We start from the raw sequence: 60,948 nt of genomic DNA, 5'->3' as shown, positions 1-60,948 counted from the left end.
TTTAGCTCAGCGGTAGAGCGCTTGCCTAGGAAGCGCAAGGCCCTGGGTTCGGTCCCCAGCTCCGAAAAAAAAAAAAAAGAACCAAAAAAAAAAAATGGGGTTCAGAGCTAAACAAAGAATTCACAGCTGAGGAATGGTGAATGGCTGAGAAACACCTAAAGAAATGTTCAACATCTTTAGTCATAAGGGAAATGCAAATCAAAACAACCCTGTGATTTCACCTCACACCAGTGAGAATGGCTAAGATCAAAAACTCAGGTGACAGCAAATGCTGGCGAGGATGTGGAGAAAGAGGAACACTCCTCCATTGTTGGTGGGATTGCAGACTGGTACAACCATTCTGGAAATCAGTTTGGAGGTTCCTCAGAAAATTGGACATTGAACTACCTGAGGACCCAGCTATACCTCTCTTGGGCATATACCCAAAAGATGCCCCAACATATAAAAAAGACACATGCTCCACTATGTTCATAGCAACCTTATTTATAATAGTGAGAAGCTGGAAAGAACACAGATGCCCTTCAACAGAGGTACGGATAAAGAGAATGTGGTACATCTACACAATGGAATATTCCGCAGCTATCAAAAACAATGACTTAATGAAATTCATAGGCAAACGGAGGGAACTGGAAAATATCATCCTGAGTGAGGTAACCCAATCACAGAAAAACGCACATGGTATGCACTCATTGATAAGTGGCTATTAGCCCAAATGCTTGAATTACCCTAGATGCACAGAACACATGAAACTCAAGAAGGATGACCAAAATGTGAATGCTTCCCTCCTTCTTTAAAAGGGGAACATGAATACCCTTTGGAAGGAATAGGGAGGCAAAGTTTAGAACAGAGTCAGAAGGAACACTCATTCAGAGCCTGCCCCACATGTGGCCCATACATATACAGCCACCAAACTAGATAAGATGGACGAAGCAAAGAAGTGCAAGCTGATAGGGACCGGATGTAAATCTCTCCTGAGAGACACAGCCACAATACAGCAAATACATAGGTGAATGCCAGGAGCAAACCACTGAACTGAGAACCGGACACCTATTGAAGGAATCTTAGAAAGGACTGAAAGAGCTTGAAGGGGCTTGAGACCCCATATGAACAACAATACCAACCAACCAGAGCTTCCAGGGACTAAGCCACTACCCAAAGACTATACATGGACTGACTCTGGGCTCCAACCTCATAGGTAGCAATGAATAGCCTAGTAAGAGCACCAGTGGAAGGGGAAGCCCTTGGTTCTGCCAAGACTGAACCCCCAGTGAACTAGACTGTTGGGGGGAGGGCGGTAATGGGGGAGGATGGGGAGGAGAACACCCATATAGAAGGGGAGGGAGGGGTTGGGGATTTAGCTCAGTGGTAGAGCACTTGCCTAGCTATGAGCGCAAGGCCCTGGGTTTGGTCCCCAGCTCCGGAAAAAAAAAAAAAAAAAAAAAAAAAAAAAAAGAAAGAAGGGGGGGGAAAGGGGATGTTGGCCCGGAAACTGGGAAAGGGAATAACAATCGAAATGTAAATAAGAAATACCCAAGTTAATAAAGATGAAAAAAAAAAAAAAAAAAAAAGAAAGGATTGGTAAAGATCTTTTCCCAATCCGTTGGTTGCCGTTTTGTCCTAACAACAGTGTCCTTTGCCTTACAGAAGCTTTGTAGTTTTATGAAATCCCGTTTTTGGATTCTTGATCTTACAACATAAACCATTGGTGTTTTGTTCAGGAAATTTTCCCCAGTGCCCATGTGTTCGAGGCTCTTCCCCACTTTTTCTTCTATTAGTTTGAGTGTAACTGGTTTTATGTGGAGGTTCTTGATCCACTTGGACTTAAGTTTTGTACAGATGCTGATCTCTAGTTGCACCAGCATCATTTGTTGAAAATGCTCTTTTTTTCATTGGATGGTTTTAGCTCCTTTGTCAAAGATCAAATGACCGTAGGTGTGTGGGTTCATTTCTGGGTCTTCAATTCTGTTCCATTGGTCTATCTGTCTGTCTCTGTACCAATACCATGCAGTTTTTATCACTATTGTTCTGTAATACTGCTTGAGGTCAGGGATAGTGATTCCCCTAGAAGTTCTTTTATTGTTGAGAATAGCTTTCAATATCCTGGGTTTTTTTTATTCTAAATGAATTTGCAAATTGCTCTTTCTAACTCTATGAAGAATTGAGTTGGAATTTTGATGGGGATTGCATTGAATCTGTAGGTTGCTTTTGGCAAGATGACCATTTTTTCCCATATTAATCCTTCCAATTCACCATCATGGGAGATCCTTCCATATTCTGAGATCTTTCTTAGTTTCTTTCTTCAGAGACTTGAAGTTCTTGTCATACAGATCTTTCACTTGCTTAGTTAGAGTCACACAGAGGTATCTTATATTATTTGTGACTATGAAGTGTGTTGTTTTCCTAATTTCTTTTTCAGCCTGTTTATCCTTTGAGTAGAGGAAGGTTACTGATTTTTTTGAGTTAATTTTATACCCAGCCACTTTGCTGACATTGTTTGTTAGCTGTAGGTGTTCTCTGGTGGAACTTTTGGGATCACTTAAGTATATTATCATATCAAGTGCAAATAGTGATATTTTGACTTCTTCCTTTCCAATTTGTACCCTTTGACCTCCTTTTGTTGTCTGATTGCTCTGGCTAGGACTTCCAGTACTACATTGAATAAATAGGGAGAGAGTGGGCAGCCTTGTCTAATCCCTGATTTTAGTGGGATTGCTTCTAGTTTCTCTCTATTTAGTTTGATGTTGGCTACTGGTTTGCTGTGTATTGCTTTTACTATGTTTAGGTATGGGCCTTGAATTCCTGATCTTTCCAGGACTTTTATCATGAAGGGGTGTTGAATTTTGTCAAATGCTTTCTCAACCTCTAATCAAATGATTATGTGGTTTTTGTTTTTTTTTTTTTTTTTGAGTTTTTTACTATAGTGGATTATATTGATGGATTTCCATATATTGAACTATCTCTCCATCCCTGGGATGAAGTCTACTTGATCATTATGAATAGTTGTTTTGATGTGCTCTTAGATTCTGTTTGCAAGAATTTTATTGAGTATTTTGTGTCAATGTTCATAAGGAAAATAGGTGTAAAGTTCTCTTTCTTTGTTGGATCTTTGTGTGGGTTAGGTATCAGAGTAATTGTGGCTTCATAGAAGGAACTTGGTAGTGTTCTATCTGTTTCTATTTTGTGGAACAGTTTGGATAGTATTGGTATGAGGTCTTCTATGAAGGTCTGATAGAATTCTGCACTAAACCCATCTGGTCCTGGGCTCTTTTTGGTTGGGAGATTTTTAATAATTGCTTCTATTTCTTTAGGAGTTATGGGGTTATTTAGATGGTTTATCTGTTCCTGATTTAACTTTGGTTCCTGATATTTGTCTAGAAAATGGTCCATTTCCTCCAAATTTTCCAGTTTTGTTGAATATAGGGTTTTGTAGTAGGATCTGATGATTTTTTGAATTTCCTCAGATTCTGTTGTTATGGCTCCCTTTTCATTTCTGATTTTGTTAATTTAGACACATTCTCTGTGCCCTCTGGTTAGTCTGGCTAAGTCTGGTTAGTCTGTATCTATCTTGTTGATTTTCTCAAAGAACCAGTTCCTGGTTTTTTGATTCTTTGTATAGTCTCTCTTGTTTCTACTTGGTTGATTTCAGATGAAAATTCTTAAAATAAAACTTTATGTTCAGATTTCTACCCCTGAACATCGGCAGCATCTAATTCTTGGAAATGTACCTCATGCTAACCTTGGCGTGTGTGTGTGTGTGTGTGTGTGTGTGTGTGTGTGTGTGTGTGTGTGTGTGTGTGTGTGTGTGTGTGTGTGAGAGAGAGAGAGAGAGAGGAGAGAGAGAGAGAGAGAGAGAGAGAGAGAGAGAAAGAGAGAGAGAGAGAGAGAGAAAGAGAGAGAGAGAGAGAGAGAGAGAGAGAGAGAGAGAGAGAGAGAGAGAGAGATGTCTGATGTGTCCATTTTACCCATGAGAAAATGAAACACAGACCTAGGGGCAGAGCCAAAGCTGCATCCTGTGATTAAACTTGAAGCTTAGAGCAACAAGATTGCCCAGGAAAACACATAACTTCTCCCCACTGTCCAAGTACCTCTTTGTGGACCAGGATGTGTTTCCATTTCCTTCCCTGGGTAGCTGGTCCCAAAGTAGCTACTCTCTGTGTGTATCAGGAAGATACCCACTTCTGTGTTTCTGAGACTCCAGAAACAGCCTGGAGAGGGACTGTCCACCATCAGGATGAAGAGTTTATGGTTTATATAGGCTTCTTGCCTGGACAATGAATTGGCTGCTCTCATTGTGGTTAATCTTTGGCTCTCTTTTCAGAGGCACATCTCAGAGAGGAGACTGTTTCAATTTCTAAATCAGTAAAGAAGCAATGTTGAAGATCCCAAACTAACTGGCTGCTGCTTCCAGAGGTACTGACCTTGTCAGTGTGGGTCTACCCTGCAGGGAACGGTGCTCATATTTTCCTGTGCAGGTCTAGACCTGTTTCCAGCCTTTAGAATTCCTCCCGGCCAGCTAACCAGGACGGTCACTGTGAACTTTGGAGAATGGTTGAGCCAGGTGGGCCTTAGAAGAGAGCAACATGCTTAGCTTGCTTTCTGTGTGTGCAGACGGGCCCTAGCTTAGACTCTTTTCCTCAGGAAGTGGGAAATCGGTGTGTATTCAGTGGAGAGCATGAGTCCCAGGCTAGCGATGTGGGCTTCAGACTTTCCATCTAGGCTGAAGGGTGCTGCAAACTGCAATTCCCAGTCAGTCCTGTTCTCCCGAAGGAAAAAACATTGACATCCAAGAGCTGTGTGGCCAATCCAGCATGTTAGTGGACTAGATGTAACTTGGAGCTACATATCCTCCATTTATGATGACTCACTGGGAGGCAGCTCTGTCATTAAGGTGTCTGCACAGACAAACAGAAGCTCAATGAACCAAAAACACAAGATGATGAGGGTGAATCTCCTGATTCTGCCTGGGCTCCCAGCCAATGACCTTCCTTCTAAGAGGCAGAATCACAACACACCAGCTTGTGAACCACTGCAGGAACTGGTCCGTCTGGCTGTTCTAAGTCACCCTGGGAAAGAAATGTCACCACACCTATATGTGGATCTCTCAGTATCCTCATTGCCATGTATACACAGATCATGCAGGATCCTAACACACGTGTGTGTTGGGCTTTGGGCTGTACTTGCCACTGTGTCTTTTCCCAATTTTATTTCTTCCCAAGTCTTACTGTGACCCCTGCTCTGCTTTCTGTACTCTCTGAACACACCCTCTTCCAAGGCTTTCTGATGCTGACAAAAAATCCTGAGTCTAGCCTGGGCTGCGGTGGTGCACACCTTTAATCCCAACACTTGAGAGGCAGAGGCAGATGAATCTTTGAGTTTGAGGGCAGCCATATCTACATAGTGAGCTCCAGGACACCCAGGGCTGCACAGAAAAACCCTGTCTTGAAAAACAACAGCAACAACAACAACAACAAAATAATGCTGAGTCTCACATTTTAAATCATCTTTCTTTATGGTGCTGTCATGAGCTCATGTGTAATTGTTAAGATTTCTCTTTATCCGTGCCTTCTGTGCCTATTTGGGCCACATGTGTGGGAGTGCCTGCAGCGGCCAGAAGATGGCGCCAGATCCACTGGACTAGAGGTACAGGAGGCTGTGAGCTGTCTGATGGGTGCTCGCAATCAAACCCAAGTCCTCTGGAAGAGCAGAGGGCGTTCTTCACTGCTGAGCCACAGCCCCACCCTGGATGTCTGTGAGAATTACTTTTGGGTGTCTCCATCAATACAAACATCTGTGGTTGCTCAAGTCCTTTAAATAGGACGGCATAGTGCCTGTATTTGATTTGTGCACAGTCTCCTTCAGACTTTAAATTGCCTCAGGACCACTTACAACACTGAATGCAATCTGTCTTCGTTAGGATTTCCATTGCTGTGATAAAATGTCACAGCCAAAAGTAACTTTGGGAGGAAAGTGTTCATTTCATCTCACAACTCTCAAAGAAGTGCAGCCAAACAGTCAAGGTAGAAAGCTGGAAACAGAGGCCATGGCGGGACGATACTTAAGGGACGTGCTCCCCAGGCTGCCGTCTTTCTCTTAATCAAAGAAAGGATGTATTGAGGACTTACAGTTTCAGAGCATTAGTTGAGTCCATAATTACCATGGCAGAAAGCATAGCGGCAGACAGGCAGGCATGGCGCTTGAGCAGCCGCTGAGAGCTTACATATGATCCACAAGCGGGAGGTAGGGGTGGGGATACAGCGCTAACCGGGAACCGTGTGAGCTTCCGAAGCCTCAAAGCCTTCCTGTTGTCCTGAAGGTTCTGCTGTAGGCCACTTTGTCTTTAACCTTTCTCATTGATGTGACAAAAATACCTGTCCAGAAACAACTTAAAGGAGTTGGTTTGAGGAAGGAACTGCATTATGGGAGATGAGGTAGTTTGAATGAATGGCCACTATAGGTTCATGTGTTTAAATGCTTGAACCCCTAGTTGGCGAAACTGTTGGAGGAGGATTAGTAAGTGTGACCTTGTGGGAGAAGGTGTGTCACTAAAGATGGGTTTTGAGGTTTCAAAAGCTCAGGGCCATTCCCAGATCCCTCTCCTTCTCTGCCTCCTACTTGGGGATTGGATGTAATGTCTCAGTTACTGTTCCAGTGCCATGCCTGCTTGCCATGGTCATGGACTCTCACCTTTTAGAACCATGAGACCTCAATTAAAAGTTTTCTTCTGTAAGTTGCCTTTGTTATTGTACCTTATCATCATCATCATCATCATCACTACCACCACCACCACCGTCGTCGTCGTCGTCGTCGTCGTCATCATCATCATCATCATCATCATCATCATCATAATAATAATAATAATAATAATAAAGTAGCCAAGACAGTGAGGAAGACATGGTGGCTGGAGGGAAGAAAGATTTATTTGTTCTTGCTCTTTGGAAGGCATAACCCATCATTGCTTGGCCCCCAGGTAACCCTGTAGAACAAAATGGGAGTAAAAATGGGGAAAAGAAGAGATGTTGACTTCATGACTAAACCAGGAAGCAAGAAATAGCAAGGGATAATGTATTCCCAAGGACCAGGTTCCTCTACCTAGCAGCTACCTCCATCCACAAGTTCTTAAACAGCACCACCATCTGGGAATCAAGCATTCCAAATATGTGCCCATGGGAGACAATCCATGGTGAGTTCACACCAGAGACGATCCATAATCGGTTCACACCAGGATAATCCATAATCAGTTCACAACAGAGGACAATACTTCTTTCTTCAGATTTGGCCATTAACTGAGGGCTTTTGTTTATTTGTTGCAGTTTTTGAAATAGGGTTACCATATGCAGTTGAGGCTAGCCTTGAACTACCCCTCTTCCTGCTTCAGTTTCCACCATACTAAGATTACAAGCATTGTGATCCTGCTTCGTTTGACTTTAAAGCTAAAGAAAACATGATTTACTTCATTCACCAGCATTCATGAACATGGCTTAGAGAGATTGTCTGACCTCTGGCTTGTAGGATCTCAGCTTTAGAGGGAGAAATGTTACTTCCAGGAAATAAGAATTTGGGGGAAATTTAAGAGGAAATAAATTTATCCAAATTTAGAGATACATGGATGAATGTGATTGTAAAGGTTTCTTAGCCACCAGATTACAAATATATATATATCAGATTTCTTATGAAAACTTCTAGAGAGAACTTAATGTTATTCTGTATGAACTTGGCTTTTATGGGACTAGATTAGCTTGCTCTGAGGGTGAGGTTGTAGTTCAGTGGTAGAGCCTTGCATGCATAAGACCCTAGCTTCAACCCCCAACACTGTGATGATGATGATGATGATGATGATGATGATGATGAGAGACCTTTGATGAAGATGATGATATAATAGTAATAAATAACCTCTCTTTGAGATTACTATGATCACAAAAGGAAAGAAAGCATGTATTGGTTTGCTTTATATTGATGTGATTTGGAAAAGACCGACGGAAAGCAATCTGGAGAGGAGAGATGATTTGGGTAGCATAGCCTACTCACAGTCCATCGTAGTAGGAAGCCTAGGAGTCAGGAACTGGAGCTGAAACCATGCAGTCTGCCTTCTGGCTTGTCTTGGGATCAAGGCCAGCTATCTTTTTTATATTTTCCAGGACTCCCTGCCCAGGAGTGGCACCTCCCCATGGTGAACTGGTCCTCCTACATCAGTCAACAATCTAGAAAAAGTCCCACAGACATGCCTACGGGCGAATCTGATGAAGGCATTTCTAAATTGAGGTTTCTCCCCACCCCCACCCCCACCCCCACCCCCCCCCACCCCCACCCCCACCCCCCCCCCCACCCCCAAGGAGAGCAACACACGGCACCAGGGAAAACTCATGAAAACAAATAAGGCAAAGGGTTTCTTGGCTCGGGGATTGGCACTGTTAAAAGGTGTGGCCCTGCTGCAGTGGGTGTGTCACTGTGGGTGTGGGCTTTAAGACCCTCATCCTAGCTGCCTGGAAGTCAGTATTCTGCTGGCAGCCTTCAGATAAAGAGGTAGAGCTCTCAGCTCTGACTGCACCATGCCTGCCTGGATGCTGCCGTGCTCCCACCTTGATGATAATGGACTGAACCTCTGAACCTGTAAGCCAGCCCTAATAAATGTTGTCCTTATAAGACTTGCCTTGGTCACGGTGTCTGTTCACGACAGTAAACCCCTAACTGGGACACTGAGATCGTCTATGGAAAACACCAAATGAGTTCAGAGCCTGCCTTTCTGGGTGTTCTGATTCTAGAGTTTGTTGTTGAGCTGCTTTACAGAAAACCAACTTTAGTGCAACACTGCATCCAGCTAAGTCGTTTCATTCCTCCTGCTGATGGCCTTTTGCCCAGGTTTTGCACTTCCCTTCAGCATTCCTGATTCAGTCACAGAAGTAAGGCATCACTGAAGAGTCAAGCCCAACTCTGGTTCTCTGATTTGCATTTCTGTAAGTATCAGAATTTTACTTTTAAAAGACAGCAGCCTTGGGCTGGGCCTGCAGCACAGCAGGAAATTTCTTGCTGGACATGTGAGAGGACCTGGGTTTCTCCATCCCCAACACACACACACACACACACCAACCCCTCCCAAAAAAAACCCCAAAAACCAAAACCAAAACAAAACAAAAACCCACCAACCAAACAAACCCAAAAAGCTTTGAAGCGGAAATCTCTGGGTGTGTCATGTGATGCAGACGCATGCGGTGTTTTGCTGAGGTAAGACCCGTGGGAAGACATGGTGATGTTTGGAGAGAGTATAAATAGGACTCAACTGATAATAACCTCGTGCTTGCATAGCTAGCCTTGCAATGCTTCGCTGGTCTCAAGTCTTTGCTGATTTTCACTTCCTTGAGAGAGGTACAGTGGAGAACTTTCCTGGGTCCGCGCTGCTCCTAATCACTCCTCCTGTCTCTGAGGCCTGGCTGCTTCTGCTGGATCACACCACAGCTGCTGGTTCCTGCCTGCTGTCCTGACACTACCGAACGGGGCTGCTGGTATCCTGACAACGGAAATTGGAACTGCCCCAAAGAACTACTTCTAAACAGGTCCACACCCCTTTGTCCTGTTTACCATTTTTTCTCCCCTACCTCCACACAGTGGGCTAAAAGGGGGTCGGGGGTTGAAGTGTTGAGAACACGTATTAAAAGTTAAGTTTTAAAACATCTAAGCCTACAAGCTTTACCAGCATTTACCCCATCACGTCTGCTATACCGCCTCTGTTCTAATGTGTGTCTCCAGTGAGGCAGCAGAAATGGGTTTGCCTCAATGCATCTGTCAAGCTGCATGAAGGCTCTCACCGGGAAGCCTGGTGATCAACGACTCACCAGATGTGTTCTGACTGGCCCGCCTCCAGACTCCGTTCCTGTGTAACAAAGACAACCCCTCCCTCTTGTTTCATTATTTCAGTCAAAATGTGGATTGTGAGAGATGAATGCAATTAACGCACCATTAAATTTTAGCATCCATTCTGGATGTTAGACCATCTCAAGCCCATGCATACTTCTACACATCTTACCTAAATGCAATGTCAGATCGGCATGCATCGAAAATTTAACATTCATGCTTGGTTTAACAAAGTGCCAAGTTAATCAATACTGCTCCACACACTGGACACCAAAGAGTACTGCTATTAGCTTAGGCATATGATCAAATTTCCTACATTAAAACAACCCGGGGCTCGAGAGACGGCTCAGTGGTTAAGGCGTTCAGCTGTTCTCCCAAAGGACTTAGATTCGATTCAGAGCACACACATGGTGGCTTACAAAGGTCTGCAACTCGAGTCCCAGGGTATCCAATACCCTCTTCTGGTTTGTATGGGCACCAGGCATTTACAAGGCACACACAGATTTATGCAAAAATACTCATACAGATAAAAAATAATGAATAAAATGTAAAAAGGGACCCCATTGGAATTCTATTCTTTTCATACACACACACACACACACACACACACACACACACACACACACACACACACACACTTTCTCAGATCCTTACCACAAGGTCATAAATATATACCCATTTTCACAGATGCACACTGTCAAGTACTGTACAGTTTACCATCCGAGCTCTTGCTCCCACCTGTCCTAGCCTTGCATCACCAGTCAGAGCTGTACTCTTCCAGCTCGTTTCCCATCACCCCCATTGATACTGAACACATGGGTCCAGAGACCCATGCTGTGCTGGTCTCTGGCGGCAGTGTCACAGTAACCAGACTGCAGCATAAGAAAAACTGCTAACAGAGCCAACAGCTTCCAACCAGCAGATCAGCTGGGTCCCACCTTTTCCCAGAGGAGATCCTTCCTGCTCACAGATGCTCTGGAGCAAGGCTCGTGGGACACCTCTCTAAAAGGTGAGTTTATGTTACTGGGTTCTGTTAGTCTCAGAGGGCAGGAAGTAGAGGAAGAATCAGCCCCACAGTCTAAAGACAAATGCAAAGACAAGAAAATACTGCCACAGAAATGATCAAAGCAGACAACTGTGGAATAATGTTTCTTGCCTGGAATAACAGGTGCATTAGCTGGGCTCCCCTTGGCTAGACTGCCAGCTAACTGAGGTGAAGACCAACCCACTCAAGTTTACACCCCAGCTAGCAAGGCTCCTGGTTAAAAGGCACACTTTAAAAATAACCACGGATGGATGTTTATAGAACGAATGCTATTTAATGTGTCCCTTCCGGAAGTCAAGTGTTCAGAAGAGGACTCTTGTACTCCCTGTAATCCAGTGTGTCTGTTGGGCACGCAGCAGCCAGAACATTCAACAGGTGTAGTCCACAGGCAGGCTCCCTGTTTTCCAAGCAGGGTGGAGGTGTGGCTCTGTGGTAACTTGCCTGAAAAGCACGACCCTGGGTTCAGTTTTCCAGCAACTCAAAATACAAAATAAAACCTCAAACCCAACCAACAAAACAACAGTTGGCCATTTTAGGTCATTTAACATAAATTCAAGCCAAATCATAGTGAAGATATTTGTAAAAAGCACGCAGCTTGATGTGCGCCTAAGAGTACGCTTCCTTCGAAATCAGTCTAGAAAACACATCCAGGATTCCTTGAAGGACCGAATTTTGGTTTCTGAAGAAAGCAAAGCTGTTTCCCCGGGTGGTAGCAGCACCTCTACAGCTAGCCCTGGCAAGGATCATGCAGTCTGTAACTCTGGGCGCGCCCCTCGCATTTATAGCGGATTCCAGAGAAAGCCTTCCAAACTGGCTCCAAGCCAGGGGGCCGGAGCCAGCCCCGCCCCACCCGACCGCCACATGCAGAGATGAGCGCCCCGCCCACACCCTGACGACACCAGGCTCCGGGCCGCGCCGGGTTGGGCTCCGGGGATTGGCCAGAGTTCGTGACGTCACGAGCCGGGGCGGCCCCGGGCTGGCGGGGCCCGGAGGTGCTCGGGTTCCTTTCAAGGCGGGCGGTGCGGTGGGGTGGGGTGGGGGCGGGGCGGAGGCGGAGCGGGCGGTGTAAACAGACCCGGGAGCCGGGAGCCCCGGAGGAGGCGCGGGCGGCGCCGCCATGGACTTCCAGCAGCTGGCAGATGTCGCGGAGAAGTGGTGTTCCAGCACGCCCTTTGAGCTCATCGCCGCCGAGGAGTCGGAGCTCAGGATGGACTTCTACGCCGACCCGGGCGTCTCCTTCTACGTGCTGTGTCCGGACAACGGCTGCGGCGACAGCTTTGTGAGTATATGCGACGGACGCGCTCCGCTTCGCCCGAACTCCTCCAGGGCGTCCGGGTGGGGAGGATAGCGGTGGCAGGGAGCCAGGGGGCCGGGGAGCGGAGGTGTGGCGACCTCTTGGACCATCCCGCACCCGGCGCGTGGCTAAGAGCATCCCAGGGGAGCCTCTGTGTAGCACCCACCGGGCGGGGCTCACAGTCCCTGCGGCAGGATCCGAGGTCCGGGAGCCGTGTCAGTCCCCCTCGGGTCTCAGACACAACTCTGCAGCCGCCGCTCCCAGCAGGGACCCCTCCCCAGCCTGCGAGTCCCTCTAACGGACACAAAGCCTCTGTCCACACCCGCAATGCTAGATCTTTTGGACCCTCTTTGCGGAGTTACGCCCTGGAGCTTAAAAATGCAGGCGCATGCACGCACGCTCGCTCGCGGGGGCACGCCTATCCCAGGTCTCCTGCTTCCCTAGCTCCTCAATGCGCTGCCAGCAAGTGTGTGTAGCCCATGCGGGTTCTGGCCTGCCATGAGGCTACTGTCTCCCTGCCGAGGCCATTCGGCTTTTCCAGAGGTAGAACCCCCACACCCCGGTCCAGAGGGACCAGAACCAGAAACTACAGTGGCCAAACCTTTGGCTTGCATCCCTCCCACTAGGTATTCTGGCGCTGGCAGTTTAGAAAGGAGATGCGAAGAGCACGAGGTTGTGATAGGAGGTGTGGAGGCAGGGCGGGATGGCGCGCCATGGAGTGTTTGTAAGCTCTGTAAATAATAGTCCCCAAATGTAAAATGGTGGCAGCTGGGGAATGAGGGTTATCGCGTGGTCGCGTGGTCGACGGCCTGAGGCTGGAGGCGCTGCTGCTGCAGAGGGAGATGGGATGGTGCATGGTACATCGACCAACTTGGCTCATAAGGTGGAATGACAAAACTGGACATACCCCCCAGGACCCTGGGTCGGCACACCTCATCTATCCGTGGAAGTTCAGCCTAGGATCCGTGAGACCCGGACAGGACAGGTGCAGGCTGGTGCACATCTGCCCAATAAAGTATGCTCCTGGCTTTGGGTGGCAGCTAGATTTAGGTTCTGTTCACTTGTCTTCCCTTGAGTTGCCTATCCACAAAATTAGTTCTCTAATAACAGTTCTCTGGCAATCCTTGAAGTAGACCTGGCAGTCTGATACATAGCAAGAGTCCTGCAGATTTAAAGTTCAGAGAGACCTGCTGTTCCCCACTGTCTTTGTAAAAAACCCTTATCGGAAACTAAGGATGTAGCTCCGTAGAGCGCTTGGGTAGTGTGTGTAAAATCGTGGGTTGGATTCCCCAACACTGCAAAAGTGTGTCTGTCATGTATGTGTGGTGGTGGGGGGAGGGGTGTCACAAGTCTGCAATCCCTACCCTTAAAGGTGGAAGCACATGGATCAGAAGTTCAAGGTCTTCCCGGGAGGCCTCGTGAGTTCCAAGTCAGCCTAGGATTCTGAGACCCCACTTCAAAAATCATACCTCACACAGGGCGGCTTTCACAGTGGAGACAGGCTATTGAGTCATGTAAGCTCAGACTTGCCCTTACTTAGAACCTGAGCAAAGCAATGGCTGGCCATTCAGTGCAGGAGATAAGGAGGATGGAAGGGAATTCCTTGGACACACTAGAACTAGAACTTCCTCCAAGTGTCTGGAGGCAGTGATGGACAGGCTGCCAGCCACGGGCGTTTTGTTTTGTTTTTTAGTTAAACTGCCCTCGAATCTGCATCACACCAGGTGTGTTAAATGCTCGCCTTGGGAATCTTGTCGTTTTTCTAGGAATATCTGTGAAGCGTTTGAGGAAATCCCGAGTGAAGTAGCATCTCTGCTATTTGGAGAGTTTGTTAACAGTAAGGCTACTATCTTTCAGTTTACAAAGTTGAAGATCACTTAAATAGTTGCAAACACCGGTGAAGGCTTGTTCTTTCCTTGGTCAGAGCTGTCCAACTCGCCGATGATGACACTATGCCTATAAGGACAGCTGGTTAGCTCTGAAGGTATGTAGCAATGGTTAGCCCTGATTCCGTTCAGACACCCAAGTGCACAGTTCTGTCTGTGTTCTTGGGAACATCACTCTCTGCTAGGTTTAAACAACTGTGTCCTCCTGTTTCCTGACTTCAAGTGGCAGCCTCTTGTCACTGAATGCCTGGCAGGACTGCTTGGAAGCATGTCTAGCTTATAGTGCTCCTATTTGGAAGTCCCTGCTAGTGTCATCGCTGTAAATGTCATTGCCATCCACTCGATAGCTTCCAGCCTCCAAACCTCCTAACTCCCCACCCTTCTTCCCCACTCTGAGTCCAGCATTGTGAGGAAGGCATATGCAGAGCCCTTTTCCTCCATGCCTGTGAGGGCACTTGGGGGTGAACCCTCACATGTCTCTTCTTGTACCCAAGCATCCCGACCAGCATCTCTAAAGTAGCTAAAATATGATCCGGAGCTGGGCATGATGGGAATCCCAGCATTCGGAAGGCAGAAGCAGGGGATCTCAAGCCTTTGTGTGACCTGTCTCCTACCACTTCCTACGACACAGGCACTTCCTGCTCAGGGCCTTACCACTTGCTATTCTTTTGCTATTCTGTTGCTATTGCCTAGAACACTCTTGCTGGCCATCCAGACCACAGGGTCTTGTCTTTTGTGCTGGAGACCTAGATTCAGGCCCTCATGCTTGTAGAGCAAGCACTTTATCCACTCTGCCATCTGCTCAGCCTTGAAAGTTGTTTCCTTTCTGGGCCACACAAAAATTCTATGAGGTAGATGTTGTACCCATTTTACAGGTGAGGAAACTGGGGCTTAATGTGTAAGAGACTCTGAAAATTGGCCCACGGTAGTTCCAGAGGCTCAAGAACAAAGATGACTTTGAAGGCCACTCCAACAGGGCAGCTCCTAGGTTCTTTGTTGTCACCTCACCTCACAGGCTACCTGCCGATGTAACCCCTTTCCAAACTGCCCACCATGTTGGGAATTACAGCTTTGCAAGTGAAAGGAAGGGCTGTGCCACCCAGGCCGAGGGGCCAGGAACTGACAACTAGCCGGCAGTTCTCTCTTCTACCAATTCAGAAAGATCATCCCCAAGAAGGGGATTGTGGGCAGCCATTCAGGTATGGGGGAACAGAACTGTAGTGTATGTGAGTGTGTGAGTGTGAGTGTGTGTGTGTGTGTGTGTGTGTGTGTGTGTGTGTGTGTCATGTGCCCCTGTATGCTCACAAACGTGCCAGTTTGTGTCCAGTTGGAGCTCTGGCTGCCCTCCTCCGTTGTCCACTAATTGAAGAGTGCCTACAGATCACCTGTATAGAAATTACTGATTGCGGGGACGGCCGGTTTCCCTTACAGTTCCACCGCTCTGACAACCTGTCAGAAACATGTTCGGATGCACATTTTTGTGCAGTTTCATCCCCTCTGATCCAAACAGTAGCAATAGTCATATCATTAAAGGAACAGCATTCACGGCGGGACTCGTGGTCAGCCCTTACATGCGTGTTTACATGGTTCCCATCCGTGAGCAAGTCTGTGGTGCATTTACATGGAGCTGCGCTGCGGTCTTGCAATGGTGAGAAGGAGGAGAGGCCATCTCCTCACCCGCTACTTTTGGTGGCTCCATCCAGAGTGGGATAACCCTACTGTGACCCATCGCTGCTGCGAGCACTGTATGAGGAGCCAAGCGCACAGTGGGAACACTTCATAGAAAAAGCTATTCCAGGGGGGAGCTAATCACGAAGAGGGTACGATGGGGCGCTATGCGCCCAGATGATTGGGAACAAGCAGTTACTTATCTGCTAATTGATAGGCGGCCTGTGACTTTCAGACCTCCTCTAAATATAACCATTGTCTGTGACTTACACATGGCTGTGCCAAGGCTCCCTTAAGCAGCAGGTATCGAGGCCGTTGAGGGCACGCAAGCAAGCACAACCTCTATGGGATGTTTTCTGCCTTCTGCCGCCTGTGTAGCCACAAGCCAGGTACTTAAGCTTTTGAGCACCAGTTTCCTCCCTGACAGAATGCTCAATACAATGAGCTGGCTGCCTTAGTTATGGCTGACTGTGCTCTCCCCACTGGGCGTGCAAGTACATTGGGTGCCACAAGGTGGCTTGTGGTTTCTGTATTGTCTGCTATGTGAACAGATAGCAATTTTAGATTAAGAGACACTAAATAAAAATAGAGCAAGAGTAGTAGACACTCCACCCTTCAGCCGGGATGGTCCCTGGGGATATTGGTTTTAGGAACTTTTTTAGATGCCCAAATCTGAGGCTGCTCAGGGCTAGTATGTGAAATGATGTACACACGCCCTGCACCTAACCCTGGATGCCTTACCTGGGTTACATTACTTAGAGTGTTTAGGACAATAGAAATGTGAAGTAAGTGGGCTTTGCTGTTCAGGGATAATCTGTGTTCTGAGCCCCTCTTGGTCTCACTACTTCATAGCTGCAAGTCTCGAAGCATGCTCCCCTCCCCCCAGGACAAGAAGGACTCAGTGCGATTGAGTTAGCTTAGTGATCTAATGTCACATTTTGGTGACCAGATCTCGTCATCTCTCTATAGAAAGTAGAACACACTCCCTATAGGTGACTTTCTTGTGTCGTCTTAGCTGGGTGAACTCAGGCCTGATGTAACAGAAAGAGGTGCGGGTGGCTGGAAGTCACAGTGCTCCCATCGGGCACTTGCTGTAGGAGTGGCAGGTCACTCAGGGTGGGGGCATCGAAGGCCAAGTCACTGCAGCTCATGGCTGTGGTCAGTAGTGGAACTGCTTGAGTTCTCCATGAAAATTTGAAATGTAGCCCACTTCCGTTCAGAAACTCTGGGCGGGTCTGGAAGTCTGCATCAAGCATCCAGGCGACTGTCAACCATTAATCCCAGATCTGCTGCTCTTTCTGCTCCTCGGCAGCCCCCGCTATCACAGGAGGCCTGCAACTCACGGGGGCTCCAAGCACCCTCCCTACCCAGCATTCTTCAGTCTGACCTTCCAGCTAGGCTGTTTCTGTGGCTGCAGCCGCTTGCTCCAGTGCCTCCTGTAGTTTTTCCCTGGCTAATGCGGGTGTCTGGCTATATGTGCTTGAAGTATTTTCTCAGCTGTGGTTACAGTGGCTGTACCTTATGACCCAGGACTCTGGGACTCCAGCCACCCAATTTGTCTTTGTATGGAGTTAACGACAGACCCTGATGGGAGGCTCTGCCTCTCTCCTGGCTGCTTGCTCTCTTCTCCAGTCGGGTTTTGTGTTTCTTTCCTTTTATCATTTTTTTCTTTTGTCATCACACACACACACACACACACACACACACACACACACACACACACACCCGCATGCACGCATGCACACACATGCATGCACACATGCACAGGCACACACGCACACACACACTTCAGGCTTACGTCTCAGGTCATCCTGTCTTGTATTCTAACACTGCTAGATAGCTTTAGTTTTGAAAAAAGTAGTTTAAATAAAATTAAATACTTTGTGTTTGTAAAGACGGTAGGAAAAGACAATTAGCAGTCTGTAAATGGTGTCTTAGCAAGTTGTGTCCTCTTGCGTCTGTCTGACCCAAGCCCCATGTCTCTTCATGGTACCTTGCAGACAGTGATTTTAGTTTCGTTATTTTTCCTCATTTTTTCTGATTTATTTATGATTTTGTGTGTATGAGCCTTTTGCCTGCATGTCTGTATGTGCACTGCGTGTGGACCCAGTGCCCACAGAGGTGCTGGCTACCCTGGAACCGGAGTCACAGACAGCCGTGCGCTATCATGGAGGTGCCGGGGAACACACCAGCTCCCCTCCAAGAGCAGCAAGTGTTCTTAACTTCTTAGCCACTTTCACAGATCCTTAACTTTTTTTTTTCTCTTAAGTCCACAAAACCCACAAGGCTGGGACTCTGGGTAAAGCTAGACTAATAGCTGAAGGCTCTTTAGGCAAGACCCTGTCCTGGGATCCAAGTCTAAATTCTCCTACATAGAGCAATAAATAGCTCCAGAAGTGGAGACAGGAGATTGTGTGTGTGTGTGTGTGTGTGTGTGTGTGTGTGTGTGTGTGTGTGTGTGTGTGTGTGAGAGAGAGAGAGAGAGAGGGAGGGGGGATGAAGAATGTCTTCCTGAGGCTAAAGAAGCTTAGAAATGTCTGATGCTCTCTACCGCCAGGCGTTGGGCATGCAGACGTTCTTATAATGCCTAAACGAGACACTTCTGCTTACTTTGTAATTTAAAGCCCAAATGCACTTTTAAAAAGAAAAGAAGTCTATAAGGTTTTGTTTATGAATTCATTTTAGATTTGCCTGCTTATGAATTGATTTCAACCCAAGTGGCCTAGGAGAGCAATCACAGCAAAGTCACCCTGGGTATCGGGTTTACTCATCCTGTGACTCCTGCCTGTGGCAAGTGGGAAGCCCAGCTTGGTACCCTCTCTCACTGCAGATGCAGAAGGGAGAAAGCACCCTGTGCCCACTACATACAGACCAAGCCCAGGCTGCCAGACAGCACTGTGCACGCACTGATACGCCTCTAACTTTTGACTTTGCACTGACACAGTGCCTAGGGCAGGCAGACGTAACACTAAGTGCTGCTAGGTATTTACCCCATGTCTACCTTGGATTCAAATTTGAAAGGATCTGGAACGCTACAGATGTGGTGTGGAAGCGAGCACGGTGCAAAGCTTATTAGCTAAGTGCATGGATGGTTTGGCTGCGTCTCTGACGACTGAGAATAGGCAAGACAATGAGCTGAGTGCTCTGTAGTTAGCCTTCTGTACCGTGTAAGAAGTAGGTGTATATGTGACATTCAGCAGCTCCGTGGTGTTAGGGTCTGTGATAGGGAAGGGTCTGAGGAGCTCTCCAGTGACTCGGTGAGGGAGTTGAGGGAACACAGGAGGAGACTGCTGGAATTAGAGCAGCTGGGTGGGTCGGAAGGCCACCATCAAGACAGTGACACGGAAAATCGGAGTATGGAGACATATGCACCTGCTTGTCCCCACTTAGACCCCAGCTGTGTGGAGAATCTACACAGCCCTTGTTAGACATCCAGCAGTGAGAAGGATGAGATGTGGTCATTGGGTGGCAAGCTGAACTTTGTAGGGTGATGACCGCTCACGCACATGAAGAGAAGCAGGCGAAGGATGCTACGGAGACATCTTGGACCATCTTCTAAGTAGGTCTTGTCTCCTGCTGCCTGGCCTCTGTGTCTCCTTCCTTTGCCCAGGCCTCAGCACTGCCTTTTCAGTTGAGAGCCTTGAGACAGACCTGTGGTCCCTGTGGGGTGTCCTGTGTTCCTGGCCCGTTGGTTCTGCAGAACTACTGCCTCCTCACCCGGACTCCCACAGTCTGTTTCTCTAGCTTCTTCTAGAGCTTTGACCATTATGGGGAAACCTTGCTTTAATTTGAAAGGTGTTGTGACGTGGACCTCCTCGCATAGATAAGTGCTCCCCAGCCTCAGTAACAGCAGCAAACCTGGGTGCAGATTGTTGAGCATATGTGCTAGGTTGAACATGATGCCAGGGTAGGATGTCCTCCTAATGTGCCTAATGTGGACCCTGAGAGGAGACCAGGGTGCCTACCTGACTCACAGCCGACTTTGTGTATCCTCCTAAATTCATTTTATCCTGAGGAAATTTACCAACATCCCCACTCAAGGGCTGATCTGCCCAAGAGGGAACACCTTGTTCCAAGTTCATGATTACAAACTAGTTAATTAATTCTTCAGCTGGAGCTGGAGGCAAAGTTAAGGAATTTGAAGGCTCTGATCCCCCCCCCCACCCCCCCCCCACCCCCCACCCCAGCTTTTAAAGTCACCCTCGGGCAGGTGTTACCTGTTGGCCCCACTGGTGAGACCAGAGAGCTTCTGGGAATTCTGGGAATTCTATGGATTTGACATGGATCCCTTGCAATGCAAACAAATGAAGAAAAGGGGGGTGGATTTCACTCCGCAATGGAGGCTGACTTCGAGGGAGGGGCTCTTAAAGCTGTGGGATGATGACTGTGTTCTTTGTTTCCTCCTTGCCGCATGGGCCGCAGCACGTGTGGAGCGAGAGCGAGGACTGCCTGCCCTTCTTGCAGCTGGCGCAGGACTACATCTCTTCCTGCGGCAAGAAAACGCTCCAGGAAGTCTTGGAAAAAGTCTTCAAGTCCTTCAGACCTGTAGGTGCTGCCCGGCTTCAGAAGCCACCCTGTACCCCTCTGCAACTGCACCCTGATAGCAGGGATGGGTGGGAAAGTGGGCAGACCCAGGATTGTTCTCCTGTCTGCTTGTCTGTAGTGTAGAGATAGCAGCCACCGTGGGGAGGCTGAAAGCCAATGCATCGTTACAGATGCACCATGGGTGTTTGGTGCAGGGCCAAAGGCTGTTAATAGAAGTTCTGATGGTGGAGGCACAGAGCCTTTACGGGACAGCGGGGTACTCCAGTTCCCACCCAGTGAACAGGGTATTCCACTTCCCACCCTGTAAACGGGGTACTCCAGTTCCCACCCAGTGAACAGGGTACTCCAGTACCCACCCTGTAAATGGGGTACTCCACTTCCCACCCTGTAAATGGGGTACTCCTGTTCTCAGCCTGTAAACGGGGGTACTCCAGTTCCCACCCAGTAAATGGGGTGCTCCAGTCCACCCTGTAAACAGGGTACTCCAGTTCTCACCCTGTAAACAGGGTACTCCAGTTCTCACCCTGTAAACAGGGTGCTCCAGTTCTCACCCTGTAAACAGGGTACTCCAGTTCCCACCCAGTAAATGGGGTACTCCAGTTCTCACCCTGTAAACAGGGTACTCCAGTTCTCACCCAGTAAACGAGGTACTCCAGTTCCCACCCAGTAAATGGGGTACTCCAGTTCTCACCCTGTAAACAGGGTACTCCAGTTCTCACCCAGTAAATGAGGTACTCCAGTTCCCACCCAGTAAATGGGGTACTCCTGTTCTCACCCAGTAAACCCCAAATCCACCCGGAAGCCATGGTTTTTGTTCGTGTTGCTTTGCTTTTGCTTTTTATCGTAGAGGTGTTTGCACCGGGGTGGGAGGAGGGGTATGGCTGGAGATTTAGATAAAAGGATGCCCACGCTTGTGCCTATGGGGAAGGGTGCCTTTGGGTCACGAGTCCCTTCTTGTCTCATTTGTCAAACACACTTGCGTAAAGCCTGCCTCCCCTCTCAGGATCTCAGACTGTATCTCCGTGGCAAGTGGGTGGTCTGCCTTCATGCTAGCTGACGAATACTCGCTCCTAGTTTGATGGCTTTGTACTTCCCTCCCTTCCATCGTCAACCCCAGCATCACAACATGCCCCGCCCTCGCTTGCTTCTTTGCCCACTGTGGTCGTAGTGCACGTGTTTGGTGGTGTGCTGTGGAATTTCTGTGTATTTCTCAACTGTTTCCAGTCCTCTCTACTAAACGTTTCAAGCTTGCTTTGTAGTCCTCTGAACAGGGAGGTTGGTTGCGTAACAGCCTGTCTGACATTCAAACACTTCAAGGTTAGTAAGTCTGCTTGGCACCCTTCATGTCTCCTGGCTCAAACTTCTGGTGTCCCTCGTTTGTGTGTGGCATTGTCTAAGTGCAGGTTAGCATGTTTGTGAGTTCGTGGACAGGAATAAATGGAGACCCAGGAGGATAGTACCTTTCAGAGAGGACTTTTGTTGGACCTGCTAGGACTTGAGAGCCTTTTAAGCCTCAGGTGGCCTTCGCTGCTTGATTTATAGTTCCTAGGCACTCTGGGTGATTAGAAAAAAACAAACGAAAAAGCCAGGCTTCAGACCTTGTCTCTATGAGCTCATTGTCCCAGGAAGGTGGAGCTTTGGCGGCCTCCTGGGGAAGTGGGGACCCCGCCTGCTGTAGTTGTTCCTTTAGGGACCCTGGGCTTTGGCCTGTATGTATAGTATACTTTCTTACTTTCCCAGCCAGGTTAGGCTGACCTCTCTGGCCTCCAAGTTATCACTGTACTCAAGAGGTCAGTTCCATGTCTAATGCTTAGAAAGACTTCAGCTGTTCTCAGTGGAAGGGTTGGTCCTAATCATTCAGTCCACCATTAGAAGATGGGGAACTTCAGTAGTTTTGGTCTGGGAGTCTTCGATGAGAGAGATTTCAGAGTCAGCAGTGACCGTGGGAAGAGCCAGGGGAAGGGGTGTCAGGCACAAAGACAGCTCTGAAAGCCAAGGGTTAGGAGATTGCCTGTGTTCCTGGCATATGAAATATCCAAGGAGCTACAGGGTTTGGAGTTGGGGACCTGGGCACTGTGAGAGAGGAGTTCAGGAAGACATAGGGTCTCATAGCTGTGGAAGGACTTGGGTTTGCCAGCTATGGAGAGCATGAAGAAATAGAACAGGGTGGAAGGGGGTCGGGGGAAGGTGATGTCCTTTCTTGAGAGGTGCCCTCTTGCAGACTACAGAGCTCAGATTGTCTGTCAGCAGGAAGAGGAGGACCAGAGCAGAAAGCAGTGCCGTCTTCCAGGCAGATGTGAGGCCAGCTTAAAAATAGCAAAAGTGGAACAAGAGACCGGGATGCTGGAGATGTCTAGAAAGCAGGCCGAGCTTGCCTGGCTGTTGAGTTGAAGTGGAGTCTAAGCAAATGAGGAAAGATGAACCTGAGTTTCTTGGTATTGCCATGAAGGAGCTTCACAGTTGTAAACCGAGGCTGGGAGGGCTCGTGGGAGGAAAATCTAGGGCCTGGTGCTGTGAGAGCCCAGTCTGGCAGGACCAAGAAGTCATGGGGAAACCCCTCCTCTCCCTGCTGCTCTCACCTTCTTTGAAATAAGGCACAGGCAGGGTTTGGCGGCTGCTGTCTTAGTTGAGAGGAGACCTTATTATCCAGTCAGGAAGTGTCTGAGCCAGGAAACCAGTGCCGTATTCCCCTGGGTGTTCCTTGGGGTGTCAGTGGTTCCATAGTGGCATCACCGAGACAAATGTATTCATCTGTGACTTAAGACAGCTGCATTCTGGGTGTCAGGTGGGACTTTAATATGCCAGTGTGCCCTCTTCCAGTCATGACTGTTTTCACAAGGTCATCAGCCAGTCACCTGCCTTGTGCAATCTCTCCACAGAGATAAGGACATATTTCTCTGTAGCCTTCCACTGCCCCCAAGGGGCTTCGTCAACCCTGTTTACTTGACCTTGTTAAAGCTGGGCCCTCGGCAGCCGCAGCCTGAAGAGCAGTATCACCTCAAGGCCGTGCCACCTGGATGGAGCTGTGTCTGTGGGCTGCGTTCCCTTCATCTTGCCTGCCCTTCCTCCACCAAAATAATCAATATCAGAGAGCCTCATACCATATACTCTGAGATCTGACTGGATCTCTGAAGAAAATGTCACTCTTCCCCCCACCCCCCTGAGCCATCCTCCCCCCTTCTGTTTTTCTTCTGCTTCATCAGATTTCCCACAAAAATGTTCTAATTGTCTATTGCCAGCGCCCTGTTCTGGAGGGTAAAGGACAGCACAGCACATTTGGCTTTTGCCTGCTGGGAGCTGATTAGGAGGAGCACAGAGCAGGGTGAAGCCAGGGTAAAGGCAGAGCCTGTGTTGGCTCAGGCATCCTGCACGATGCTGTGTGTCAGAAATGCTAGAAGTTAGGGAGGAAGTCACTAAGGATCTGAGTACCAGGCAATGGCTTCCTGCAGATATTCCTAGAGACACACTGAGCAGGAGGAGAGCTGACCCAGGCAGGGTCCATCTCAGCTTCCTGTCTGAGTCCTTAGAAATACCCCAGGTAGGACAGAGTGCCCTGACCCTTGCTACGTGGCTTCTTGCAGTTTTCCTACGTTTCCATGTTTAAAATGAGACCGGCTCTTATTTCACTGTCCTGCAGATCCATGGGGAATATCTAAATCAGACCACCAACACACAACTTTCCAGGTCCAGCTGCCCCAGTGTCAGGACGTGGTCACTGGATGCAACTGTCCATCTTTTCATCTAGACCGAGCCCATTTCTCTCCACTAGAGCAGCCTTCTGCCTCACGAGGGAGAATCTCAGCCTGATTCTTACCTCCTCACCAGAGCATGTCAGATCTTATTGGCTCATGAGTGCAAATGACATTGGCACTCGCTGTTGCGACCCACTGCTCTGGCAATGACCTCAGAGGTGATTAGAAAAACACCCACAGGTGACTGTTGCTGGCCATCGAATGATCGACCTAGCTAATGCACCAGTGATAGCAATTCTTGTCTCTCTAATGGCGACCATGGTGGTCACATGTGCCTCTTTTTCATCTCTTATTTGATGATGAATGACAGACTTGATTGCTGATAAGCAAGCAGATCGAGAGAGAGAAGAGACGGTCTCCTGGTGCCAGATTCCCCCTCAAGTTATGTGAGCATAAGGGATGGCTGCTCTCTCAGGGAGGAGCCTCCCTGCCCTCTCTCCTTCATGGAGGTTGGGCACTGTCCCTGTGCTTGTGGCAGTGTTAAATGATGTTTTGGCTAACATGACTGTGATGGCCCAGGTTGGTTACAGTTCATGTGGCTTCCGTGGCTTCTTCTTCTGGGTGGCCCAGTCTTATCTCAGAGGATGCTGTGACACTGTAGGAAGGGTTCCTAACAGAAAAACACTCTTGATTTTGAACACCGGTGAGAGGGAAAACCGTGTTTTAAGGCTGCATCCAGTGGCTGGGGAGGCAGGGAGGATACCACACAAGAAAATCTTCATGGCCCAGAACAGTGCAATCCTTGCTTCCGTTCCTGCCATCTGGTCAGTAGCCTTGAAGAAGGGAAAGACTCCACCACTGCCAAGCTGCCCAAGTGGGACAGAAAGCCCAAGAGAAAGATATTTTTTCTTGCCCATGTGGATTTGCATGAATGACATTAAAAATTGGACATTTAACCTTTCCATATCTTTTGTTTTCTGCTCATGTTGTGAACACTCAAACCTTGTCATTTTTAGCCAGGTGGTGGTGATGCCTTTAATCCCAGCAATCAGGAGGCAGAGCAAGGCAGATCACTGAGAGAGGTCAACCTTGTGTACAGAACAAATTCAGGACCGCCAGGACTAAACCGAGAAAGAAATCATGTCTCAAGAAAAGCAAAAGAAAAAACAAAACAAAGCAAACAAACAAAGAAACAAAACCTTGTCTTTTTAGGAAGGACAGTGCCAATGCCCCCACCACAGCGTGTCTGCTGCTCCTGCCAACTCAACCCCTACCTCCATCTTGCCTCTCCCTCCTAATGTAGAGAGGACTCATGAGGATTGAAACTCATCGTGAGTTTTAGGACGGGCGGTTTTAAATCCCCCAATACTTTAACTGGTCTTTGTGCCCAGGGTGGGGCTTCTGGGCCCCCTCAGAGCAGAAACGCAGAGACGGGTCCCTCCTCAGGCTCAGCATGCCAGGATCTGCATTGTAGGTAGTGTTCTTGGTGAGTCAGAGACATGGTCAAGCGTGAGAGATGGTGCTTCTCCCTTGGAAGAAGCATGCGGGGAAACCTGAAGCTGAAAGGACATATTGTATTCCCCAACCTTCTAGCAGATCCAAGATGTTCCAGACTCTAGAGGCCACGTACACCTCCACTCCCAGCATAAAGACATCATCAGCCCAAGGTGGCTGATGTGCGCTCCTTCAGGGTGCCACATGCCAGTCACAGCCTCGGTTAACTTGCACTTCTGTTCACAGGACCTAAAATTAGTCCCATAGGTGACCAGGGTCTAGAGAACGTTAGTTCTCAAGTGTGGCAGCTCTTCCTTTCCAATGGAGGCCTACATAGCCAGGGAAGGGTCTACTTTGAGGCTGACATTGCAGAACTAGAACTTTGTGTATGAAGTCATGTGGAAGAGTAAGGTAGGAAGCTCGGCAGGGGAAGAGGTGTGGTTAACTAATTCATTTGTCTGCTGGATCTACTTCCGCAAGGCATGCTGAGTCCATGACAGGGGACTGAGAGCTACATAGGGCATGGGTTGGGGTTGAGTAACCCAAGTATCCCATGAGGAAGAATGTTTACAAACCTGCCTTGGCCGTACCATTCTTACCCACGAATGTCATGGCTAACTAAACTACAGTTTCTCACTGGGTCTCAGAATCCTTCAGAACCCAGCTTTCCAAGTGGCCAGTTGGACGGATGCCTGGCAGTTAGTGGCATTCCACTCTACAGAGTGGCCTTGTGTCTCCTCTTCTGCTGCTCAGATGATGCGGAAGCTCCTGGTGCTGCTCCATCATTCCTGCTTTGTCAGACGCTGCAGCGTTCCTCTCGCGTGACCGTGAGAGCTGTTGTCAGCATCTCTTCAAATGAAAACGGACCGGCAGCACAGCAGCTGTCCGCTTTCACTGTGACCTTCTCTCTCAGGAGGCAAATTTTATCTTGGATTTCTTTAGCATGTGGGAAAGAGACAGCACGTTGTGAGACAAGGGGACTTCTCTTTCCTTCCACAGACAGGTGAGATCGGTGTGCCAAGGATGGACAAGCTCTCGCTGCCCTTTCCCAAGTGAGCAGCAACTTTCTGGGCTGTTGGCTGCCGTGAGCTCTCCAGAGACAGCATGCATCTGCAGTTGTCTGTGGCCATCCTGACTCGAGACCAGACATGCCTCACAGATGGTTTTGCCCTGCCTGCTTTCCGGGGGTCTGAGAGTGAGCGTCCCAGAACTTAAGAGTATAGGCATTGTCTTAGTGGGGACATCTGGCTTACTGTTCCCTCATTTGAGCCACAGGGAGAGTGGAGGAGGAGGAGCAGGGTGATAGAGAAGCCACATGAGGAATGAACGGGCCTACCTTTAATGTCTTAATGCAGTTAACGTTAGGTCACTGGGACCACTTAGTTAAGTGGCCTGAAGGTGACAAATCTGGGGTGAAATGCCTCTTGGTCACTCTTGACTCCATCATCCCATACAGATGCCCAGGAGCACCGAGGGCTGTGGCATTCTGCCAGCACGCAGTGTTGGTTTTTATTGATTGTGAGCGATTAGTGCTAATCAGTATTAATGGGAGACCAATGGCATTAAAAAATGTTGTCATGGGCTTACCACTTAAGGGTGCTCATTCTTCTAGAGGGCCTGAGCTTGACTCCCCGCATCACACTGGCAGCTCACTGCCTGGCCTGTATTCACCACTGCCTGCCCCACGAGATCCTACACCTCTCGCTGCCAAGGGCACCAGTACTCAAATGTGCACACCAAAAACATAGACATGCATGCGTTTGCAAAACTGAAAAGTGTTTATCTTGAATTTGTTATGTCTCCCTGATCATAATCATAGGACATCATAGAATGCTTGTGGAACAGATATGAAAAGGAGAAATGATTTAGAGCGACTGCAGGGCACCCAGGTTTGATCCCCGGAACTCACATGATGGCCCACCAACATCCTTTACTCAAGTGTCAGGAGATCTGTGGCCCTCTTCTGACCTCGGTGGGCACTATGCATGCACATAGTACACATACATACTGGCAAAACATTCATGTACATATACACACACATACTCATACATATACACACACATACACAAATACATACACACACATACACATATATGCACACATACACATACATATACACACACATACACATATACGCACACATGCACATACACATACATATACACACATACACATGCATATACACACATACACATACATGTACATAAGATACATACACACATATATAAATAAATGTAAAATAATTTAAAGATGAAATGGAAAAAAGTTGTTCACAGTCCCAGTTTTATAGAAATACTTTACATCACACACACACACACACACACACACACACACACACACACACACACTACATTTTTACAAAAAATAAAAATGGCCAATGAGGCGGCTTGGTGGGTTATAGCACCTGCTGCCAAGCCTGATGACCTGAGTTCAGTCTCTGGGCATCACATGATGGAATGAGAAAAACCAACTCTTGCACATTATCCTGTGACCATATACATGCTGTGACATGCATGCAAACACACAGACTAAATGTAAAATTTTAAAAGAAAGCTCAACATTTGAATATACTTAATCACAGTCTTTTTTTCTCTGTGCATTCCATATGAATTTTAAGAAAATCTGTATCATCATTAAGTTTTTACACTTTATATTCATCTTATTAAATGATTTAAAAATTCAATTTTAAGTATATGTAAGGTGTTATCTTACTAACATGCCCTAAAATGTAACCCTTTGCTACTGTACATCCTACTTGATTTGCATTTTTGTCCACGTGCCACTTATAATGAATAACCAAGTGTTTGTGGGGAGGAGATAAAAGCAGAGGGTTGATTTGGGGACATCAGCAGTGCTTGTGGTGGGATTCACCAACACCCTGGTGTGGCAAGCAGGTGTACCACACGTGAGGTCTGTGGGGCTGTACCTCCCCCAGGTAGCCATTGAAAGCACCGACCCATTTAGACTCAGTGTGACCTCTGTTACACTCGTGAAGGCCGTGGCGGGGGAGTTGAGTCTGCTAAGCGGGTGAATTTGGACGCGTGATGCCTTTGGACTTCTGCCTGGAATGCTTACAGCTGCTGCTTTTCTTGTCTGATTTCTTCTCTGTAGTTGCTGGGGCTTCCAGACGCAGATGACGACGCGTTTGAAGAGTACAGTGCAGATGTGGAGGAGGAGGAGCCAGAGTCGGACCACCCCCAAATGGGGGTCAGCCAGCAGTAAACGTCTAGGTCACCTTGCAGAAGGGGAGTAAGCCCTGTGCACCCCATGGGGTCCTGTGCTCCTGGGGTAGCCCTTTTGCATTAGCTCTTCAAGAACAGGACGTCTGGCTCCTGGCATCCAAATGAAAATGAAATACCTTTGAAATGACCACACAATATCTGTGATGAGATTTGCTCAGAAGTGACCAGAATTTCGGCCCCACTTTGGCGGGGGTCTCTATGGAGATGTCTTGGTAGCTTTTGAAGTTAGAGTCCATGTTGTGGCTGCCTGTTCCCTCTTGAGTTTATGTTAGAGGATTAATGTTTCCTAACTGGAATGTAGAGAACTCTGAATGTATTAAGGATGTGTTTTGAGTCCTCACAGGTGACCTTGCTGAGGAAAAGCATGACGGAGGAGAAACGCAGCCTGAACGTTTTATGTACCTTTTAAGTGTCCGTCAGTGAAAGGTTTTGCTTAAAAAGCATGAGTTTTAATATCTAGTCATGATCTGCACACGTGCAAACGCAGAAGGTGAGAGCGGCTGAGGCTCCTTGGAGAGTTCACCATGGTTGCATAGGTTACCTGGGCATGTAGCAGCCAGCCACTGGCCGGTGTAAATGTTTCGTGGTTGTTTGATCGTTTTTAAAACCTGCTGATTCCAAAGCCACTTTTAAATTCTTATAGTGGAAAGTGTAGATGGGGCAAAAGATATAAATGACTGATGTCTCTAAGCTATTTATAAACCTGCATATGAAACATTTACCTTTTCTCTTTATGATGAGATGGCAACTTATTACATCATGGGAACAGCCAGGATCTGAGCAAGTGCCCCTTAAGCTTTGAAGCCATAGATAACTCTAACAGGAAAATAAACTAGGATAAAAATATTAATATAATGGAATCCTTTGCTTTCCTAATCTATTATTTTTTAGAGAATGTCAAGAAAGGCTCCCAGTGAGTTAATTTATTTAAAATTATAATTAAATCCTCTAGGGAACCTACTTGCAGTGAAATTTTAAAGGGGCATGAAAGCAAGAATCTTAATTACGGGAATGCTTGGTTAAAAGAGGATGATTTTAATGATGGGGACACAGAGACAACTCCCAGAAGTAACTGCTGTCATTATTTAGCCAATAAATACTTAGCAGGACATTCTCTGATGCCATTGTGAGACCCTTCTGTGTCTCAGGTTCTCATAACTTAGGGTGCAACAAGTGTCCCTTTGACAATGTTTGATTCCTCTGTGCTTCTGGTTTGGGAGTGTTTCACACACACACACACACACACACACACACACACACACACACACACACACACACACCGGTAGTATTTTAAATTAATAAAAAAAGAAGATGAGGGTGAAGACCATGACCGCCTATGCTAACAAAAGCTTGCATGGATGGCCAGCGTGTCTGGGCATTCTCTGTTTAACCCAGGAGCAGTTCGAAGGGTGCCACACTCCTTGGTGCATTGTAGAATTCAGCTGCTGGGTGATGTCACACACTGGTTTCCATCTGCGCTTTTGTACCTGTGTGTTTTATTTTCTGGGAGAAGCTTATTAATGATTAATTCCAAGCCAAGTGACTTCTCTTGAAGTAACCCATTAGCAACATCAGACTAAGTGCTCCTTCCAGGGGGTGAGGTCCAGCCTTGGCAGTCCTACCCATGGTCCCACCTTGTGAGCTTACAGCAGGGAGACTGAGCTCTCTGTCTTGTAGATACTGTCCAGGGCAGGTAACTTTCTTTTAAATATGGTAGGTCACACAAATAAATGGCTTTTGCAGCTAAATGAGGACACCTGAGCTCTATTCCAAGGTAACCTGGAATTTTATACACAGAGGCTCCAAATCTAAATTTACATCTGCTTGAGCATTAATATAAGATGCATATTTTATCAAAAACGTATTTAAGCGTTGACCAGATATACTCGGTGTTACCACATTAATGTTCTCTATTTGTACACACACTGAGCTAAGACCCCTCCTAGTGGTACAGAGGGCTGCTGAATCTCGTCTTCTGCCCAGGGGTCAGAAAGAGAACATCCCTGGGTGTGGTTGATTCCCAGGGCAAATCCCAGAGGCATCAAGAAGTCCATTGTCCTTGCAAACCCCCTCCTCTCTGCTGTTGTGTGTGTCCCTTCAGTGCGGGCTTGTGTGCACACCCGAGCCTACCTGTTCCACAGTGAGACAAGTTTGACCCCTCCCAAGCCTACAGAGCCAGGCCTTTAGTGGCAGCCGTCGCATGGGAGAAGGGTCTTTGGAAGTTAGGAGAGACACTTACCCTCGGCTGCAGAACACTGGCAGGTCACATGACTTCTCTATGAACAGGGCTATTTGCTCTTGTAGCTTTAAGAGCTCTCCTAAGGTAGCTGCCGCAGGAAGCATATGCTCAGAAGAGCAGCAGCCCAGGGCACTGAGGGAATGGGAAGGAAATATTTTGTTAATTTTGCCAAAGATGGTGTCCTTAAGATGCTGGCCATGCAGCTACTTTAGAATATGGTGGCCAGCAGATGTCCAGATGCCTGGAGCCTGGGGTGAGTGCTATCCCAGTCAACTGACGAGATTCTGTCACTTTGAGACGTGGGTAAGCAGAGGCCGCAGAAGATGGTATGTCTTCCCCTGAATGCCAGGGACAGGCAGAGCTGCTCCTTGCCCCGTACACTGAAGGCTTTGGAGGTGGTAGGCAGGCCACCCAAGAGAGAAGATTGATGTGAAGCTGGAGGAGCATGGCGGTGAACACTTTGCTTGTTCTATCACTCAGGAAGAGAAAGTGACAGTGAAGGCTTGGTAGGTGGCAGACAGAGACAGTGCGCATAAACATATAGGGAAAGACTGATTGCTTGCTGGTCCCCGTGACCAGCTGAAATCTGAATGACGTCACTGACAGCACTGCAAAGGTGGATCCTGTCATTGAGTGACCCGTGGGGACATTTTCCTCATATCTGCCTGGTTATTTTCCTCTGCCTGGTGATGGCGCTGAACCAAGCAGGCTTCAGACATTGAAGAACAGAGCCAGGGAGGGTAGTGAGGCCTGGTGCAGTGCCTAACATCCCTAGGGTTCAGCCAGACTGAAGGGTCCACTTGGGGCACCTGGGCTCGCTGCAGCATACACTACATTCTATGTTTCCATGACCAGAGCACAAAACGTCTGCTCCGTGAGAAGATTGTCCTTGCACGCTGGTGTCAGAACTAGGTTTGCAGTGCTCGTAAGTCAAACTGGGGGGGTGACACCACTGCTCAGTGCAGACAGAAATCATTCTCTAGCACAATGCATGCCTCTGAATATTGTTTTGGTTTCTCCAAGCACAAAGAGTATGTCCAGGGTGTTGTGATCCCAGAGTGGAATTTTTAGTTATTGCATGCTAAAACTCACCAGTTGGGAAACAGTTTAATCAAATCTGGTTTTCTACAGTGAGAGGAGTGTAGGGATGGACAAGACTTAATGTGTGTTGGGAGGGGGTGAACGGGGGCAGTGAGGAGTTAGGTCTCCATCCATCTGAGTTGTAAACAAGGCATGTAGTCCACACTTACCTCCTGGACCACTTGTGTTCTTGACTGTCTCTAGAGAACTGGGGGCTTAGAGGATGCCGGTAATGGCTTTGTGATTTTCAGATGCCCCCTGCCAAGCCGAAAGCACAGCAAATGTCCTACACACTTGGTAGAATGCCTTCCCTTAAAAATAAAATCCCTGCCAGGCAGGGAAGCTTGCCTTCAAGAGTGCTGGCTTAAGAGGGGCTGTGACGGCAGAAGGGGGGCCATACCTGCTCTCTCCTGCACTGGTGCTCCCGTGTCAGTAAACCCAGGTGGAGGCTCTTGTCCCTAGAACAAACCTCGCGGGAGATGCCATGCGCGCCTTCTTGCATCCTCTCCAGAGATACAGAAACTGTTTTTACGTTAGAAACACTCCTCTGGCGTACAAACAAGTTACTTTGGTTTGATGGCAGCTAGCATGACTTGAGAAAGTGAGGTCTTTTAGGTTTCATACAGAGTAGGTGTAGAACTTGCCGGGATGCTGGTAGCCTGTGGTCTATGGCAATGACCTTGAGCATTTTCTGTTAGAAACCCACTCACCACACTGCAAGGCTGAGTAGTTCCGAGCAGTCAAAAGTGTGCACCAAGCTACACAGGAACTAGCGTTCGGTTTGATTAGGACTGTGTTCCAGTTGTTATTAGTCGGTATTAGGGGGGAGCTAGCAGTGTGCTCTTCATAAACCACCTTTCCCCAGGGTTCCTTTTTGCTTCTCAAGGTTCTGTTTTAGTAAGAACCTTCTGAACTAGCAGAGACCAACACTCTGTACAAATGCCAGCCTTCTAAAAGGCACTGAAATATTCAGTGCTGGGCAAATCGGAGCCCAGCTTTCAGGCCAGTACTTATTTGTGTAAAAGTGAGATTTCTCCAGAGAAGCAAATCGGAAGGAATAAAAACAAGGGGTTTTGTTGTTTGTTTCTAGGTTTTGTTTTGTTCTTGAATGGGGAGTTTTTCCTGTGTGATGCATGTGCTTTCTTTGAGTTTGTATTTCCTTTCGGAGAGCTCTCTTGTAAGTGACAAACTGTGAAATGGGTTGCCAAAAACTGTGTCCTTTGTTAGATGCTTCAAAGGGAACCGTGTAAATTCTTTCTTCACCTTGTCAGTCTGCTTCCTCCTCCCTCCCATGAGAGCAAGGACCACATCCGAGGATGTAATTACCATACACTTGAAATTAAAGAGTCTTCCAGCCCTGGTGCCTTTTGTCTTCTTTACTCAGTCTGCAGATTTCGGTTTACATCACTGTGTGTGATGCATAAATGAAGAGCCAGACTGTGGACACTGGGGTGGGAGGGAGCAGTTGCATCAAAGGTGGCTTGGAAGGTTGGGGGTTCACATGTTTGGGAGTGTGTAACTGTCTGGCTAGTGTTCGGCAGTTCGGCCGCTCCCTTTCAACTAGTACTGGTTTCACAGGTGAGAATTCCTTTTTGCAGACCTAGTTAGGAATGCTTTGTGGTCCAATTAGAAATCCATATCCTTAACGACAGAATTCAGTCTCCTCCACACCTTGCTCCCAGCTGCTTTTATTCAATAGACAAAGGCATGTCAGAAGGAGCTCTGAAAGTTGGCAGGAAGTTTCACTCTTTGTTTAAAGATCCATTTTCTCGCTCCAAATGAGGGGGTCTGTAAGCTTCAGAATGGCTTAGCAGCCCCAGCTTGAGGCTGTGTGTGCCTGATATCATCGGAGGTCCTTGGTACTGATTCCAGGTCCAGAGAAAAGCTGTGTGTGCACATTCTAAGGCTCTCTGGTCAAAGACTGGCTCCAGAAGGGCCATGCAGACAGATTTCTATCATGAGAGAACTCCCATTTCTATGACTTGATCACGGGCTTGGCTCCTTTACGTGCAGGGACAGATCTCAGCATGACTCATCTCTCGCCGCCACCGCTAATCTCTGAAATCATCTGGCGAGAGGAGGGTTCTGGCCTAGACAGGTCCCTGACAGTTTGTGTGGCACTACACACACACACACACACACACACACACACACACACACACACACACACACACCATCCTTTTGATTTCTCATGGGTAAGAGTAAGCCCAGTGACCTCATTTCTGATTTCCCTTGGCGGAGGAGCATCAGCAGAACACCTGTACAGCCCTGCTGTAGAGGACAGAGTGCTACAAGGTCCCATAAAGCAACAATGGTGACCTGCATGGTCATGCTTTTCTCAGGATCCCTTTCCCAAGTGAAGATCCACAGCTGTACATTAGCTCAAATGCTTGGAGGTTTCCTCCTGCCTTGCCACATACCCCTTCTCCTTATAGTAGATTGCAGGATTCAAACTACAGCCAAGAGGGAAGGATAGGGTTCCTTGCTTAGGGATATAATAAACACTCTGGTTTCCATAGTGAAGTCAGGCAGGTGGGGTGGGTACCACAATATCCCCCAGGGCTCGCTGCGCACACATGGGTGGATTCACAACACGGGAAAAACAACCCACACTCCAGTATTTGGAGACTCCCAGGGCTGGGTGTCTAGCCCAGTGTCCTGCTGAGTTAGTCAACCAAATATTCCTCCGTTTGTCAGGCTCAGCCATCTGGCAGTTTGGAAGCACCGTTGAAACGCTTCTAGAACCAGCTGACACTTTTCCTTTTGATACCATAAGTGGCACAAAGCCCCTCTGAATCTCTAACCCATCTTTCCCCTTTTTGGAATAGAAAACAGTGCCGCTTTAAAACCAAGAACCAACCAACCAACCAACCAACCAAACAAACAAACAAACAAAAAAACCTGGGCAAGCTGTGATTTGCAGCCAAAAAAGAAATGTGAAAAGAACCTAGCATTTTGTTTTCTAGGGAAACAACACCAAAGCGGATGTCAATGCCAAAGTGAAGTGGATCCTCTGGGATGCCTTTTAATTGGAAGCCTCTAGAGGTCAGCACAGTATAAACAAAGGACTTCCTAACGCTGAGGCCATACATCCCTCGGGGAGCAACCAACCAGGGTGGGGCAAAAGGCAGTTGGCACTGAGGGCACATGACATGAAACTGTGATTCTTCAGAGCAGCCTGCTAATCTCTGACTCCAGTTATTTTCTGCCCTGTCTTTTCTGGTCTATCCCTGCAGCTCCCACACCCACGTAAGTATCGAACTGTCCAGTGAATGACAGAGGGGACAGCTGGAGCAGCAGCTGGGCTACGCGTTACACTGGGGGGACTCAGGTCAGGACTCTTTCTGCTGCCGGGTAGCATGCGAGATTTGCTACGGTGGTGTCTACACGGAACTGCTGCTGTCAGTGGTCTTGGAGGAGAACCTATGTCAGGTCCTGTAGAGCCGGCGGGAGAGACAGATGAGGAGGGGTCAGGTGGGAATGGGTGACTGCAAACTGCTGCACACCAGGACTCCAAGCCTAAGGCGCAGAACTTTAGGCAGGGATGTGTCAGGTTCCACAGGACATGGCCCCAGTCCTAAAGGGGGGTCTGGAGTCCCCCCCCAGAAGCTTCCACAGGAAGGGAAAGTATTAAAATATTTTTTTTCCCTTTTCTGTTGTCTGTTCAGTTGGAGTTTAATCTACACCACAGTCAAATGTCACTGAATATGGATGGCCCTTTGGTAGGGACTGGAATGCACCCAGGACACAAACATGGAGAAAGGCTGTTGATGGAAACGTCAAACTATTCCCCAGATTCTCCCCCCAATAAAACGTTTTAACACTTTAGCTTAGCAATCTGATTTGATTCATTAAATTTCAAAATGGTGGGGTTTTGATCCCAATGAGTGTAGGCTACATGGTATAGTTCCAGAATAGCCTGGTGCATTTCCAGTCCTTTTTCTCATGAATTAAACAGTGCTAAGTGAGTAAACTCTAGCTGTATCTGCCTATTACATACTAAACCATTTTTGTTTCTGTTACAGAGAGAGAGAGAGAGAGAGAGAGAGAGAGAGAGAGACTCACATAGCCCAGCCTGGCCTTCAGCTAGCCTTGTAGCCAAAAACCTTGGACACTTGATCTGTGACAGCTGTTACAGCCTAAGTTCCTTTTAACTTTGTTCCTTTTCTCACTAGTTTTTGGATAGGTAGGTATGTCCGTCCATCTGTCTGTCTACTGTTTTTTTCAAGGTGAGGAAACAGAGGGCGCTTTTCATCAGCCTCTCAGGGCCTGAGCACGGAATGGAATGTTGACAGTGTTTCGCCTCTGCCTTGCCCTTGACCAGATTAGCCTGCTGCTGGACACCAGAAAAATGAATAAAGTTTCCAATATCCAGACCCTGGCACAGACAAGCAGGCAGCTGTAAGGAAGGGCGTTGAAGTTGCTGCTTAGACCCGGTCAAGGCTGAGAAAAGAGCCTGAGAAAAGAGCCTGCTTGCCTTCCTCTCGATCTTCCTCATGGTCCTTCTCCGGGACATGCCAGTGCTTTAGTGTGCCTTGGCTCTTGATGATGGCCTTTAACTCTAAATCCCCTGAAAATCTGCGCAGTAGAGATCCAACCCCTCCGTCAGACAAAGTACAGAAGCAGGGGAAAAAACTCTGCCCTCTGTCCTTGGTCAGGTTCAGTGGAGTTTAGCACTCACCTGTCTGACCTCACAGTGTGACCAGCCTCACCTAGGTGTAGTCCAGCAGGCCTTCGAGCACCTTGCTTCCACAGTGACAGGAGCACACATTTGTCGTTTTAAGCCTCATTCATAGGCAGTGGTTAGGACACCATTTCAAACCACCTTCTTGTCACCTGCATGGCGACATGAGAGGTTCAGTGCTGCTGATACCCAGAAAGACTGTTGAGCTCAAATCTGCTTTTCTTCCCTCTGGGGCCAGGACTTCCTGTTTAATGGCTATGGAGAATGTGCTAAACCCCCAGCAATGTTAGTCTGGCTCCTGAGATGGTGCACAGAGAGCCATGGAGACAGGAATATTCTTAGTACCATAAAGAGGGCTGGGTTTCTTGAAGAGATTGTATCACAAAGTTGCAGAGAAAGATTTCTTCTCTAGTTTTGACTCTGAATTCCCACAGAAATTTGGTCTTTTAGATCTTGGTTTCCTCTACTCAGAAAGGTTAAAGGGACACTTAACTGGGACTGTAACAGATCCTAAAATCAGAAACGTGCTAGGCATGGTAGATATGCCTATAAATCTCCACTGCTTAGGGGGCTGAGGCAGGAGGATCGCAACTCAAGGCCACACTGGGCTCTACAATGAGTAATGAGTTCAGAACTAACTAGGACAACTTAGTGAAACCCTAAGTCAAAGATTGGTGTGTGTGTGTGTGTGTGTGTGTGTGTGTGTGTGTGTGTGTGCATGTACATACACACACATGCACACCAGTATGTATGTAGCTCTGTGGGTAGCAGTTGCCTAGCACACAGGAGGCCCTAAGCCCGGTACCTAGTACTGAATAGTTCTTAAAAAAGAAAAAGCAGTCACAGAGAATCAACTTTAGCACGGGCCACCCATATGAGTGAATTGAGTGCTTGCTGAAATCAGAACTGGAACCCTAGTGACTGGAAATGACCCTTCAGTGACCCTCCCCCTGGCTCTGCAACAACACTGGGACACAGTGCTCACCTGATCAGGTACGTCCCTGGGAGAGTTAGCCTTGGGTCTAGCTTTCACACCAGAATCACCCTCTCTCCATCCCCTTCGCACCCACCTTGCCAGACGGAGACCAGACAATGGGCCTCATGGCTGGGGGTTCTCCATCAAACATTCAGGGAGAAATAGGCTGGCATGTAAACTGAGTATATAACAGACCGTTTCTTGTCATTACTCCCTAAAGGATACAATATGTCAGCTGTATTATAGTATTTGTATGGTAGAAGGCATTATAAGTACAGATGCTCTCAGACACATGGGTACAAGCTCACAGCTTCTATGCTAATAGGCACCTGAAGGTTTGCTATTTCCCAGGCATTCTGAACCACCCACCGCAAGTCCCAAGGGACAACTGTAATTCCAGGTCCATTGTTTTAGTGCAGACCAATACTTTCCAAAACATGTCTTTCCTATCTCTAAGTGCCCTTAGTTTTCACATTGTACTTGGACAAAGAAAAATTCCTATATGAAAATGACCTTTTTGTTCGTTAGGATTTTTTCCCCCTGAGACATAGTTTCTCTGTGTAACCCCAACTACCCCAGAACTCACTTTGTAGACCAGGCTGACCTGAAACTCACAGAGATCTACCTGCCTCTGCCTCCCAGCCAGAGTGCTGGGATTAAAGGCAGGTGTCACCATGCCAGGTGACTGAATAGCTGAGAAAAAGACAGAGGACATGGCGCCAAGCCAGGCCCAGTTCCAGCTTCACTGCTCTCTGGAGCACTGGACAGGGTACGGATACAGGGGGCTGGTCCTCCACAGGGTAGCGCAAGCATGCTCAGGACAGAGCTACACCCTCGAAGACTCACGTCCAGTTACAGGCACAGACGAGAATGATTCCTCCACAGAGTGGGAAGAATCCCGTTCTGTCACATCATGAAATAGAAGGTGGTGCCTGGGTACCAACTAGTGAGGGAACCGTTGTCTAAAGCTGACCCTGAAAATGGGGAATAGCCATAGAGCAGTGTGCCTCAGTTTATCCTCCCTCAGCCCCAGAGAAAGCCAGCTCTAGCGGCAGCTGTGGAGAATGGCAGGAAGCGGACAAGCTGAGACATTCAGGCAGCAGGAGGCTTGCCTCAGACAGTAATGATGTGCACAGCCCTGGCCCCAGTGGTAGCCTAGAGTCTGATAGATCTGAGCTTCTATTAGTGTGTGATTAGTAGCCAGGTCTGTCTGCCTGTCGCAGCTATACAGCCAGAAATCTAAGTGCATCCCCCAGCAGGGTGAGCATTACTTAAGAGATCGTGAAAACATGAAGACACATGCTCTGCCTGGACAGATCTCAGGATTGTGGTTGCTTACTGCGCTCTGAATACACCTAGGACACTCCCAGCTGAGCATCAGACGCCCTTGCAGGCATGATTTGGGAAATCTTTTCAGTGAGAAAATTTGCTCAGTCCACAGAGGCCCTGGTATTCAAAGAAGGGAAACTATTCAAGTGAAGATAGCTCCAGTGGACGTCAGGCACCTGCCAATCCTGTCTCCACACCAGCACAAACTTGAGGAAAGATGAGTTCAAAAGTGCCCCCCCCATGCATACAACTGGACATCTCCAAGATTTTAGACACAGAAAAGCTGCTTCTAGCTCTGCCTCCCCCATCCCTTCCTAGACACATGCCCCTGGGAGTTTTCCTCCTTAACTTCCCCCATTTTCTTCTAACTCTATGTCCAGCAGTATTTTTGGTTAATATGATGTCTCTCCCCTTTCATACTTGATATAATATTAAAGTCAATTTTATTTACTATTCGCATGTGGATGAGTGCAGGTACACATGTGTGAAGATCAGAGGGCAGCTTTCAGGAGTCTGTTTTCCTTCTACTTCCTTAACCAAAACCTTGCTTGTTTCTGCTACCCTGCATACTCCAGGCTAGCTGGCCCCCATGCTTCTGGGCGATTCTCCTATGTCTTAGTTAGGCTCTCTGTGCTTGCTGTGAAGAGACACCATGACCAAGGAAACTCTTTAAAAACATTTAATTGGGGCTGGCTTATAGTTCAGAGTTTCAATCCATTATCACCATGGCGAGAATCAAGGTGATGGGGCAGATAGGTGCTGGAGAAGAAGGAGCTGAGAGTTCTACGTCTCAGTCCTAGGCAGCAGGAAGAGACAGTGTTCCACTGAGTCTGGATTGGAGTTTCTGAGACCTCAAAACTCTTCCCCTAGTGACTCTCTTCCTCCAACAAAGCCACACCTGAGAGAGAGAGAGAGAGAGAGAGAGAGAGAGAGAGAGAGAGAGAAGCTAAACCCCAAAGCCACAGGCATGATGAGCAGAGTAAAAATCAATGAAATTGATACTAAACTAAGAGTAAATAGAAACAATGGAACAAAAAGGTACTTCTTTGGAAAAGCAAATCCGATACAAAGTTCATAGGTTAAACTAACCAAAAGAAAGGGATAGCCCAAATGAGTAAGATTAGGGACTGAACCGGGAATTTACAACCAATTCCAGTGAAATGAGAGAATGTATTTCCTAATAAGGAAATATTTCTTAAACTTCTATTTTAAACTAGATAAGAGATGGATTAAATCTTAGGCCATATCAAAAAGATAAACTTAAACATCTTCATAAAAACAAGGAGGGTGTTACAGAAATGAAAAGTCTACCCACAGAGAGAAACCCAGGACTAGATAGAGCCACTTCTGAATTCTACCGAACTTTTAAGAAAGGGTTAACACCACTGCTCCACAAAACGAAAGGTGAGAGAGCGCTACCAACTACCTGGGAAGTGAGGCCCACTCTTTACCAAAGCAGGATAAGGATGTATGACAGGAAAATTTCCCTGGTGAACACAGATGTAAGAATTTCTTCAGTAAGGTAGTTGGGAAAATGATCACTCTTCTGTTTGATTGTTTCTGTGTACATGAAGGCATTAAAAGGATTATATATCATGGGCAGGCTGGTTTTTCCTGAAGAATGTGAACATCAACAAGTCGATAGACTTAAGGACATAGTCACATGATCAGCTCGCTAGATACAGAAGGGTTTTTTGACAACGTTGAACATGATCAGGACCTAGGATCTTAATAAAAGCTCTCTGGCACAGCTTCAGCTGACATCACATGAAATGGGAAAAGCTGGAAGGGTTTCCTCTCGAATTAGACAAGTTTGCCACTCTCTCTGCTCACAGTCAATCTCGTTCTCAAAGCCGTACCTAGAGCATGGAGACAAGAGGTAGAAATAACAGGGATGGAAACAAGAAGGTAAAAACTAATGTGTCCCATATGCAGATGACAAGAGCCTAGACTTAAGATGACTAACCAGAAACCTCACACTAAACACACGCTTTAGGGAAAGCAACAGAATACAAAACAGAGATAGAAAAGCCAGCGATGGGGCTGGGGATTTAGCTCAGTGGTAGAGCGCTTACCTAGGAAGCGCAAGGCCCTGGGTTGATCCCCAGCTCGAAAAAAAAGAACCAAAAAAAAAAAAAAAAAAAAAAAGAAAAGCCAGCGATGGGAGAACACAATGGTTTGGTGAGTTAGCGTTGGTCACTAAGTCTGAGAACCTACGTTCAACCCCTGGGATGAGATGGTGGAAGGAGAGAGAAGTTTCTATGAATTGTCCTCTGACCCTCCATACATTCCGTAGCATTCACGCATATGCAAACACACGCAAAAAAAAATTTTTTTTTTTGGTTCTTTTTTTCGGAGCTGGGGACCGAACCCAGAGCCTTGTGCTTCCTAGGCAAGCGCTCTACCACTGAGCTAAATCCCCAACCCCACAAACAGGTTTTCTTAAGTAGCCGATAATATAATCGATAATGGAAGCAAGCAGTCAGGGTGAGGGGAATCCCGTTCACAGTGTCTTAAAAGTAAAACACCTAGGAATAAATCTAACAAAGATGCTCACAATGAAAACTTTTTAAGACACTGAAGAAATACTTGATGATAATAGAAGACACAAAGATCTTTCATATACTTGGATTGGCAGAATTAATGTAAAAATTTGTTATATTACTAAAAGAAATCCATGTATTTAACACAAGGCACATCACACTTCCAGTTGCATTCTTCACGGAAGTAGAAAAGACAATCCAAATTCATATGGTAGCCCAGATCGCTGAAGCTATCCTGAGCAGGAGCAATGCTGGAAGCATAAATACTCGATCTCAAATTATACTACAGAGCCATAGGAACAAAAACAGCATGGCTCACCCAGACAGAAGTAGACTAATAGAACAAAATAGAGGAAAGTAACCACAAAACAGAGACTAAATCTAAACCTGGCACAAAACCATACAGTAGTGGATAGAACAGGTGACTTGGAAACAAATCACAATACATACAACACCTACTTTTCCATCAAGATGTCTGAGGCATGCACTGGAGGAAGGGCAGCCTCTTCAACAAATTGTGCTGAGCAAACTGAAGGTCACAGCAAGAAGAATGCACCTGGGAGCCTAGCTCTCATCCAGCACGAGACAGGTCAGGATGATGACAGACATTCATGTGAGGCCTGCGATGTTCGAAACTGGGAGAAGAAATCAGAGAGAACGCTTCAAGGCACAGGCAAGCATTTTCTGAAAGGGATTCAAATAGCCCAGGAAATAAACCCCCAAACTGAAAGGATTACAGGAAGTTAAAAAGTTCTTGTATAGTAAAGTCTCAAGAAATAATCAGCAAAATGAAGAAGAGAGAGATGATGATGATGATGATGATGATGACGACGACGACGATGACATGGGAGGAAAAAACCTTTACTAATGATACACCAGACAGAGGAGTCATATTTTCAGTATATAAAAAACTAAAAAAATTAATTAGATATCCCTGAACCCTCCACAAAGAGCTACAGGCAGCTAAGCAATGCTAAAGGCAGGAGAAGCAAGAGAAGCCGTCTTCGCCAGGGAAAAGCACAATGTTTATCCAATTCCAAATGGCCAGCCCTGAAAATCTACATGCAAGCAACATTATATAGAATAAGCAAAGTGTGTTTATGTGTTGGGAAATACATATGTGTATTTAGAAATACCTATATGTATGCAACAATTAATGAGATGAGAAAGCCCTGAATTTAAAAGAGAGCACCAAGGAGGGCCATACAGGAGGGGTGGGAGGGAGAAAAGGGAAGTGAGAAATATCATATAATACCCCCCAAATAATTAATTTCATAAATAAATAAATAATTTTTAAAAATTAAATAAAAAATATCTCAATCAATAGGACCATCTCAAAACGAGAAACCCAAATGACCAATAAATATATAAAGTTTTCACCACCTTTAGCCAGCAGGAAAATGCAAATCTGACCCCAGTCACAATGACTGATACCAAATCCGAGGGCAGCCTAGATTCGTGGAATATGGGAAAGAGCAGCCTGTGTTCACTGCTGGTAGGAATATAAAATGATGCTGTCACTGTGGAAGTCCGTGTGACGGCATGGAGGTTCCTACAGTACTCACACATAGAAGGCCACATAGCCACATATATGCTCTTGGGACCCTAAGTCAACAGACCACAATGTACCTGCACGTCCATGTTTATTGCCACGGTACTGACAATAGCTAAGGAACAAACCTAAACGTCCATCAACAGATGAAGGGGTCTAGAAAACATGTGGAGATAAGCAAAGAAAATAAGCCAGACTCAGAACAAAACCATCTTTCCTTTTATATGCAGAATTTGGAACTGCATGCATGTGCTTGTGTGCGTGTGTGCGTGTGTGCATGTCTGAGTGTGTGTGTGTGTGTGAGTGTGTGTGTGTGTGTGAGTGTGTGTGTGTGTGTGTGTGTGTGTGCGTGCGCGCGCGCGCACTCATACATGCATATGTGTGTGTGATGAAAGTAGAAAGAGAACTTATAGGAAAGATAAGATCTTAAGGGAAAAAAGATGAGGAGAAGGAAGACTTGGAAGGAAGAGGACTGACAAGAAGGGACAGAGGAGGGGTAAGACAGAGTAAGCTAACATCTATTTGTGAGATGCTAAAACGAACCTCTTGTCGATGTTAGCTTTAAAAAGTAAAAAGGCAAGAAACACCTGAGCACTGAAATCCCTGCATGCTGCCTGTTGAATCAGGAGAGCTGAGAGGCTAGCCTGGCTTATTTAAAGAATATAAATCCATCCATGAGTGTGTAGTGAGATTCTGGAGAGAGGGGATAGGGAAATGGAGGAGAAGCAGGGGAAGAGGGGAGGGGATCAGAAGGAGAAAGAAGATTCTTCACCATGCTGTCTGTCGGCTGCCTTGTACAAGGCAGTTTCTAGCAGACTTTGGAAGCACCCAGGACACCCACATTACTACCCCTTTCCTGAACTCTGCAAAGGAAATGTGTAAGAGGGAAAGAATGGATGATGTTCCAACCACCCTATGTTTTTGTTGTTGTGTGGAGTGCCAATCAATCTAATTGTGGGCAAGATCATGGAGCCCCTGGGACCAGGTGTTCTCAGTGGGGACAGACGTTGGCTCTCGGTGGCCTTTGCAGCTTCTACCTCTGGGCATTTGTAAATAGAGTTCACCACAGCCCTCCTGAGAGTTGCACTCAGTTTTGCTTTCTTTCTCCTAAACTGACACCTCTTCACATACCACCTCCCCACCCCCCCCCCCCCCCCCCCCCCCCCCCGCTTCCTGCTCTTCGTCAAAGCCGCTCCCTCTCCCCCATTTAAACCAGTTCTGTGTGGAGGGGGGCAGTCTCTTGGTGGCAGAGCTAAACCTGATTTCTTACTTCTCCCTTCTTCAAAGATGACATTGCTGACCTCTTAAATCATTCCTGTAATTGATTATAGGAAGGGCCAAAAGAGAAGATACATGAGTCAATTCTAGAAACCAAACTGGTGCTGTTTCCTCTGGCAGGTAGGGAAGCCTGTCTGCATACACCCCACAGAGTTTAGAAAAAAAAAATCTGTTATCTAGAAGCAAGCCAAAACACCACCTAGCTAGCTGCCCATGAACCCACCTAATCCATCTATCTACGAAGTTGGACTCTTCAGAATTTTTGCAGCCCTTTGCTTAGCACAGCAAAGAATATTCCTCAGGGTGTGGTTAAATCTTGCCCTAACCCTATGCTCTGAAACTCTGAAAGGACAAAACAAATTGACCACATGCTCTTGAAAAGCTCGATTTGGAAGCTAGTGTTGGCAACTGCAGATAAACTTTTGGCAAAAGCAGGCTGGAGAGGTGCTCAAGCCTGAGGAACTGAATTTTACATTGGGTTCCACAAATACCCATCACAAACACATGTACACCATGCATGCACACACACACACACACACAGAGAGAGAGAGAGAAAGAAGACAGAGACAACAAAAAAAATAAAAAGAAAAAAATAAGAGAGAACAGAGACACAGACAGACCAGAGACAGAGACAGAGAGAGAGACAGGGGGGGGGGGGGGGGGGAGAGAGAGAGAGGAGAGAGAGAGAGAGAGAGAGAGAGAGAGAGAGAGAGAGAATTTAGGGGTTGGAGATGGCTCAGTGGTTTAGAGTACTTGTTACTCTTGCAGAGGACCCAGATTAAGTTCCCAGCATCGATTTGGTTGCTCACAGCAATTCATAACTCCAGTTCCAGGAGACTCGACATCCTCTTCTGGCCTCTGTGGGCACCATGCATGTGTGGGTGCATAGGCACACATGTGGGCAAAATACTGAGACATGAAGAATGAAATAAAGAAATATTAAAAGAGAGAACTTTTGACAAAAGCAAATAAACACTCAGTCAGGAATACAGCACACTTTCCCTAACACTGCGGGGGAGATTGTGGCTAAGGGGTCAGACAGAATGGTCCCTGGGCCATACCATGGCCCTGATCTAGGATCCATTGTCACAATAACAACATTCCTGTGGATCTTTTGCAAATACAGCTTCGTACTGGGCATCTCAGTTGGCTATAAGTTACAGCAGTGACATCAGAAGGAGGTAGGGACTAGGGACTCTTTCTCTGGGGCCAATGTCTCTGTCTTCCAATATCTGCACACTGACTGATGCCGCCCCTTTCCCAACTCAACCCTAGTCTGGTAGGGAGAGTGAGGCAGAGCCAGGCACACGATCAGACCGCTCTGATTTTTGCCTTCTTGGAGATTCCTGATTCAAGTGTTTCCCAAGTATTCTAGGGGTGGTCCTCAGGCACCAATTTATACATGTTCTAGGGCTCTTAGCTGGGGGCACCTAGCTCCCTCCATCTCTCCTAGTGGTGTGAGACCCTAGATGGCACCGGCGTCACCAGTGTCCGCAGAACACAAGTATTGACAGCACCTTTGCCTGAGGCAGGCAGTGTGAGGCAGTGAACCTTGATGTATGGTCCAGGCTGCTCTTGGCAGTGACTCTTTTTTCCAGCCTGTCATAAAGGGACATGAGTCAGCCAGACATTGCTATGTGATACGCAGAATCACCTTCCTATTCAGTCATGTCACTGGGCCATGAACCTAGTATGTAAGCCTAGTCTGCCTGCCCAACCCCTTCTGTAAACAGGCTCCTGGCCAGGCTACCTCCTGACCCAGCTTCCTGGAATGCTCAAAGGGCATAGGTTTAATTCCGAGCACCACAAAAATAAATGCATCATGTTCTATACCCAGAAATGGGAAAGGGAGAAGGTGCAGTCTGCCTGAAATGTGGATGTCTCTGCTTGGATCCTGGCTTAATTAGCTTTTCTACTGGTGTGATAAAACACCATGGACAAAAGCAACTCAGGGAGGAAGGGGTTTATTTTATCTTATACCTCATACTTCATCCAAGGAACTCAGGGCAGGATCCTGGAGGCAGGAGGTGACGTGGCGGTCAAGGAATCAAGCCACTTACTGGTTTTCTCAGCCTTCTTTCTTATGGCACCTAGGGTCATCTGCCTAGGACTGATACCATCAACGGTGAGTTAGGCCTGCCTACATATATCACTAATCAAAACAATATCCCACAGACTTGCCTACAGGCCAATCTTATGGAGATCTTTTCCCAATTAAGATTCCCTCTTCCCAGATATGTCTACATTTGTGCCAAGTTGACAGAAACCAACCAGCACAGACCACAAGGTGCTGAGTGGGAGCCTTAACCCTGGGCAGAGGTAGGTTAAGGTCTCAGTTGACACAGTGTACCCCTCCATACAGGAAAATTTTCACGGCAGATGCTGAGGGTCGGGTGACTTCCAACAGAGTTGAACGTTACAAGATGATTTAACTTGGGCCACTAATCAATACTATGAACCACCAGCAAGTCACAAGTATTAAGGCTCTTCAGACCCACTTGGCAAATATTTAAGTCATCAAGGTTTTGAGAAATCGGTCAGGGTCCTGCACGGACCCACACACTTTAAGAAACAGGCCATTCTCCAGATACACGGTGCCGCTCACTACATCATCAAAGAGGCACGTTCATCAGGAGACCACCCTTGGAGACCAAGGGTTCAGGTCTGGGCGAAACACCCTTCTGACTCCGACAGTTCTTGTTTCACAAAGAGAAAATCCTTATAAAGACACCACAGTTGTCCTCATTGACACCTTCAGGCTTGAGGTACAAACGGCACTCCTCTGACCTTGTAGAGCCGTCAGAAACCAGGTCTGCCTGACTCTAAAGCCTGGCCCCTGCTCACAAGATTCTGCTTTTCTGAGAAATGGAAACAAAAAGACATTTCTTTGGCAACAGGAAACAAAAGTATCACAAGGAACAAAGAGCCTATGGTTAGATCAGAGGACTCCCTGAGCTCGACACACTGTCCTTAGGATCACTACACAAACCAACCGGAGTAGTACCGAGAAGCACACTGCATCATCCAAGTGAGTCACTAGGCATTCAGTCCTCATCTGTGTGTTGTATATCTGCCCCACCAGAGCACGTGCTGCATGAAGCAAGTATTCTGTCCTATTATCCTGTTACTGCAGGCTTAGCACAGTACTGGCTTTAAAGAAACCTTTGTGGAATGAATTAGTGAATGAGTGAATGAATGCATTTCCATGCTTTCTCTCTCCCTGGGGATATGTGGAACCTACCTCGCTCCTATTTATTCACAAAAAGAAAGCACTAGAAGTCAGACAAACCCAGCCACCAGCTCCCCACACCCCTGCTTTGCTCTCAATGTCTCCGGTTGTTCGGCCTCACAGATTCCCAGGAGCATCAGGGAACAGGAGCTAATGGTACAGACTGGAGTGCTCCACCCCACGACCCCTGTGTAATCATCCAGGACAAAAGTTAAGCAGACAGGAGCATCTAAACTCTGAGTCACCTTCCACTCACCTGGCTGGTGGACAAGAACACCTGCTGTGGTCCAGCTCCTGCTCCCTGCCTCAGAGGAGAAGGCAAGCAGGTGCAAAAACATCTGCTGTCTGGAGCTACCTACAACAGCAGCCGGGCTGCCAACTCATACACACGCAGAGAAGACTCAGAAGCTGCCACTGAGCCTGGGGGCCTGTGTGCCACTTAAACTAAGTTGCCTATGTTTCTATAATCATATCCAGCCTGTCACCCATCCTCAGATTCACAGGAACTGTGAGTCCCAGCCCTCTTTCCAGGAGTCCCCTTTCTCTTTTCCCCAGAGTCCCCGAGAGACTGCCATCTGCCATCAGGTCCCACAACTTCATGATTGTCAAGGGGTGTTTTGGATTCCTGAAGAGCTCACGGGCCATCCCCCAGCTCTGTTGGCACCACTGGCCTTGGAAGCCTCTCTCTGCAGGACCATGTGTTGCTCAGTGCTGTTTCCTAATGGGTACTCCTTTCCAACATCTAGTCTCCTCCTCTCTTTGTAGTGATGCTCAGAGACACCGTCCCCTTACTAACTTGCAGGCCAGCTCTGTCCCTGTGACTGACCGCTCAGCAGGTCTAGCTTCCCACGCATGGTCACCCCAGCTATACACTTGACCACACGGACACCACAGAGGATTGAATGGTCTTTCCAAGCTACTTCCAAGGTGGGAATGGGGATTTGGATTTGAGAAAACTGCCGAAGCGCTCAGAACGCCTTCCCCGCTGGGTGCAGGAGCAGGCTCTAATCAGGACCTTGTTCTGTTTTTAGACACCAGCCTTCAGTCAGAGTAGACCTCAGAGGGCCTTCGTTCAGGGCAGGGTACTATAAAGACATGCCTAAAACAAACGTCCCAGATGGGTTTTGAGCCTAGAGTGATAAAGAGAATCGAATTCATTTTCTTGTCAGTCAACTAAATCTTTGACCTGGCTGAGAATGCAGCCAGGGGTACTGGTCTGTGGTAAGGAGAACTCACTTGGTTGAGTTCCTAACAGATGCCAAAGGGCGAGATTGCAGTCTCTGGCAGAGAAGGGCACTGTCTGCCACAAACAATGGAGGTGGCCTTGGCATAGTGTCAAATGAATTGAGAGCAGCAGATGCCAGCACGTCCCTTTTGAGTGCTGCCGAACCCAGGAAGCAGTCTAGATATGAGTTAGGCTGTAGTTGTCTCTGTGGGGAATGGTCACAAGCTAGACACACTTAGCTCTGGCTGGCTGCATATTTAGGGCCTATGAGACTGCTAAAGGTGGTAGAGAAGGTGCTAAAGGGAGTGAGAGCCAGCACACGGCCATAATAATGGCCAGACTGGCCATGTGGCCTGATGGACTGGCCCTTCTTTCCCACGTGTCTAGCCAACCCTAGACTGCTAGGTAGGCCCTGATAGTAGCACTCCAGGGCCTCTGTTGGAATTGTGAGCCTGGTTTCGTTCCACAGCCTGTAGGTTCCTGTCCATTAGTCAACCCTGACCACACCAGACGACAGAACAGCTCACCTACAAGGTGAATGTGCACAGAACAAAGAATAAAACCTGTAGTAAGTTGTAGGGTTCCAAGCCAGTCAATATCCCTAGGCCTCAGATTTTTCACAAGTAATTTACAAAAACTAACTGTTGTGTGACAAAGCTTTTCCTGGAGAGACAAAACAAACACATCTACTTCCCTAGGTAGGGAACCTAGGAGAGAACAAAGTACAAATACCAGCAAAGTCCAACTTGATGAACCAATGAGTTTTATTAGGGTTACTTTCAGGAATATGGGGTAGGGACTAGTTACAGGGACAGAAATGACTCAAAGACAGCGGCCTCACCAAGATCCCACTGCAGCACCAGTACAGCTCACAAAACTGAGAACCTGCCCAGCCTGCAGGCAGCTCAACATGTTGGAGCTTCCCAGGTGTCTTAGTTGATTTAAGCCTCTTTCAGTCAGGCCAGCAGGCTTCTGCTGCTCCCAAGCAGTTGGTCGGTCCTCAAAGTCTTCTTTGTAGCTCCGTTTGGTTGACTGTGTTCTTTACAGCTCAGCTTCCTTCCATCTGAGAGAACTCTGAGCTTTTATTGTTTACTCTGGTAAGGGGGGACCCACTGAATCTGGTCAGTTTCAGGGACTTCCTGATTCTATCTTGAATTGTTTACCTTCCTACTTATGAAGCTTCCCTGAAGGATGGAATGCTTCAATCTGGGAGGAAACTGTTACACAATGCTAACCCAATAAGAAAAAAAAAAAGAGCAAAAAGATCTAGAAAGGCAATCATTACACAAAAAAATATAAATTTCTGTATGTAAAACTGTGTTCAGCCTCTTTGGTCACCAGGAAACATCAAAACCTTATTCTTGCAAATTTGAGATGATCGCAGCTGTCAAGCAGTGGTGCAGAGGTGCTGTCACACAGAACTGGTAGGAGTGGCCCAGCTACAGTGAAGGGCTGTTTGTGAGTCTCTCTGTCAGATCCTAGGTTGCAGCCCTTTGACCTTACACAGAAGCCATTTGACCACTTTACAGAAGCCATGAAATAGCTGCATGTTATAGATAGGAGTGATTGTTGTGGTCTTGCTTATAGGGCCTTAAAGTAAGGGAAGAAAAGAATGACAATACAAAGGGGAAAGAAAGAAAAGGATGAGGGAGGAAAGATAAAGGGGCAAGAAAAGGGGAGGAGGGATAGGAATATGTCCAGCATGATAGATGCTCATGTAAGAAGGCTACAATAAACAACAACAACAACGGAAACTAAAGGGAAAGAAGCTGTCTGTTTCTGAAGAGTAAGATGGTTGGCAAGTAGAGGGTCTGTGGGTGCAGGGAGATCTCCAGTTCTAATGCAGCCACAATGCTGCTATCCATGGCCAGTGGGAGAGAATGAGCAGGGGCCAGTCCTGGCAGGGCAGTATCAGAATAACACATACTTTTGTTTTTCTTCCGCAGGATAGAGTAGAAATCCAGGAGAGTGCACACTCAGCTGTGCCCAGCAGCTCTATGGAGCAGGAGAATAGCAAGAGGCACAGGGTCCACATTTCACTCTCTACCCCAGATATATAAACCTGTGGGTTTGCGTTTCTGTATGGTCATCTATCTTCTCAGGTCCTAAGATGCTGTCGGCATGACACTGGGCTAGGGGAGGCTGCAGCTTGAGCAGAGTCTAAAGGAAGTCCAATGCAGACACTGCATGTGACCTTTCCAGTGTCCACCCAATATCTCACGTGAACTCACAGCCCACGGGTGCTGAGTAGGGCTTGGGAGTCTGAGGCTTGAACACAAGGTCGGGATTGGAGAATCCCCGTGGACGACAAGTCCCTCAGGACAAAGATGCCTCATAAGAGAGGCATCACTTAGCTCAGAGCTAAGTGTAGTGGATACCCAAGGCCTAGGTTCCAGTGGCTGGGTGTCAGTATGAACTAAACCCTAAACAAGTTCGGGGTTGAAGTTGGTTTCCCCACCCACTGACACCTTGTTAAAGCTCCCTCGCCTTATTATTGGCCTTTCTCCTTCAATTCTGCTGCTGTGTGCAGCTGAGCCTTCTTATTACTAACTTGTCAAAGGATTGATGGTGCTTTGCCTGCTCGTATGTACATGCCCTGTGTGCAGTGCCTATAGAGATCAGGACAGGGAGTTGGAGACCTTGTCCTGTTCTCTTAGTGTCTGTTTTATTCCCTTGTGTCCTGGTCTTGATCATTGAGTCCAATGCTTTCAGCTTGACTTGCCCTTGTTTCCCTAAGGACTTGAATCCCTGATGTTTACTTGAATCTCTCTGATTCTTAGGGTAGCCGCCATAATCATAAGTTTCTCTCTGTAACTGACCTCCCTGTCTCCCAAAGGGTCTGACTGTAGGGCTAAGGTCCAAACCCACCAAACCCCACCAATCCCAGAGCCCCAAACCCCATCAGTTTCTGAGCTCCAAACCCCACCAATCCCTGAGCTCAAAACCCCAAACAATCTCTGTGCTCAAAATTCCACCAATTCCTGAGCTCAAAACACCACCAATCCCTGAGCTCAAAATCCCACCAATCCCTGAGCTCAAAATTCCACCAATCCCTGAGCTCAAAATCCCACCAATATTTGAGCTCAAAAACCCACCAATCCCTGAGCTCGAAATCCCACCAATTTCCATCCTGGATATCTCCGGCCTGTAAAACTCTTCCTCCAAGAAACCATATTTAAGCCTGTCTCCTGCTCGTGTTCCCCTTTCTCCTTACCTGAACAGAGGCAGCCTCCCTCTTATGTCTCTCCCAATAAATCTCTTGTGTGAAGTTTGTTGTGCAGTGTGACCTTGTGGTATTCCTTGGATCCCAACTGCAGAATAACTTTCCCTTCAGAGCTGTAACACTTCAAAAGGGAAATCGTCCCCCTCGGAGCTGTAACACTTCCACAGAGGCAGCCTTCCCCTCAGAGCTGCAACACCTCCACTGGGGAAGCTCTCAACACCTCCAGAGCTGTAACACTTCCACAGGGGAAGCCTCCACCTCAGAACTGCAACACTCACACTGATTCTAAAGACTTCAGAATCCCTTCCTTGGTTTATTCAAATGTATAATGGCCACCCAAAAATGCATTTGGACTGGGCAAGATGGTTGAAAGGATAAAGGTGCTTGCTGTGCAAGTCAGATGACCCAAGTTCAATCCAGGAATCCAGGTAATGGTAGAAGGAGAGAAACAACTCCACCAAGTTGTTCCTTGACTTCTGCATCTATCCTTGGCATTTGTGCATGCAAACACACACACACATACACACAGTGTACTTGATAAATAAAATAGTAAGCCAGGGGGTGGCGGTGCACATCCTGAATCCCAGCACTCAAAAGGCAGAGGCAGGCAGATCTATGAGTTCAAGGACAGGTTGGTCTATAGAGTGAGTTCCAGTGAACAGCCAGGGCTACACATAGAAATAACAATGATTAAAAAAAATAATAATAATAATAATAATAATAATAATAATAATAATGATAATGCAGTTTTCAATTTCTGTATATTTGTATTGTTTCTCTTGTTCCTGTTATTCAGTTCTACAATTTCACTGTGATCTGATAAGACAAAATGTGCTGTATTCTGAAGTGGAAACTTAAGGGTTCTGTGGAAAGTCAGTTGTGTTTGCAGGTGTTTTGCTGGGGCAAACACGTTTAGCTGAGCATTTAGCTGAGCTGTACACAGGTGAAAGACTAAGGCAAACTCGTGAAGGAACATTTCCCTGAAGCAGACACAGGAGAGGGGAGCTTCTGCTAAAGCCATCACGTGAAATGCACGTGAGGAGGGATTCTTTGCTAATGACACACATGTATTTGTCCACCATTGTGTAGTTGAGCTGCATCTGTCAGGAGTCCACAGAGAGAAACGCACCACAGAACTTCTGTGTTCTGCTGCAGTTTCTTGCCACTTCCGTGCACTTGGGCTGATGGGCAGAGTGATGTCAGCTGGGACAGATGCACATGCTGAGGCAAGAAACGTGGAGGACACGTGATGTTTGGAGGAGCATTAACTAGACCTCGACAGACAGTGACGGAGGCTGAGCCAGGCTTGCTTACAGAGCTGGCTGTGCAGTGCTTGTTGGTCTCGAGTCTTCGCAGATCTTCGCTGCGCTGAGAGAGGCACAGCTGAGAACTTCTCCTGGCGTCCCTCCTGGTTCCTCCTGCGACTGTAGCGGAGGCTGAGGCCTGGCTGTCTCTGCTAGGTAGTGCCACCTCTGCTAATTCGTGTTTGCTGTCCTGACCCTACTGAGCTGGACTGCTGGTGTATCCATGGAGTGTTTGTGAGTGGACAAGCTGCCACTGCTGACCTGGGAACTGAACTGCTGATTTCCAGACAACACAGACAGGAGTTGCTACAAAGGTCCTTTCTAAACAGGTTCACTTCCCCTACACCTGTATCCTTTCTTTTCCACCACCTCTGGTAGGTGGTGGGCTACAGGGGAGGTTAAAGCGTTTAAGAATCATCATTACAAAATAAGGCTTGGAAATATTAAAGTTGCAGTATTCTCTTATAGTTGTGAAGACTTGTAGAATATGCATGCTCCGCCTGAGAGGAGGTTCCATGGCTGCTGTGAAGGACATGCACTGTTGGGTGGATGCCTCTTTGCTGTCATTGGAAGTCTTTGTAGTGACTCTCTAGTCAGCTCAGTCCTCACCCCAGGAGGAGAAGAGCAGAGAGACTGATGTGACAACAAACCAAGCCCGATAGAGAAATAGACTTTAGATAAATTAAAGCCAATATATTCATTCAGTATACCGTGAATGATGATTGAAAAGAAACTTGTAAAAAATAATATTTAAAGTAAGCTGAGAGATTAAAAACTTATTAAGGGGACTGGAAAGAAGGCTCGGTGATTAAGAACGCTTGTTCTAGTGGAGAAGCTGCATTTACATCCCAGCACCCACATAGCCATCTGTAACTCCAGTTCCAGGGGTTCGGACACCCTCTTCTGACCTCCACAGTCATGAAGCACACGTGTAGTGCACTTACGTGCATGCACGCAAAACACACAAAGGAAAATGAGTAAACCTAATTAAAATGTATTAACAAATGTATTAAATGTATAAATAAAAGTAGAAATATCAGTTGAATAAAATAAAGGAAGACAGCATGGAAGGGGGAAAAAGAAAGAAGAATCTAAGTTGAATAAGGAGAAAATAACCAGAAGACAGGAGAATTTAGGAAGGGAAAGAGAAAAGGCCAAGAATTTGCTTTTCTTCCCCCCAAATACTCCGTAATGTAGATAAATACATAAGCTGGGGCACTCGCCCAGTTGGTAAGGTGTTTGCTGCAAGCATGAGAAACTGGGTCTGCTCCCCAGGAGACACCTAAAAAGCAGGTAGGGACTTGGAATCCCAGCTCCAGGGGGGCGGAGACAGGTATATCCTATGGCTAGCTGAGCAGCCAGCCTAGCCTCGGTGGTGAGTACTGAGACAGTGAGAGACTCTCAGATTAGAGGGTAGAGAGCATCTAAGGACGGATGCCCAAGGCTGTCCTTGGGCCTCTATGTGCTTGTGTATTCTTGTGGGTCTGCACATGCATACACACACACACACACACACGAATAGTGGTAAGAGGGGCCAGAGACAGCTCGCCAGTTGAGAGCGAGTGCTGCTCTTGCAGAGGACCTGGGTTCAGTTCCCAGCACTCAGGGTGAGGCCAGCTCCAACTCTGACTTCTGACCTCAGAGCACATGCTCAGACACACTTTTACTCAGAGCACATGCTCAGACACACTTTTACTCAGAGCACATGCTCAGACACACTTTTACTCAAACATACTTTTACTCAGAGCACGTACTCAGACACACTTTTACAGGCACAGTTTAAATAAAAATCTTAAAATTGGTAACAGTAAGAGTTATGAATAAGGGGCTGGAGAGAGGGCTCAGTGGTTAAGGGCATGACTGCTCTTCCAGAAGTCCTGAGTTCAATTCCCAGCAACCACGTGGTGGCTCATAACCATCTGTAATGAGATCTGATGCCCTCTTCTGGTGTGTCTGAAGACAGCTATAGTGTATATAATACATACATACATACATACATACATACATACATACATACAGCTTTTTAAAAAAAGTATAATAAGAGAAAAAAAAGAAAGAAAGACACAAGGACAAAAGAGAGAAACAAGGAGAGCAAACTGTTAGAGCCACCGCCTTCTGAATCCTGCAGTTTTGGAGCCTGCCTGCCTGGTCGACAGTGCGATCCCTTGAAGTGGGGTTGGAGTGAGACTTCTGTTTAGTTTTGTTCAAATTAGTGCGGAGCTCAGAGCGGTCAAAGGTTACCTGCCCAACAGTGGTGTAATCTCTTTAGGGACTTGTTCTTTATGTACCAGAAGTCACTCTGAGGGCTGGACAGGTCTCTCTCCCTCCCAGTTTGTATACCTTAGATAGCTAATGTCCCCCAACTGTGGAGAAGGTAGGTGGAGCACCGTGATGTCTCACTGCTCTCTGATCGTGTCGGGTAGTAAATGCCTTCGAGGGAAGAGGCCTTAGGGAAAACACACCTGTCCTCAGTTTAGAGTTCTCCCAGAGGCAAAGTGCAGGGCAGAGGAAGACGTGGACTTTGAGCTGCCTCCTGGCCTCTGGGCCAGGGCTTTCTTACTCTGCCATTATCCCACTCCTTGCTGAAGTGTACAGAGGACCAACAGCCTTGTACAGCACAGCCGCAACCTCCTACTACCAGTTTCATGACGTGTCCCTGCCAAGCCCATCACCAATCTGTGACTGTCACCTTCCTCAGAGACTGGGGAAGGCAGTTGACCTGTGATGGCTTGTCATCAGGTCCCCAAGTACCTCGGTCTTGAATAATGGCCGCTCTAAGACACAGTGGATCTCTTTTCCAGGGATAACTCATCAGAATGCCTCACCACAACAATGCAAAAGCTCCAGGCTTGTGGTACTAAGGTTGAGTTTTTTGGGGGTTTTTGGGTTTTTTTGTTTTTTGTTTTTTTGTTTCGTTCATTTGTTTGTTTGTTGTTGCTTGTCTTTTTTAATCAGTACCACATGGATTATCTTTGGGATGCAGATCCTGTCTCTGCTAGCTGGTGGACCACGCAGATGGAGTCTTTGCGTCTTGCTCATTTCTGCTGAGTCAGCATTCCATTTACCCACACTCTTCAGCTGTCACCTTTCTTGTGACTTCGGTACCTTCCACTCTTTCTTCTGTGGGAATAGAGTCTGTTCTTTGTAATCTAGGCTCCTCACATTCACGTCACATCTAATCCATCACCTGACCCCAGATTCTGATAATGGTCTTCAGAGCTCCCGTCTCCCCCACCTTTAATGTCCTCACTCGGGTCCAAGTTCCCTGCTGCAGAGAAGCACTCTAGCTTGAGTAATCAATCACCGATCCTCACTCAAGCCCTTCCTACTCCTGCACACCTGACTGTTGGTACTCTGTCTAAGTTCTACCCCCACAGCTACCTGGCAGCAGCCAGGTATGCTCCGCCCCACAGTTGCCTGGCAACAGCCAACTGTGCCTGACTGTAAAGGGGGCTGCTTGCCCCCTCCTTTCTCTCTCTCTCTTGCTCTTTGGTCTTCTCTTCTCTGCTCTTGCCCACTTCCCTGTCCCTTCTCTCCACTCCCCCTTTCCTCCAAGTGCCCATGGCCGGCCTCCTTTACTTCTACCCTCTTCTACTCTTCTCTGATTAAACCTCTCCACGTGGAACCATGGTGGCTTGGTGTGTTCTGTCCCCCTCCTGTTAGGTGACAACATCGCAGACATGTTGCTGTAGCATGTATTGCTCTTTTTATGACCTCTGGTTTCTCCAGAGATTAAGAAAGCAAGGAATGTCAAATGTGCCTCACCTTATATTCGATGCAGTGTGGCAAATCACCATGAACTCGACAACCTACAGCGCACACTTTCGACCTCACAGCTCCTGGGCATCAGGGAACTGGGGGTGTCTTGATCCTCTGCATCAGGTTTTCCCTGAAGCTTCGTGAGGGGATCAGCCAAGCCAGGGTCTGACGTGAGGTTCGTCTGGGCAAGGATCAGTTTCCAAATTATTCAGTGCTGTTGAGGAACTCGGTTTCTTATGGGTTCTTGGGCTGGAGTTCATTATGCTCTGAGCTGTGTGGTTTCCTCCTGCTTCACCAGTGCCTGTGAGCAGAGCCAGCAGCTATAAACCCACAAGTGAAATTGAGGCTGGACGCTCTTTTAACACATCCAGGAGTGACTCCATCTCCCTCACCCTGTCACATCATCGGTGGGGTGGAAGCATGTTGCTACACCCACCACATTCAAGGGAATGTATGGGGCTTGAATACCTGGAAGACAGGCCTCTGGCTATTGGAATTAGCCCACCGCAGGAAGTCTTGGACCCTTACTGATTGTGTCCGGCTCTGGTCTACCGGGAATGGTAACAATGGTATTGTTTACCTCACTTAACTCCATTTAGTAAAAAATGTTTTTATCCTGAGATGCTGACTAAAATCTTCTTTTGGAGAAGGAAAAAAAAAATCAAGAAAAGATTGCAAGGAAAAAAAAAAAGCATGCTTTCCAAAACAGCTATCCAAAACTCAGTAGCAGAGGCGAGACATAAACATGTGGTGACGCTGCTTATAAAGGCAGCTGATGGCACCTTTGAACCCAACCCTATAACTCAGACACTGGGCACAGTCCTGCAAACTGCCACTCTGGGGAAGGTAAGGAGCAGGAGACAGACAGCATCCGTCCACCTTCTTAGCTGGACACAACTGAGCCCAGACAAAAGGACGTTCCCCTTCAATGACAGCTCTTCTGTTAGTCATGGCTACTATTCCTCTACTCTTGACCGATTCTGACAGGGATGGTTACCTGCCAGGTGGCTCCTAGTCAGCTTGCAGGATGTCATGGGCTCTAATACTTGCATCCCAGGTTGCCCACCATCCATTTCTCAGAAGATCACTTCTATGTCTCCAACCCTAGTTATCCCTTCATCTGGTGCATTCTGTCCTGAGCTTGACTCAAGAGCTAATAAGTTATTTATGGAGCACTCATTAGAGAGCAGATACCTCTCCAAGCACTGACAGGAATCCACGTAGATATACAGTCATATAGATGCCAAGAATTTAGAGGAGCACAGCCCCAAAGTCGGAGAGATGCGTTTTGGAAGCGGCCTTTACTTTGGCACGATGCTGCCACTTTCTGAACTTTTTCCTCCTCTATAATGTGGAAACGGCTTCTCTACTTTGCAAGACAGTTGCAAAGATTAAATGATTTAATTCCAGGGGAGCTCTTAGCACCATGCCCATAGCAAATACCTAACACCTCACCACCCCCAGTGTACGGAGAGCGCTGTGAAGGCTGGCTATGTCTGTGGTGTTCACCTTTGCCTCCTCAGTACCCTATACAAGGCCTGGCAGGTGGTAAGTACTTGATAGACAGTTGTCAGACGGGTTAATAAGTGAGGCAGTACTACTGTGGTTAATGACTGAAGTAGTTATCTGGTGTAACTTTCCCAGGAGGTCAAAGATCTCACAGTGCCACCTAACTCAGTTTCAAAGTCCCCCTTGTCTGATAAGTGACGAGTCTGACCATTTAGCTGGGCATTTGGCTGCATCTTGAAGGGTTAAATTTGATTTGCCAGAGACCATAGAATAAATCTGGTTGCAAGGTTGGCATGGTTACAGGGGCATGCTCAAATTCTTGGACTCGTAGCTCTTTATTCCTACGCGTTCAGCATATCAAGACTGCCCCATCTTGGTTTAGCAAGCAAGGGAAAGTCCCGGTGGACTCCAGATTTGGGATAGGGAGGACCTTTTATCTTATATTATTTTTAACTTTTAGTCTTCTCTCTTACATTATATCCCAACAGTGTTTCCTGTCCCTCCACTCCTCCCAGTGGCTGTGTGTCCATCTGTCTCTCCCTCTAGTCCCCTTCCCTGTTCCCCCAAATCCACCTCCTCTGTTTCCTTCAAAAAAAAAAAAAAAGAGCAGGCCTCCGAGGGATGCCCACCAAACATGGCCTAATAGATGCGATAAGACCGTGCACAAACCTTCATATCAAGGCTAGAGATGACCCAGTAGGAGGAAAAGGGTCCCAAGCACAGGCACAAGGGTCAGAGATACCCCCACTCCCACTGCTGGGAGTCCCACACGAACACCAAACCACACAACCATAATGTATGTGCAGAGGGCCGAGCTCAGACCCATACAGGGTCCATGTTTGTCACTGCAAGTCTCCATGAGACCCTGTGAGCCCTGCTTAGTGGACTCTGGGGGCTGTGTTTTCATGGTGTTCTCAACCCCTCTGCCTCCCGCAGTCCTGTAGGAAGGTTGTTTAATTCCTCATGACCATGTTGGTGCTAGCAGTAGGACATAAGACATCTGCCTGGTCACATGATCAGACATCATTGCAGAGTTTGCTGAGTATTCCAGGAGTGATTTCCTCTATCAGCCACTTGGCATGGCCAGAGCCATCCCAGGACAGAAGAACAAATCTCAATCAAAAAGTAATAAGCTAATGCCTCGTAAGGACTTCATAATCACATCTTATGATAAAGGGCACCTTGCACACCTAGCACATTTCCCAAAGGATATGGGGAGCTTCAAGGCCTCTCACTTTCTGCACACTGTCCAGTCGGGGGTCTCTATGTTAATTACTATTTATTATAAGACGGTGCATCCATTGCAGTGATGCACTCTGGCAGCATATAGCCCTTTCCAGCACTAAGAATGCTAGTCAGTAGAGGTAAAACTTCCAGCTGAATACATCTCGATTTCGCCATGTTCTATAGCATAAGTATGTGGTATCTATGGCAAAAAGGGTCTTACCGTCAAGTTCCGAAGGGGCAACAATAGCATGGGCAATAATCTGTAATGTTTGGGAGGGGTTTGGTACCCCTTTGTTGAATAGCTCAAAAGATGTAACCCATTTCTGGTATTGGGGATTTTATTTGGTAGTATGTGATGTCCAATTCAGTTATTGTCTTCCCCGTTTTATGGTAACTCCATTTAAGTACCTTTTATATAAGTATACATTTCAATGTCCTCATTCTTAATCATGCCGTAAAAACGATAAGAAGAGAGCGTCTGAGACAGGTAAACACTTTTCGATCACTGAGACAATACAAATAAGTTTATGAAATGAACTGGCTCTGAGTATAAATGTTCTGAGATAGTTGAAGATTGATGGGGTTAGGAGCTCCAAAGCAGGGTCACCCGAATAGCACAGAGTCTTCGTGGTGTCTCCAGCTGCCCTGAAGGTCCAGAGAACGTGTCCTGGGACAAAGGGCAGAAAAGTTCAAGTGGACAAACCTCACTTTATTCCTTTACTCATTACTTTATTACTTAACAAAATACGTGCTAAAGGCCTGCTCTAAGCTGGGTGCTGTTTGATGGCAGAGATGTAAGTGGAGCACACATAGGCACTGTCTTTGCCCCTCGAAGCTCACAGGAGACTAAACACTATTACATCAAGTAATAATTTGAAAGTCACAAGCTCTTGAGCTCCAGCTCCAACCAGGATTATTTTCTGTGCCAACACCTTTGGCTCCAAATCTTAGTCTTATAATCTTGTGCTATTCACTCTGTCTGTTGACCTGATGAATTTCCATTCTGACTCATCTGGTTTAACCAGATTCTGATAGCATGATATCAAAAGCTGTCAACAAATGGTGTTTGGTGGGGTTTT

General features: G+C 47.1%; 1 protein-coding gene across 1 annotated transcript; it reads left to right on the top strand.

The window, feature by feature from the left end:
• Positions 1-11,936: 11,936 nt before the first annotated feature.
• Positions 11,937-29,826, top strand: Mturn (maturin, neural progenitor differentiation regulator homolog). Its single transcript, XM_032906456.1, has 3 exons — positions 11,937-12,170; positions 20,162-20,284; positions 28,582-29,826. The coding sequence occupies exons 1-3, from the start codon at positions 12,009-12,011 to the stop codon at positions 28,690-28,692; spliced, it is 396 nt and encodes a 131-aa protein (XP_032762347.1). The 5' UTR covers positions 11,937-12,008; the 3' UTR covers positions 28,693-29,826.
• The last annotated feature ends 31,122 nt before the right edge of the window (positions 29,827-60,948 follow it).

Source organism: Rattus rattus, chromosome 6 (assembly GCF_011064425.1).
Source record: "Rattus rattus isolate New Zealand chromosome 6, Rrattus_CSIRO_v1, whole genome shotgun sequence".
NCBI classification, from domain to species: Eukaryota; Metazoa; Chordata; class Mammalia; order Rodentia; family Muridae; genus Rattus; species Rattus rattus.
The sequence above is the reverse complement of the archived record's forward strand: the minus strand, read 5'-3'. Positions and strand labels throughout refer to the sequence as shown.

Excerpts from the sequence above, each read along its gene's own strand:
- Mturn (XM_032906456.1), top strand. The coding sequence starts at position 12,009 with ATGGACTTCCAGCAGCTGGCAGATGTCGCGGAGAAGTGGTGTTCCAGC. Across the intron at positions 12,171-20,161 it reads ACGGCTGCGGCGACAGCTTT|CACGTGTGGAGCGAGAGCGA; the intron begins GTGAGTATATGC and ends CATGGGCCGCAG. Across the intron at positions 20,285-28,581 it reads TCTTCAAGTCCTTCAGACCT|TTGCTGGGGCTTCCAGACGC; the intron begins GTAGGTGCTGCC and ends TCTTCTCTGTAG.